Below are 72,089 nucleotides of genomic sequence, written 5' to 3'. Positions count from 1 at the left end.
ATAAATTCTTCAGGACACGGGTTTACACTTTGTGGTGTCTTCGTAACATGATAACCCTTTTTTTTGTCTTGTTAACTGCAGATTTTCCTTGTAACATTAATGGATAAAAAATACTCCATGCTCATTAATAAATTAAAAATTGTAATTGTTGACAAATTGCTGGGATCTAAGGGGGATAAAACACATCAGAACATGCTGTTATTGGAAAATAACCACCTTTGTGGTGGTAACAGTATTTCCGATTCTGATGTCAGGCTGCATCACACAAACCCGTCATTTTCCTGTAACAGCATGCCACAATGTGTTTTATTCCTTACGTAAGTGACACTTCCTCTGCATGTTCTCAGACCTGTCTCATTGTGAGTCAAGTTTTTTCACTTCTCACAATAATAATTGTGTTATTTTTGTGAGGAATGTTGAAAGCAGCTCGATATTGCACTGTAACACAACATTAAGTTGCTGGATCATATCATTCAGTTGTAAGGAAGTGGGTGAGATAGCACTGCTAAAGCATCATGCCATTCTTAAGCTCCTCTTTCTCATTATGTGTCGACATCAAGATGTTTTCTTAGGTCTTATCTCTTTAGCATACCATGTTTAGCACATCTGTAATGTCTCCTTCTTGAGTTTACGACTCAGAACTTACAGTACAAGCATAAGTTGAAGACAGAATAGTATGATTTCTTACCTAGATTGAAAAAAAAAAGTTCATTTTCATTTGCATTACATCAACACTGTTTTCTTTAAACCCTGTACAGAGTCATATTGTCTTATGCACTAGCTAACTATCTAGCTGGCCTGCTAGTGCTAGCTTGCTTACTTGCTAGCAGAGTCAAGTAACACAGCTCCATCAGTGTCATGTACAGATGAAGGAGACAAAGGATGACTAAGTGTTCCTGAAGATTACTTAACAACTTAATCCCTCACTTAACATCAACCTAACACTCATCTAAGACTGATACAGTAATGGAACATGGAAGTGGGGGTTACTCCAGGGGAGCTGCATTGCAACACGGCCCCTGGTTTATTTTTGGTTGCCTTGTACGGAAATATTTTAGAAATGAAACAATATTGGAGTGAACCCATTTTGAAAACATGCGTCCTCATAAAGCTGGATGTGTTTACATCAGCATGTTCACTGCGGTGGGTTTGTGGAGCGTTAAAGCTGGATTTATTACACAGTTACCAAGAGCCTCATGGTGTGCAGTTTATTTTTCTTCCTGAGCATTTTTTCCTCCTGCGGCTGTGTATAGTGGGAATGTTTTCGTCTGCTGCCCCCATCTGGACATCCAGAGTCCAGCAGTCTGCGCACCACACCAGGAAGTGGTCATCAAACAATTTCTTCTGACTGATCGCCTTTCATTTCTGTCCTGATGGGCGTGTTCTCTTCCAGGATGACCCCGCCTCCATCCGCAAGGCAGGAGGGCTCAATGAGTGGTCTGATGAGGATAAAAATAATGTAACTCATATGCGATGGCCTTCACACTCACCATATCTCAACCACATTGAGCACCTATGGGAGATTTTGGAAAGACATGTTAGACAGTGCTCTATACCTCCATCAACTGAGGGAAGATATCTTTCGGAAGAGCAGCGCTCATTGTTCCAGTACAGTTCCAGAGACTTGTAGAAACAATGCCAAGCTGTTCTGGCAGCTCGTGGTGGCTCAACACCTAGACACTGGCTAGACACTATATTTTCAGTTTTCCTTTCATTTGTCAGCTGTCTGTAATTCTATACTCCAGGCTGTGTAAGCACTACACATTTATTTCACTTTTGCCATTCTGATTTGAGAAGTAAAGATTTTATAAAGTCTGAATCGAAAACAACACATAACTCTTTCCAGACAGACTTCTCTTGGTAATATGGTACACAACACTTTTTCATCACAGAGATTCACAGAGATTTGAGATATAAAAACAACAGCATTTATCAGAACTAGCATTTAACCTGCTAGAAGAGCTTGGGCAAAGTAGTGACAAAAAGCTGCCCCGTCTCGTTAATGTTGCGAACAAATGTAACAAGTCAATCCTCCTCTCCTGGTGTACATCCTTCTCTTAACTATAGTACCAGAAACAAATATGACACACACTGATAGCTAGCCCTTTGACTTTTGCAGTTGTCTGGACCAAATGCATTCAGAACTGTGTGAATATCTTTTATGCAAAACTTAATCCATGGCCAAAACTTTGTATACGAAGCTAGCCAACTTCATAACCCTTTCCTACTAACATAACTTACGCATGTTGTTACTATAGCAACCCATATATGGATATTTAGTTCTAAAAACTAAAAATTTAGGTCTAAAAAAGTTTTATTTTTAGAATTATACCGCAGTGCTGTTGAATTCTTGAATCTGATTGGTGAGACGGTGATATATTTTCTATAATAGCAGCTCTGACAGTAGTTCCGGCTGTAACTTAAAGGCTTAGATTAATGCACTAAAGTAACTAATTCATATGGACTTGTATGACAGATGATCCACATAAAAAGGGGGAAAAAGAAGTTGTGCTTTTATCTAACAAAGAAAAAATGTGTGTTTGTTGATATGGTGAAGTTTTCTTTAAGGAGATGTTTATTTAAGATTTATGGAAGAAGGCTCAGATGTCACTTCCTTGTAACAGTTGGTAGGTTTTCCACCACGTGAAAGTCTTCAGGACAGAATTTGCACTTTCTGGTTGTTTTTTTTTTTGTGTTTTTTTGTCTTATTAACTTCAAGAGACAGAAAAAGAGACTGGTGAGGAACTAAGTTGTCTTGTGGACATTCCACAACATTAAATGTAACCATAAATGGACAGAATAAACTAGGAATTGTTAAGAAACTGCTGTGCTATAAAAGAAATAAAACACTTCTGAATGTGCCGTTCAATCAACTTCATGATGGTAACAGTAGCTCTGCTTCATTACAATACCCTGTTGTTGATTATTTTTCTATACTATTATATTCATAAATGTTTTATTTCTGATAAATGAAGGACAGGTAGTGCACTCAGACCTTTGGACCTGACTGTGTGTGTGTGTGTGTGTGTGTGTAAAAGGGATGCTGTAACATTAGCCCTCATTAGCAGTGTGTGTTTGAATAGCTCTGCTGTTCCGTAGCGTCTCTCTGCTCTCAGATGGAGGGATTTTATTTCTCCTCCGCTTTGTTGTGTTTTTTTTGTGCGCTGGACAATGGTTGTGCATTTCTCTCTCTGTCTGCTCCGAGCTGAAAGAGCTCTTTATCCTGCACACAAAGATGGCTGAGTCTTTATGTCTGGGGCAGATGCGAAACATGGAGGTGGGCAAAGAGGACAGAGGTAGAAGTGTGTTTGTTGAGGTGTGTGTTCATCTTTCTATAAGGAGAGTGTGTGTATTCATGGGTGGGTGTGGGCTTGTCCAGTAGAGGGCGGTGATTGAAGTTGGGTCATGAAGCCATCTGTGCTTTTGAGAAGTTACTATGAAGATATATATTTATAAGATAAGTAAGGAATAAAACACATAGGGGAGTGCTGTTATAGGAAAATAATCAGTGATGGGGTGTTGTGATGAAGCAGAGTCACTGTTTCCACCCTGAGGTATATTTTCCATAGAACAGCACATCCTGAAGTGTTTTATTCATCTTATACCACAGCAATTGGCAAGAGTTCCATTTTTAAATGTTATTACTGAATGACATGTCATGCTTTTTTTGACCAATCAGAGGCTTCGCTTTAAACTCATACTTATTGGAACTACACACTTTAAATACTAACACACATTCATTATAATCAAACACTTCTTATGTTCTTATCTTGTCTTGTCTTATCTTTTCATATCTGATTTATTTATTTGTTCTTTCATTCCTTTAGTTGTTTGTTCAGTCACATCTTCGTTTGTTTGTTTATTATGTATATCACTTTAATAACGAATAGTACAAAAACTTCTTAGGCTTAATCTTTTTTTTAAATGTCTTCATTACATCAAGTCCCTCACTCACAAGAACAGGATTTCACATTATTGTTGTAAACGTTTTTACTCGTGGACTATTGTACCTGGTGCTTGTTTGTTCAGGCCCCCTAGTGCTGTAGACGTCTACAGTTTATTTAGTAAAATGAAACATTTTTGACCATGGTCTATTTTTTTTGGTACATGTCTGTCCTTTCACTTAAGTGAGTAGCCATTGGTGTGCAGTGCTTACATTTTGGGACAATAAGACTTAAGTTGAATTAGTAAAAAAAACAGGAAATGACTCTATTTTGCCCTCTGAACAAAGGGCTTTTAAAGTTATATTTATTACATGTATTATAAAAGAATAGTAAATGCATATTTGGATATAATATTATATCCAAAAGAGTGTAAAACCGAGGCAGGATTCAGTGCAAGGACAAAGCCGAGCACCTGAGGGCCAAATCATTATTATTATTATTATTATTATTATTATTATTATTGATAACAAACAGAATAAGAAGAAAGAGTCTTGCTCAAGTGCTCAGCAATGTTCAACATATTGACACATGGAAGGGTAAAAAAAAAGACATTATTCACAGACAAAAAGTTGAGTTTCTGATATTTATTTTAGGAAAATCCCCAGTAATACATTAATAAAACTGCTCTCCTATTGAAGTGATGATTTGCAAGGTTTATTTCTGTGTGTTTTGTTTGGTACATACTATATGTTATGTTATGTTATATTATATTATATTATATTATATTATATTATATTATATTATATTATATTATATTATATTATATTATATTATATTATATTATATTATATTATATTATATTGTTACTCTATATCTCTCTCTACAAAAAAAGAAAGAAAAACAGTAGAATGAGGAACAGCAACACTGTGCAAGCACTAACCTTGCAATAAAAAAGTAAACATTAAACACACACACACACACAGTGTGTATTATTAATGCCATAATGCTGTGCAATTAGTCAGTGATTCCTGTTCATGTTCTGCACTTGTTCACTCTCACACACTGAGGGATGAATCTCTAAAACCCTGTGATATAAACAGCTGTAATGACTTCCTGATTGTTTCAGTGCTGCCAGGAAATCCAGCCTGGACGAGAGAGAGAGAGGGACAGAGAGAGGGACAGAGAGAGGGACAGAGAGAGGGAGAGAGACTTCTGCCCATAATGCTATTCATTTAATCTTTATTACACTTGAAATGCTAAATGCAAATAATAATAATAATAATAATAATAATAATAATAATAATATTCCAGCATCTATTACAACTACCTGGACATCATTGCTTTATTCTTTAATATATTATTATCATCACCGGTCTTTTGATATGCATGACCTCATTTAATAAAGAGAAATGAGATGTATGTTCAATAATAATCAGGGCTAGTGACTGTCTCTGGTTTACTGCCCTCTACTGAGCAGCACTCACAGTGTGAGATGTGAAAGACAAAAAGTAACAAAAATAGATTTGAATGAAGGGCAAAATCTGATTTGATGAGATGCAAGTGGATAAAAAGGACGAGTTATAATCATTTAATTTGATTAACTGAGAAATAATTTCGCTAAAACTGTCAAAAGACTTCGATAAAAAGAAAAAAGTGATGAAGTTACGTGAACTGAAAAGTCAGAGCATGCATTTTGGTCCATCTCATTCATTAGGGTGGGAATTTGTGTTACTTTTTGTTATTTTAGTTCTTGCTCATTGTTTAGTGTGGGTGTTTTCCTTAGTTTTGTTTAGAATTTACTGTAATTTGTTTCTTCTGCCTTGTTTATTGTTTAACATGTTTGCATGTTTTTTTTTTTACTTTTGTTTGATGTTTAATGTTTGTTAAATATGTTTATTGTTTAATATATGTATATATATATTTTTTTTACTTCTGTCTTGTTTATTATTTAGTGTGTGTATTTTGTTACTTTTCTTTATTGTTTAGTGTGTATTTTTTTTTCAGAATCAGAATTAGCTTTATTTGCCAATATATTACTGTATTTTGTTTCTTCTGCCTTGTTTATTGTTTAACATGTTTGCATGGTTTTTTTTTTTACTTTTGTTTATTGTTTAGTGTGTGTATTTTGTTATTCTTTTTTATTATTGAGTATGTGTATTTCATTACTTTTGTTTATTAAGTGTAGGTATTTGTGTTACTTTTGTTCATAGTTTAATGTGCATACATGTATTTTCATGCTTTTTATTGTTAAATGGATGTATCGTATTTATAGTTTAATGGATTTATTTTGTAACATTTGTTTATAGTTTAATTATTATATTTTGTTTAGTCTTTAATGGAGGTAGTTTCTCTTGTTTAATGGATGTATTTTCTGTCTCATTAATCATTTGATGTGTGTGATTTTTTCTTATTTTTGTTTAAAAATGAACAAAGCCGAAAGAAAAAAATTACAAATTTCCTTTTTTTTAAATTTACATGACTTTTCTTTGCCTTTCTTATAATCAAATGCTTGTTATTTCCACTGAGCACTCCATGAGTCTGGCTGTATGTTAAATGGTAATTTTGTGATATATATCAAAATGCTAAAGGACAGATTGTGATAATAAATGAATGACAAATAATTTTTAAAATTTGTATTAAACAGCTGATCAGCATGATTTTTACTTCACATGCATTTTAATTAGACCCACAGTTATAACATATTTATTACTATTTTCACCTCTCCTTGACCTTTCACCTTTCGGGGGGCTGGAAAGCAGATTTCCTCCTTTCCATGAATCATGACTTTGAGCTTTCTTGCTGCAAATCATCAATAAAATCCTGAAGCATTGATTGTTGGATGCTGATTCCTGATATCCTCACTTCACTTCTTCAGTGCTCATTCACAGAAGTTCCTTTCACCTAGTCTGTTGCAAGCGCTCTCTCTCTCTCTCTCTCTCTCTCTCAGGTTTAATCAGAGCACAAAGTAAATTATTCAGAGCTGCTGTGTGGACTATAAGGCCTCCGATTGTCACTTTTATTTTCCCATTGCTGCATTATTTATGGCTGGCTGTAAGTCTTATTCGCTGTTGTGCTGTCATAAAAAAATCGCATTTCTTCACTCTCTGTATCCCTCTCTCACTCTTTCTCTCCCCCAGATGAGGGACTCTTACCATTGAAGGGTATGTTTTTTTATTACTTCTTCCACATTTTATTGCTCTTTATTTTGCTACAGCCAGCGAGCCATTAGGAAGTGCCTCCAAGAAGAACCCTTTTCCAGTGTTGTAGCTATCTGGATTAGATCCTGATAAGATTTTAACCACATGCATTTACACTTAAAATGTAATATTCAAACAGGCAAATATTTAAATCTTTTGGTCAGCACATGAATCTGTCCCCCAGTGGACATCCTGACCTGTCTGGCACTTGAGGCAAAATTTTACTTCCCACCTTCCCAAGAGGGCTAAACCCACCCTCCACCCATTCCCTCAAAATCCAACAGCAACATTAACAGTTCTGCACTACTTTTTATTTTTAACTAATGTTAAAACTCTTTTCTGAGGCAAATTCAGCAACTAGGAATAAAAATCAATAATTAGGGGGTTTGGATTTCTTTATCTCCCACCCAAGCTGGTCTTTAACCTACAGGTTATTGCTCCTCTAATAATATTTCATTTTTATCTATTTATTTAACTTAGGTACAGTTTTGCGGAAGAGTGGCGTGGTGGGCAGCGTTATCGCCTCACGGCTCCCTGGTTCAATCCTGAGCTCGGGTTATTGTCTGTGTGGAGTTTCGCATGTTCTCCCCTTGCCCATGTAGGTTTCCTCTAGGTTTTCCAGTTTCTTCCTAACTCCCGAAAAGATGCCAGTAGGAGGGTTGGCGACTTAGGTATGAATGTGTGTGTCTTGCTATGGACTGGCATTCCATCCAGTTTGTATTCCCACCTCACTCCTACTGTTCCCACAATAGTCTCTGCATCCATGGCCACCCTGACCAGGATAAACCAGGATAAAAGAAGAATTGATGAATTAATTAAGTTTTTCGGTTTTTGTTTTATTCACAGACGTGCCAACATTTACGGTTTAGCTGTAGCATTTAAGATTTTTTTACCCCTTGATACTGCAATAGACAGGACACCTGAAAACTACACTTTTCTGTTTCTTCATTTAAAAATGAGGTCAGAAAAAAATCCAACTAAAATTCCCTCAGCAGATACACTGAATGGGAAAGGACGCCAGACGTAATAAACACACATTTGCTTCTGTTAGCGGTTACCTTTGCTTTATGTTGGTTTTCTCTAGGTGAACTTTGACCTGTATTTCCCAAGCCACAAGATCTTTTTGGTTGCGAAAAAAAGACGATTGCAATCACATCAGACTTTTGCCTTGCTGTTTTCTTACTGTTGCTTGGCCCACATCTGAAAAAAAACATCCATCATCCAAAAAGCATTTCTATCCATCCTCTGTACAGCTTATCCTACACAGGGTTGTGGGGATCCTGGAGCCTATCCGGGGGGACACCCTGGGCAGGGTACCAGCTCATTGCAGAGCACAGTTCACACACATGCACACACCATGGACAATTTTTCTCTCTCTACCTGCTAAGATTTTCTTGCATACACACAGTACACAAAGCGCTAATCCGAGGCTAACTTTAGCTACCTGCTGTTGAAAGATGCTAAATCTAAACTGAACACTCTCTCTGTATAAAAGCTATGTCTGCTAAACAACTTCACAGAACTTCATTTCTTTTTTCAAGCACACTTTGGAGGTGTGACTTCTACAAGAGGCATTTTATTTGAGTATTTTTTTTCCATATGAGTAATTCCTAGGAGTGTTTTTTTTTTATGTTCGGTATATCACCACTGCAGATTTGGGGATTGATTTCTTTTAAAATTGGCATTGAAAAGTACTAAAATATACAATTGAATATGAGAATACATGCAGAAATGCGATAAGTGCACAATTTAACCCATCTATAGTATGAACTGTAGTCTGTAGTCTTAATACAACATGTAGCTCCTGAAAAACACACTGTGTCTGTGTAGTAGAAATACATAGATTAAAAAAAAGCCCTGAAGAACTCCAAGCCCCTTTGTGCAACCACAAAACAAACAAAGTAATTGAATCTTTCTTCAGGCACTGATCCACTGCTGTGTTCGCTAATCGCCAGTAATGAATTCAATTTTCCGCAACAGAATGCAATCAGGATTGAGTTATTAAGCGGTTAAAACAAACAAAAAAAAAAGCACGACAAATCTTGTTCTTTTTATCAACAAGAGATGAAACCCAGGAAGCAGAACATCTGCAGCTTCGTTAGTCTTCAACTTAACCCTGTTAACTCCTTCTGCTCTGTTCCGGCCAAAATGACGTCAAGTTCTCACTTACAGTATTTGTGTCATTTTAATCTGACAAAAAAAAAAAAAAGTTTTCAAAGTCTCTCAGGCTGCAAATATCACTGTACCTCTATTCCTTATATCTGAATGTGAAAGACCAACATGATGCTTGATTTATGATCTGCATAAATTAAAGGAAAACTCCACCCTGAAAACCATTCCATGTGTTTATATATAGAAATATTTTCATGTTTTTAGGGATTTTGAGGCTAAATTGTGTGGTCATGTTGCACACTGAGGTCACAGGGGGACATTGTTATCGCTAACACACTTGCAATGGCGTTTAATAGGAGGAAACTTTCAACATCTCAAACATAAAGGACAACAGTCGGGTTTCGCTGTTAACTCATAAAAAAACTATGATTTTTAATCATATAGGTTGTGCGTAAACAAAAACTCATCACCGAAGCTGGAGTTTTTATTTTCGAGTGTGTTTAACACGGAACAATTTACGCTCCTGTCACTGGGAGGCGCCGCAGTTTTCTTTACCTTCCTTTCTGTAGCTGTGGAGATGTGGTGGATTTGCAATGTGTTATGCAAAGGACAGAGGTTAATTAGAGCCTGTCAGAGTCCAGACTTCAGCTCTAACTGTCTATACAGTCATTATAATGCACATTAATGCACAATGACCATTATAACATAAATTAACTGCTAAAATGACTTTTACAACCCAAGGCAAGTTTATTTATGTAGCACATTTTATTTAAAAAGATGATTTAGTGAGATTTACATGGATAACACAGAGGACATAAATGGTAAAGAAATAAAACACAAAAGAAAAAGAGTGTAAATGAATGAATGAAAAGATTTAAGTGCAATAACTAGAGTAGGAATTGAATTTTAAGTCTGAATCTAATTTGTAATGAGGATTTGTGAAAGGATTTAAAGTCATCTACATAAATAGTGGGTTTTTACTGTTAATTAGCAAGCAAGCTAACTCTATACATCTACACAATGTATCTGTCTCGCTCAAAGCCACGCCCATTCACCCTCTCTAAGACACACCCACTCAACGACAAGCCCATGGTTTGTGCACGTCTGTTAATTCTTTTTACTGATAATGCTATGCAGTTAGACACACCCATCTGTCCTCTCCAAGACACACCCATCTGTCCTCTCCAAGACACACCCATCTGCCACACTCAGAGACACATCCATCTGTCCTCTCCAAGACACACCCATCTGTCCTCTCCAAGACACACCCATCTGCCCCACTCAGACACACCCATCTGTCCTCTCCAAGACATACCCATCTGCCCCACTCAGAGACACACCCATCTTTCCTCGCCAAGACACACCCATCTGCCTCACTCAGAGACACATCCACCTGTCCTCTCCAAGACACACCCATCTGCCCCACTCAGAGGCACACCCATCTGTCCCACACAGAGACACACCCATCTGCCCCAATCAAAAACATGCCCATCTGTCCCACTCAGAGACACATCCGTCTGTCCTCTCCAAGATGCCCATCTGTCCTCTCCAAGACATACTCATCTGATACATTTCTTAACTAATACATATTCAGGTAAGTCCATTCCTATTTATACTTTACCCAAGTAGACTTACAGAGCTGGGTAGCTGAGGGTTATGTAATAATAATAATAATAATAATAATAACAGGAAGAAGAAGAAGAAAAATATGAAAAATAATAATGCACAGTCTGCTTTTTATTTATGTACCTCTAATTTTCTTTCAAGCATACCTGTACATGTAGTTCTGTAGATGTCACGCACCTGGACAAGCTCAAAGACGAATGCTAATTATCAGGCAGCCATGTATGCGTCTAATTGGTTGTTCTTCTGGCCTCCTTCGCCACCCCCCCCTCCCCCGCCCTCCCCATCCCAGAATGGAAACATGGTCATGTGTGTCTTGCTCTATTTTACATAACCTCGATTTTACATACAGGATACAGGATCGGTCCTCACGTCAACTTTTGTATCAGCGTGTATGTGACACTGTCGGGATACGCCATGCTGCTGCATCAGTCATGCTTGACTATACAATCACAGAAAATGTGAATAGAATAGAATATTTTCTTATTCATTATTACAAATTATTTATTTATTTATTTATTATTATTATTATTATTATTATTATTATTATTGTTGTTGTTGTTGTTGTTGTTTATTGATCACAGCAGCATTCATTAAATTTAAAAAATGGTCACACCTGATGGCAAAAAAAAGGGTTCCCCATAGGTTCTTTGCTTGTAAAGGATTTCAACTCAGAACAATGGAAATGGATTCGTTGAGGGTTCTTTGCTTGTAGAGAGGTTTTACTTGGAACAACAAAAAAGCCTTCCTCTGGGGTTCTATGTTCTACTTGGAATTACACAAAAGTGTTTCTCAATGGTTCTTTGCTTGTAAAAGGATTCTACTTGCAATCACAGAAAAGGGTTCCGTGAGAGTTATTTGCTTGGAGCTACTTGGAACAATGGAAAATGGTCCCTTGAGGGTTCTTTGCTTCTAAAGGAATTCTAGTCAGAACCATAGAAAAATGTTCCATGAGGCTTTTTGCTTGTGAAGGGATTCTACTTAGAACTATGGAAAAGGGTTCCTCAAGGGTTCTTTGCTTGCAAAGGGATTCTACTCTGAGCTAAAGAAAAATGTTCCTTGAGGGCCATTTGCTTGGAAAAGAGTTATACTTGGAACCACAGAAAAGAGATCCTTGATGGTTAATTGCTTGTAAAGAAATTCCACTTGGAAGGATGAAAAATGGAATTCCCTGAGAGGTCTTTTCTTGTAAAGTGGTTTTACTTGGAACCTTGTCTGAGGAGGAGACAAGGAGAACAACCTGAACATTTTTTTTAAAGGTGCTACTATGTTCTGTTTGTCATCAATCAGCATAATCAGGTCTCATGCAGCAAAACAGCTTTTCATTTTTTAATTTAAAACATTCTTTTAATGTAAAACATTTCTGTATGAAAATCATACAGTTTAAAGCTATCTTAAGTAGAAAACACCTGAACAACACCAAACACTTAGCACCCTCGTATCACCCTGTAACCTGATGCACTTTCCTCCAAGACTAAAGAAGATAATAGCAATCGACAGAGATTTTGAAGAGAGCCAGGAAGGGAGTGAGTCTGAGATTAGAGATAGAGCTGAAGCAAACTGAAGGGCGCCTACAGCAAAGACAGAACGACCCAGTTACTAAACATGGCCAGCCTGAGAATGAACACAGGAAGGACAAGAGCGGTGGAAGATAAATGACAGGGAGAGGCAGAGAGGAAAAGCCCTTCTGAGACTAGCGCACTGTGCTAATTTAGCCACCCTGAGTGACTTCTTACCCCACTGTCCGCTAGAAAGGAGGAGAAAAAGGTGGACTTCAAGTTCATCCCAAAATGAATGTTGTAGGTTTAAATGCTTCACTCTTGTTGCAGATGACGCTGTAGCTCCAGCCGCTGCAGAACAGCTGGATGTCTTCTACACTAATTAGGATGAGTGTGTGCATACTATTCAGTGATTATTCATAGAAACGCTAGTTAAAGAGCTGATTAAAATCAGCTGTGTGCGTCATGTGGCGAAATCACAGCTGGCTGGAGATGATGAGAAAGACCAGTTTGGAGAAAACTTTGGTGAACAAGCTGATGTCTGTTTCCATCAACTGCTGTTCTCTGTTCAGTGCTCTAAAGACTAGTGACATAATTACATCATCAAAGGAAGAGCACAAATAGGAAAAGACTTAAACACCCACACTCTTCAGTTTCATCGTAACCAACATCATACAGTCAAGGGCGGCATCCCTACATGTAGTCCATGGTATTTATCAAGCAATATTATCTATCTAGATTAGCCTTTAGCGTCCACAATGCTGACTGGTTAAGAACAATGGTGATCAGTGATAAGTTGTTGGGAACAATGGTGATAAGAAAGTGGTGGTTGAGAACAATGGTGAGCAGTGATTGGTGACTGAGAGTAAAGATGATCAGTGTTTGATTATTGAGAACAAGTGTGGCCAGTGATTTGTTATTGGGAATACTGGTGATCAGTAATTGCTTGTGGAAACAATAGCGGTAAGTTATTTGTTGTTTGGCATAATGGTGGCCAGTGGTTGATTTTTGGGAACAATGGTGGCCAGTGGTTGGTTTTTGGGCTGGCCAGTGGTTAGTTTTTGGGTACAATGGTGATCAGTGGTTGGGTTTTGGGAACAAAGGTGGCCAGTGGTTGGTTTTTGGGCTGGCCAGTGGTTAGTTTTTGGGTACAATGGTGATCAGTGGTTGGTTTTTGGGAACAAAGGTGGCCAGTGTTTAGTTTTTGGGAACAATGGTGGCCAGTGGTTGGTTTTTGGGAACAGTGGTGGCCAGTGATTGGTTTTTAGGGTGGCCAGTGGTTGGTTTTTGGGAACAGTGATGGCCAGTGATTAGTTTTTGGGAACAATGGTGGCCATTGATTAGTTTTTGGGAACAATGGTTGCCAGTGGTTAGTTTTTGGGAACAATGGTGGCCAGTGGTTGGCCTTTGAGAACAATGGTGGCCAATGATTGTGTTTTTGGGGTGGCCAGTGGTTGGTTTTTGGGAACAATGGTGATCAGTGATCTTTGGAAACATCGGCTTGTGCAAGTGAAACACTTTACACATTGATATTGAGTAAACCTCACCTGCTCTTTTAACCCGAGAAACCAGCAGTTGTGATGCTGTATCAAGTGCAGGACAGTCCCTAACATCAAAAGATCACTAGATTTGTTGCTAAAGTGACCTAAAAAGTAAATTCAATAAAGTGGCCTAAATGTTGCCAAAGTTTGCAACCCTGAAGCTTTTATGTGGCTGCTATATACCTAGACAATGGTATCACCATGTACTTGGGAAGTTACTATCAAAGTCTCCCTGGATTTATTATGTATATGCTTTGATACACAATTTACAAGAACGCACTCACTACGTGATTATTATGAAACATTTATTTTGTTGATTCTGTTTAGTTAGTATGATCCTGCAATCCAGAAACATGAACAAAACCTTGTCATGTAGCTGAATGCTGTAACGTTTTAGGCTAGATATGTTGGACTATCATGCAATCACTGTTTACCCTAATGGTGTTTGCATTTTAGTATCACCATAGTGTCATTCAGAAAGATATTTCGAAGCATAAGAATGTCATTTGAAGCAAGTATGTGAAGACTTGTGCATTCAGGTATATTAAAGATAAATTTCTATTATTTGTTAGCTAGATTAGCATCCTAACTCCAGTGCAAAAATAAATAAAGAGGCCAATTTCAGACAACAAACGTCATGGCTGATTAGTTAAATTTGGGTTGGACATTTTGTTCATTTATTGTTAAAAACCATTCTTTATTTAAGAATACATTTATATTTATCTTAAAAAAAGGAAGTAAACAAAAGGAAACTGTGTGACTAGTTTAGATAAAAGAGCTTAGCTGACTATTTATCATTAGCATGAAGAAATCATCAGTCCACCATGGTCGTGTCCCAAACCACACTCCCTATTCACTATATCTCTATCTATCTATCTATCTAGATAGATAGATAGATAGATAGATGGATAGATATAGATATATAGTGTTGATTAACTCAGCATTTAGACTTAGCATGTTTTCTTTCTTTCTCAGTTAACAGGACATACAAGAGCAAGATCACAGCAACTCTACAGTACATGCTGCCTAAATTAATCTCCCTATTTAGGGCATGTAGCTATAAAAATGCAAAAATGTCCTGCAAGAGAGGAGCAGCGGGAATAAATGCGCTTTCTATTGGCCATGCTAAATATAGACGAGTCTGAGGGCCCTTATTAACCCGCTAAATGAGGCTAACTCACACACACACTGCTCCTGAGATGTCGAACAGAAGTTAATACAGGAAAATAAGAAAACCATGAGATCTTTCAAAGTCAATTTCGACTGTTAAAGGAATGAAAAAAAAAAACATGAAAACATATTCCCTCAATGCAGGGGCACAGCGGCTTAGTGGTTAGCAGGTTTGCCTCGCACCTAAGGGGTTGGAGGTTCGGCCTGTGTGCGTGGAGTTTGGATGTTCTCCCCGTGCTCTGAGGGTTTCCTCTGGGTACTCCGGTTTCCTCCCCCAGTCCAAAGATATGCGTTGTAGGCTTATTAGCATTTCCAAATTGTCTGTAGAGTGTGAATGTGTGTGCGTTTGTGCTTGGCACCCTGTCCAGGGTGTCCCTGGCCTTGTGACCTGAGCTCCCTGGGATAGGCTCCAGGCTCCCTGCGACCCTGTATAGGATGAGTGGTACAGAAAATGGATGGATGGATTCCCTCAATGCTGATTGTTAGCCATAAAGGCACAGTGGCTCTAGTGCAGAACTAATTGGAATAAATTGGAATAAGGGGGAAATTGTATATATTTTGTAAGCAGCACCGTTCTTTTAGTTCTCAGGATGTTAAGCACCACAGAGCTAGCTGTTAGTGCACATCTGTTTTATTGCAACTATTAATCAAACACTGCATGCATTTACCAAGCTGGGCTTTAAATCACAGCTGGCTCGGCGTGAGCGTGTTTGAAGTGCCGACAGCCACGTGTTTAGCCGCAGGTTTAGCACATTAGTATGTGTCAGTGTGGTGTTCTGTTATTAATTACTTTGACTCAACCAGAAAAAAGCCCAGCTGAATTCTTGTCTCAAAACATAAGTCAGGTTGCTTTCGTACTTGGCACTTCTTTTCCTCAACAAAAGCTTTTAAAATGCACCACTGCAGGGTTTTTTTTAGTCACAGCAGTGGTTCAAAATTGAAACTTTTCAGAAAAGTGCAGAGTGACTCAAGCATTTTTTTTTTAATGTTGTTGCAATTTGGGAGGCAAATGAAAAAGTCTTGTTATTAAGTGAATATAAGGAGATTTATGACCCGTTGAACTGAAAATATCCCATTACCAGTATTCCAACATTTGAAATTTTTGGGATGATGATTATTTTTTATTTAATTATTATTTATCGATAATAATATTCTAAGCTAGAGAGCAAGCAAGGCTAGTTTGTTAGCTGATATTAGCTAGGACTGGTTGTCGTTGTTATGGTTACATGTCACGTGCATGTCATGTGAATTCTGACAGCTCGACCCTGTCACTGTTTGTACTGTAACATTATTTCAACACATTTTTGCATTTAACACATCTGTGCTTGGTGTAATCCTTCATGAACACGCACGATTTACACTTAGTTTTATTGAAAATATTAGGGAAGTTTTATAGACTTGTCATAAACCTGTTTTTTTTTTTTTACTTAAAAAAATATATTTACTATCAAATCATGAAAGTTTCCTGGAGCAATGTTCGAAAATAAAAAAAAATTAAATCCAGCTGCCAGCTGATGATGTCATAATGGCCGTTACAGAAGCTGACCAATCAGCAGCTCTGCTTAAATTCACACTCAGTGGAATTACACACTCATTAGAATCCTAACACACTTATTATACACTGCGCTCTATTAAAGTGTGTAAATCGGGATTGTAGTTGCTGATCTCAGACTAGGAAGAAAAATGAAAATGCCTCCTTAACTTGGAATTCCTACTCGGAAAGTTGTCCTTGGCAGTGAGTTCAGCATATGACACCATCAATACTTTACTACCTTAAATGAGTTTATAGGAGTATTTGATTTAGATCAGTGAAAATAGACACATTAGTTGGTTAAATCTGTAACATCAATTATACAGTTTGTAACTAAATACATAATATTGTTTTTTTCGCCACTTTGTAGCGCGAACGCAGTGATGATTACACACAGTCTGTGTCCAAAACCAAACCCTGGAACATATTTTCTACAAACTGTGAAGTGTGTTATTGGTGCTGTCTATCCCTGAGGCAACACTGTTTGTGATATTAACCTACCGCAGTCTATTGCAGGAGTGTATTACCAGATATAGTAGCTCATGCTTTCAGAAATTATTATAAGAAATCTCCCCAAGTAGTACATTATAAAGTGCGGTTTCAGAAATATGCACTTCTTTCTTTTTTTTTTAGCCTCCATCAGAAAGTGTGCATTTAGTTTTTATTGCTGTTTATAAATGCAGGCATCGGATAACTATTAAACCTAAACAATGATTTTGTCTCAACACCAAGAATATAACACGAATATCCTTCCATAATCAGAAGAAACATTCGTCTAAGCCTTGTACTGAACGAGTGACTTTCACACACTGCGGCTGTTAGTGCACACTCAGGAACAGAACAGTGTTGTGACGATCTCCTTCATCAGGTGAGGTTTGTCCTTGCAAGTGTACTGGGACTCCATGACCTTAGGCTCAAACCCACACACACACTCACACACACACACAGCTAATAATTGTTTTAACAATCAATCTAACACGGCACACCTGGGCAACAAGAAACACCTGTCAGTCACATGTTCCAATATTTTTGATCGCGTGAAAAATGTGTGGAATCAAACAAAATGTTCTAAGTTGTTCAACACACACACACACACACACACACACACACACATATATATATATATATATATATATATATATATATATATATATATATATATATATATATATATCAGGAAATTAAAGCTGAAATTCTGCTGAATGAAAGCAGAAATTTCATTTCCGAAATATATCAGGAAATGAAATTCTGAAATTCTATCATATCATATTCATCTTTTGATCTCAAACCCAAATGTCTTCAGTGTATACCAAAAACAAAAGAATTGGGCTTATATATACACAACTCCATACACAACACATGCTGCTTCTGAATACATTAACTTAAAACATGCATTTAAATCAGCTGCAAATTTAAGATTTAAACTTCCGTCTAGAGGTGGGTTCAGAACCAATTTTTATATCCCACTCCGGTCTGCTCCTGCAGTTATCTTTTTTGTTTGTACCTGCTTGAGATATTTTCTAATATTTTCTGTTTCCCAAAATAGCAACCATTTAGTAATTTAAACCACAGCGCCACTGACCAGGATAAAGGACTTACTAAGGATGAATGAAGGTATGAAAGAATGCAGTAAATGAGTTAGGCAGCACTTTGCTAACACACAGTACACTCCCATATTAATGAACCTGACCTTTTTCATATCTGACCACCAGCTCCCGCTCACATGAATGTAAAAACCACCTGCTCCTGTGACTTTTTTTGTTGGGTCGACTTAATAGCCACCCAAATGTGTTTTGAAACATGACCTTTGATGACCCCATGAACCCAACCATGAGTGTAGGAACTCTTTTACAAGTTCTCCTAATGGATCATATTAACCTAGATTCACACAGTGTTTGTAGCTAAACATCCAACACCAAGCCTTCAGCCTTCGACTAAGCTAACAATAGCAAGCAATTAGTGCTTGTTATTTTTAATTTTTTAGATAATAATCCTATTAGTGTAATGGGAATTCAGTCATAATCAGTAGGCTACATCGAATTGTATTGAATTGAGAAAAGACGTAAAAAAAGCGGAAAAGACTGAGAGGGAGCTGTAATGATCATGATAATTGGATTTGTGTGTACAATTGTGCAGGAAAGGCTCTGATGCTTTTCGTGAGCAGCTGTTTCCTTTATTGATCTGATTAGCATCAACAGTGTTATTGTCCTCTGTAGCAGGCTGTGGCTCCTTTTAAAGGAAGCTTTTTCATTTTTTTTTATTTTTAGTTTAATAGGAAAGAATTAGGTAACAAAGGAAAATCCTGAAAACTCAAAAACCTAACTGAAATGTAAACCCTAGACTCCTTAAATTCCTTAAACTCTATTTCTTAAACACTCAAAGTCTAATCTGAGTCTAATCCCTATCTCCAAACTAGAACCCTAACACTAAACCCAAAACATTACCGTAACATTAAACATTACATTTTCATGTGAAATTTTATAAAGGTATTTTATGACAGTAGATCTTGCCTTAAATGATTAATTTTAACATTTGTGCCGTAACCGCTCCTACTACTACTACTACTACTACTAATAATAATAATAATAAAAAAAAAAAAAAAAAAAAAAAAAAGAAAGAAAGAAAGAAAGAAAGAAAAGAAAAGAAAAGAAAAGAAAAGAAAAGAAAAGAAAAGAAAAGAAAAGAAAAGAAGGGGCAGTTGTGGCCTAATGGATAGAGAGTCGGACTTGCAACCCAAAGGTGAACCCGAAGGTTGTGGGTTCGAGTCTCAGGTCCAGCAGGGATTGTAGGTGGGGGGAGTGAATGACCAGCGCTCTCTTCCACCCTCAATATCACGACTGAGCAAGGCAAGGCACCGAACCCCCAAACTGCTCCCCGGGCGCCGCAGCAAAAAAAAGGCTGCCCACTGCTCAAGGTGTGTGTTCACGGTGTGTGTTTGTGTGTGCACTGGGATGGGTTAAATGCATCACTATCACTATGATGTCTGGCATCCACCCAAAATGCATGAATGCATTGCATTTATCAATTTAAATGTACAGATCAGGCAGTGCAGTGAACTTATTAAATCCTGCCAATAGAGATGCACACCATGAACTCAAATATAAAGTGATTCTAAATTTAATGTTATCATTTAAAGCCTAGATCATTATGAAACCCTGTTTTATAGCAGAACATTTCACAACATTCACAACTGTTTTCAGTTTTATTCCATGGTCCAAGGCGAAGCAGCGTTTTATACGAGGAACAAACAGTCGCTGAAAGGAGCTTTTTCAGGGACAAATGTCCCTGGTAGGCCGGCTGATAAACGCTCCACACTTTTCAGAGAAATAGAAATGTCAATTTTCTGTCATATAATAAAAGCATCTAGAATGAAATGTTCAGACACATTTTGTACTTTGCATTCTGAGTAAAATGCCCTTGTAATTTTATCACATGTATGGATTAATATATAGATGTACACGAGGTACAGGAGTGTGAAGATCGTGTGGCCTCTGTGTGTTAGTCCCATTGAAGTAGGTGTGGCCTTTGTGTCTATCAGTCCCAGTGAAGGAGGTGTGGCTTTTGTGTCTGTCAGTCCCAGCAAAGGAAGCATGTCCTCTATGTGTCTTAGTCCGAATGAAGGAGACATGGCCTTTTTGTTGTCAATACCAGTGTCAGTCCAAATGAAGGAAGTGTGTCCTCTATGTGTGTCAGTCCCAGTGAAGGAGGAGTGGCCTCTGTGTCTATCATTCCCAGTGAAGGAGGAGTGGCCTCTGTGTCTGTCAGTCCCAGTGAAGGAGGAGTGGCCTCTGTGTCTATCAGTCCCAGTGAAGGAGGAGTGGCCTCTGTGTCTGTCAGTCCCAGTGAAGGAGGAGTGGCCTCTGTGTCTATCAGTCCCAGTGAAGGAGGAGTGGCCTCTGTGTCTATCAGTCCCAGTGAAGGAGGAGTGGCCTCTGTGTCTGTCAGTCCCAGTGAAGGAGGAGTGGCCTCTGTGTCTGTCAGTCCCAGTGAAGGAGGAGTGGCCTCTGTGTCTATCAGTCCCAGTGAAGGAGGAGTGGCCTCTGTGTCTGTCAGTCCCAGTGAAGGAGGAGTGGCCTCTGTGTCTGTCAGTCCCAGTGAAGGAGGAGTGGCCTCTGTGTCTATCATTCCCAGTAAAGAAGGCGTGGCCTCTGTGTCTATCAGTCCCAGTAAAGAAGGCGTGGCCTCTGTGTTAGTCCCAGTGAAGGAGGCATGTGAAGGAGGCATGGCCTCTATGCCACTTTTCTCAGAAGATCATGTAACTGTGTTAGGGAATAGATTTTAAAAGTAAAGTTTAGGGTTTTTTATGGTTTTGGATGTTAGTTTAGGAAGTTTAGAGTTTAAGGTTTGGGACTAAGGAGTAGAGCTTGGGGTAACATCTAAGGTTTAAGGTTAGGGATTTTGAGTTTAAGGATTCAGGGAATGGAATTTAGGTTTAAGGTTTAGGCTTGGGCAATTTAGTGTGTGTGTTTATGTGTGTGTTTGTGTGTGTGTGTGTGTGTGTGGGGGGGGGGGGGGGGGGGGGTAGAGTTTAGGTGTAAGGTTTAAGATTTGGGGTTTTGAGTTGAGAATAATTAATCAATTTTAATTTGATTGGTTACAAGTCAGTGTGACCTATTTTAAAGAATATTATTCTTGACTGCTTGCTTTTTTTAAAGGCTTATCCATGCAACATTTCTCATAAATAACACTGGTCACTGTTGTTTCTCTCAAATTGGTTATGAAGCTGAGCGGCATAATCTGCACCCAGCCTTTACACAACATTAGTGAAAGATTATCCCACTGGTTTGGTTATGTAAATGAGCTGGTGTCTGCTGCTCCTCAGACTGAGTGTGTGTACCGAGTGTGTGTCTCCTGCAGCTGACTGTCCACCTCCTTCACTTCTACATCTGGGTCCTGCGTAATGTTTTTAACTCATTAGGAGCCTTGGCTAATTAAGACATCTTATATAAATTAAGTGTGTAATAATAATAATAATAATAAATTATTGTTATTATTATTATTATTATTATTATTATTATTATTATTATTATTCAATAATAATTAATAATAATAATAATTAATAATAATAATTATTATTATTAATCAGAAAAAGTAGTATGTGGCCTCTTCAGCACGTCCTTTTCAGCACGATGGACAGCTACATTTTACACATACACACACATACACACACATACACACCACGCCTTCACTCACACACCACACGCCTTATACACCTCACGCAACACCTCTCCAGACACATCTCATACACATCACTTAAGACACTTCCTTTCTTTAGTTCATTATTCCTTTTCCTCTTCCTCCCTCCCTCCCTCCCTCCCTCCCTCACATACACACGCACACACACAAACACGCACACCCAAATCGCCAGACTCACATTGCCTGTATTCATGCAACACAATCCTATAGCTATGTTGATTTATTCATCTCAAAAATGAGACATTTTAACCTTATGGACCGAGTGTTCTATTAATCATCCAGAAAAGTATAAATAAGAACAAGAATATGAACAAAATAGAAATGTGATAAAATACCTACCTTTTGAAGAGGAAACCGGTAGGAAAGTTAAATACTGTGCTCCTGAAGGCAACTTGATCACATTCAAAATTACTGCTGATCTAGAAGGAATGTACTGGTCTGACAGATAGATAGATGGATAGATAGATAGATAGATAGATAGATAGATAGATAGATAGATAGATAGATAGATACTGATAAATCAGATCTGACCTACTCCCATTAATAATGTGGCATGACACAGACACTTGTGCATGAACCAAGGATGCAAATATTTTGCATAACTTGGTAACAGAAGCTTCCAAGTGTCAGCTCGGTTACTAGGAGGACATTGATGTTATTATGGTATTATATTGAAAATAGAGAAAGTGGAATTGGTATGTTCCAATCACTGAACAGACTCGGACGCCATAATGTTGGTGGCATTCAGACAAGGGAACTCAATCAAGGAGATGTGAACAAGGTGGTGTGAACGAGCAGTGACATCACTGGAGTTGAAATTGTTGTTCACAATATTTCCAGGTCAAATGAAACAAATTGAATCAATGAACTGGCAAATCAATTAATTGAATCTACACTCTGGGCTAGAAGGAGTTCAGCCTCAGCTTCACTTCTTACCATTTTGCATAGTGTTTCTTACAACCATTCGTGATTGTGTTTGCATTTGGTTCCACAAACCTTAAAAATGTCATAAGACATTTTTATAAGACATGATTTTATAAGAATGTCATAAGACATTTTTAACAGCAAATAATCTATTGTAAATGGCAAAACAATATTTAATATATTTATATAATTATCTTGGTGTGCTTGTCTTTAAAAGACAGGGGGGCTTAGCCCTGTTAGCCCATAAGTAAAGGATCGATTGCCAAAAGGATTCAAGCTAGTGGAAGGGGACAAGGGGACAAGGGGAAGTGGACAAGCAGCCTTAATGTGCAGGGAGTGTCAGTATGAAAGCATGAATGTGACCACAGGGGTAGGACTCGAAACTGTAGTGTATTATTAGTGTATTATTATGTGCAATGTGCAATATTTCTGGCTGTCCGTCTGAGTGGTGAATCAAATGCAACAAGAGGAATCAAATCAGTGAAAACTCAACAGGTTTGTCCGACAGAATCGACTCAATGAAGTGAGTCAGATCAGTAAAGCGATTCATAACAGACCATCAAGGCACGGAGACGAAGCCTTTTGACGTCTGTCTGCTTTCTGATTGGACGGAACATGGGCTCGTGAGGAGTGAAAGGGTGGATGGAGGCGAGTCTAATATGATATAAAGGCAGAGAGAAAAAAAGCGTGAAGGAAAGGGAGAAAGAAGGAAGGAGACAGAGGGGAGTGAACGAGTGAGAGAGAGAGAGAGAGAGAGAGAAAGGGAGCACGAGTCTCGTCTCGTCTCTTCTCCTCTCCTCTCCTCTCCTCATCCCGCGCGCGCGCGTGCATGTGTATGGATGACCACCTGAGTCTCCTCCGCTCTCCTCCGCCTTCCTCCTCCAAACACCGGGGCGACGGCACCCAGGTGAACCGCGGCTACACCGACACGGAGCGCGAGGACACCATGACGGTGGTGGCGTGCGGCGAGAGCAACGTGGAGGAGCCCGCGCTCGAGCGCTACGAGCCCCAGCACGAGTGCTGCGAGCGGGTGGTGATCAACATCTCCGGGCTGCGCTTCGAGACGCAGCTCAAGACCCTCTCGCAGTTTCCGCAAACTTTACTCGGCGACCCGAAAAAGCGCATGCGCTACTTCGATCCGCTCAGGAACGAGTACTTTTTCGACCGCAACCGACCGAGTTTTGACGCCATCCTGTACTACTATCAGTCCGGCGGGCGCATCCGGAGACCCGTGAACGTCCCCATCGACATTTTCTCCGAGGAGATCCGCTTCTACGAGCTCGGGGAAGAGGCCATGGAGAAATTCCGGGAGGATGAAGGATTTATTAAAGAAGAAGAGCGTCCTTTACCGACGCGCGAGTTTCAGAGGCAGGTGTGGCTCTTGTTTGAATATCCTGAAAGTTCAGGTCCGGCGCGCGCCATCGCCATCGTGTCGGTGCTTGTCATTCTGATCTCCATCGTCATCTTCTGCTTGGAGACGCTCCCTGAGTTCAGAGAGGATGATGACCGAGAACCAGCTGTCACCACCGCCACCATGCTGAACTCCACCAGCACGGCTCTTCCGAGCCCGTTCTCGGACCCTTTCTTCGTCGTGGAGACGCTTTGCATCATCTGGTTCTCGTTCGAGCTCCTGGTGAGATTCTTTGCGTGCCCGAGCAAGGCTACGTTCTCCAAGAACATCATGAACATCATTGACATCGTGGCCATCATTCCGTACTTCATAACGTTAGGGACGGAACTCGCGGAGCGCCAGGGGAACGGTCAGCAGGCCATGAGTTTAGCCATTCTCCGAGTGATCAGACTGGTGCGCGTCTTCAGGATCTTCAAACTCTCACGCCACTCCAAGGGCCTCCAGATTCTGGGTCAGACGCTCAAGGCCAGCATGCGGGAACTGGGCTTGCTCATCTTCTTTCTCTTCATCGGAGTCATCCTGTTCTCCAGTGCCGTCTATTTCGCCGAAGCGGACGACCCAGACTCAGGCTTCAACAGCATCCCGGATGCCTTCTGGTGGGCCGTGGTGACCATGACCACGGTGGGATACGGAGACATGCACCCTGTGACAATCGGGGGCAAAATCGTCGGGTCGTTGTGTGCCATCGCAGGCGTCTTGACCATCGCTCTTCCTGTCCCGGTCATCGTCTCAAACTTCAACTACTTCTACCACCGGGAGACGGAAGGAGAGGAGCAGGCACAGTACCTACACGTCGCAAGCTGCCAGCCACTCTCGTCCTCGTCCGAGGAGCTGAAGAAGACGCGCTGCTCGTCCTCATCCTCGCTCAGCCGATCCGAGTACATGGTGATCGAAGAAGGAGCCTTCACCCAGCCCAACTTCCCGTCTCAGAACAACCAGAACTGCGTCCATATCAAAAAGATCTTTACAGACGTTTAAGACTTATTTTAATAACAATGTAACAGACTGTAATAACAGTAATCATCCTCCTTGAGTCGTGTGTGAAGGTTAGGCATGACTGTGACCTCCATTTTACGCTTGACAGGTGAGGAGAGACGTCGAAGCCCCCATGTGTCCATCTGCTCATCCATCTTACTGTGTGCTCTCAGTGTTAACTCGTTAGGAGACGCTAAAAGGACAAATGCTAATTACCTTCATTTAATGATTAGTATTAAGCAGAAGTGATGTAAGCTAGTGTACTTGCAGTTTTAATCAGTTTCTCTGCATAAACACTCCACAGACAGAGAGAGATAGACAGAGGGAGACAGACAGAGAGAGGGAGAGATAGACCACTCAGTCTGGAGTTTATAATCGTAATCCTAAAGTCTCATTATAATAATGGACTCGAATAATTTGGGTTATTTTCCTGTCTTGTGTGTCGTCAGTATTTCATATCAGTGTAATAATGAACACTGTTATGCATGTGTGTGCGTGATTGACACCACACACACTCACACACACACACACACACACACACACACACAAACGCCTAAACATTTTGAGTGCCGAAGGACAAGGGAAAGGTATAAAGGATAGAGAGGGAGGGATAGAGACAGCATCCAGCTTGCTCCTGGAATGATGAGGTCTCCATAGTGACGCCGGTTTCCCCGGTAACCCGCTGCTGTTGCCATGGCATCCTGATCGGTTTCAAGGGCGAGTCTCCAGATGGCTGTGCCATGAATGAATAAACGAGCCAGGATGCACAATGGAGTAAACAAACATGCAACAGGCGTCCACACACTCCGAGATGAAGTGCAGTAAACGAGGACGTCTTACGGAGGAGGAATGTTTCTCGTGTTCTAAAGAGGAGACACTTCATCACATGAAGGCAGAGTGGAGTTATGAATGAATGCTGACACACTCTTCCCGCCCCATGGAGTGTGAACGCACAGGTGGGTGGATGAGGGTTACTCAACTTGTGCTCATTTTGTCAAATGACACATGTCCCTGTTTCAGTGCTGGCAGAGCTTCAGTTAAATTTCATCATCCAATCACTGACTTGACTCACTTCTCTGTATAAAAATACTGTTTTTATATACACAGCAAAAACTTTTCCCTAACATTAGTCACCTGCTTCACTAAGTTTTATTAAAGTTACCATTCTAGTAGGAGCTGTGTTGCATAGTGAGCTCACCAGTAAGCTATCAGTTAAACAACTTTACTGTGTAGCCTAAAGCTAAAACCAGTATTTTTTGCTAAGCGCTATGCCTAGCAAAAGAAATACAATTATTCATTTATTGATTGACTGATTGATTGATCGATTTATTTATTGATTTACTTATTTATTTATTGATTGATTGATTGATTTAATTATTTATTTACTGTGTGTTTGTTAACGTTTATGCTTGCTTTTTAAAATGCATTATTTATTATAAGTTTAATTAAATTAGTATTATTTTGGAGGGATCTGTCATGACCTCTCCTCTTCAAAAGACTACTGAGACTTAACATTATTAGATGCTTCACAAAGTTACAACAACCTGTAAAGAAGGAGAATACAAACTCATTTAAACGTAAAAAAAAATAAATAAATAAGCAGTGCAACAGATGTAATCCAGTATAAGAGAAACGCGAATACAGTAATATAAATACAAAGACAGATAATAAGAACGTTTAGTCGAGCTTGTGATTGGCTGATCATTTTTAACTAGAAGCCCTTTTTTAGCCCAGGAATGCCCATCATTCTGCTGTCTGAAGGTTGATTTTTTAAAGCTACACTATATGGCCAAAAGTATGTGGACACCTGACCATCACTGCCACATGTGGGTCTTCTTCAAACCGTTGCCATAAAGCACATGGAAGGACATAAATGTATCGAATGTCTTTGTATGCTGTAGCTTTACAACTTCCCTTCTCTGGAACTAAGAAGCTCAAACCTGTTCCAGCATAAACCCCTACTCCAGCACAAATCTCTAGTGGAAAGCCTTTTCAGAAGAGTGGAGGTTAATATAACAGGAAAGGGGGATTAAATCTGGAATGGGATGTTCAGCAAACACATATGAATGTGATGGTCAGGTGTCCACAAACCTTTGACCATACAGCGTATATGTAACCGCACTTGTGTATGCCGACTCCAGCGTGATTATATATCTCATCTTATATATCATGAAAACATCTTCAAGTACCTTGATGTGTTTTTATATACTGCATGAAAGCTATTATGTAAGGTGTGTGTGTCTAAAGGTCAGCTTTCTTAGAAGGGTTGAGAAGGTGGCTACATCACAAACATCTCACTACTATACTAAATAATGTGTACTGGATGTTGCGTACTTCTTATTTGACTCACAGATCCTGTGTTATTGCAGGGCTTTTATTTTACCTGCTGTTCATTAGGTGTGTTAATGAAGGTTCATTAGTGCCGCATAGTGACGCATAGCCAGGGGGGGCTGCTGATTTCTTTATATTGATACAGTTGCAAAAATCACAAATCAAAGCCAATTCATTTATTATTGAGTTCTTATGGTTATTAATATGTTTGGTTGGTCATTTGAATGAAATGGGTTTAAACTCAAAAACAATTCGGCTTATAAATAATCTCAAATGGGATCTAATGTGTTCTGTTGATGGGAATTTTAGGAATGAAATACTCTAGGGCAAATAATAAACAGCCAGAATGTAACCGTACGTGCTTAAAGATAAATATTAAAAAATAAAGAATTATAATTTAAAAAATGATAAATACAAGTAATTATAATTAAAATAATTTCATACATTTTAAATAAAGTGTGTAATATTTGAATAGTTGGCTCGTGCTCATGAAATACATCTGTTTGAGGCATTCATTTCACACTTCAAAGGGTCCATAGCTGCGAAAAGTTTGTGAACCCTTGCATTAGTGTGTGTGTGTGTGTGTGTGCAGGTTTGTTAGTGTGTGTTAAGGCAGGTGCGTTAATTAAGGCTGCAGTTATCTGTTATATTGTTTTTTTGAATATTTTGACAAATATTGTTCCAAATATCCAAATATTCTACACAGCACAGAGGTATTAAAAATGATAAGTTGTAGATGATGATCAAATTACGTTATCAAATTAAAAACTAAGTTTTTTAAAACTTAGTTTTTCATTTACATTTTTTCACCGCCTTATCAGAAACTATTTCTTACTTCCATCCTTATGACGTGTTTGTTTCCTCTTCAGCCGCTCTCTTGTGCATGTTGTGCTGTTGTGTTTCATGTTAAACATGATTGTATACTCTACACTGAACATTACAGTTTCTCCAAACTTCATGTTTTCGTCTGGTTTTACCGGCTGTCTTCATTTTGCTCCGTGTTTGCATTTGGATGTAGCGACTTATCCATAGTGAAGTATGAAACTTGAGAAGGATTTTTCCTGTAACACACCATGTTAATCAGTGTAATTTTTGAATATGTTGAACAGTGTTACTCTGTTAGTGCAGGTGTGTTAGTGCGTATTAGTGCAGGTCTATTAATGTGTTAATGGAGGTGTGTTAGTGTGTATTAGTGCAGGTGAATTAGTGTGTGTTAGTGTGTGTTAATGCAGGTGTGTTAGTGCAGGTGTATTAGTGTGTGTTAATGCAAGTGTGCTAGTGTGTATCAGTGCAGGTGTGTATTAGTGCAGGATTATTAGTTGGTATTAGTGTGTGTTAGTGCAAGTGAGCTAGTGTGTATTAGTGCAGGTGTGTTAATGTGTTAGTGTAAGTGTGTTAGTGGGTGTTAATGCAGATGTTTCAGTGTGTGTTAGTGTAAGCGTGTTAGTGCAGGGGTGTTAATGTGTTAGTGTAAGTGTGTTAGTGGGTGTTAATGCAGATGTTTCAGTGTGTGTTAGTGTAAGCGTGTTAGTGCAGGGGTGTTAATGTGTTAGTGTAAGCGTGTTAGTGCAGGGGTGTTAATGTGTTAGTGTAAGCGTGTTAGTGCAGGAGTGTTAATGTGTTAGTGTAAGTGTGTTAGTGCAGGAGTGTTAATGTGTTAGTGTAAGCGTGTTAGTGCAGGAGTGTTAATGTGTTAGTGTAAGTGTGTTAGTGCAGGGGTGTTAATGTGTTAGTGTAAGCGTGTTAGTGCAGGGGTGTTAATGTGTTAGTGTAAGTGTGTTAGTGCAGGAGTGTTAATGTGTTAGTGTAAGCGTGTTAGTGCAGGGGTGTTAATGTGTTAGTGTAAGTGTGTTAGTGCAGGAGTGTTAATGTGTTAGTGTAAGCGTGTTAGTGCAGGGGTGTTAATGTGTTAGTGTAAGCGTGTTAGTGCAGGAGTGTTAATGTGTTAGTGTAAGCGTGTTAGTGCAGGGGTGTTAATGTGTTAGTGTAAGCGTGTTAGTGCAGGAGTGTTAATGTGTTAGTGTAAGCGTGTTAGTGCAGGAGTGTTAATGTGTTAGTGTAAGCGTGTTAGTGCAGGGGTGTTAATGTGTTAGTGTAAGCGTGTTAGTGCAGGGGTGTTAATGTGTTAGTGTAAGCGTGTTAGTGCAGGAGTGTTAATGTGTTAGTGTAAGCGTGTTAGTGCAGGGGTGTTAATGTGTTAGTGTAAGCGTGTTAGTGCAGGAGTGTTAATGTGTTAGTGTAAGCGTGTTAGTGCAGGGGTGTTAATGTGTTAGTGTAAGCGTGTTAGTGCAGGGGTGTTAATGTGTTAGTGTAAGCGTGTTAGTGCAGGAGTGTTAATGTGTTAGTGTAAGCGTGTTAGTGCAGGAGTGTTAATGTGTTAGTGTAAGCGTGTTAGTGCAGGGGTGTTAATGTGTTAGTGTAAGCGTGTTAGTGCAGGAGTGTTAATGTGTTAGTGTAAGTGTGTTAGTGCAGGAGTGTTAATGTGTTAGTGTAAGCGTGTTAGTGCAGGGGTGTTAATGTGTTAGTGTAAGCGTGTTAGTGCAGGAGTGTTAATGTGTTAGTGTAAGCGTGTTAGTGCAGGGGTGTTAATGTGTTAGTGTAAGTGTTAGTGCAGGGGTGTTAATGTGTTAGTGTAAGTGTGTTAGTGCAGGAGTGTTAATGTGTTAGTGTAAGCGTGTTAGTGCAGGGGTGTTAATGTGTTAGTGTAAGCGTGTTAGTGCAGGGGTGTTAATGTGTTAGTGTAAGTGTGTTAGTGCAGGAGTGTTAATGTGTTAGTGTAAGCGTGTTAGTGCAGGGGTGTTAATGTGTTAGTGTAAGCGTGTTAGTGCAGGAGTGTTAATGTGTTAGTGTAAGTGTGTTAGTGCAGGAGTGTTAATGTGTTAGTGTAAGCGTGTTAGTGCAGGGGTGTTAATGTGTTAGTGTAAGCGTGTTAGTGCAGGGGTGTTAATGTGTTAGTGTAAGCGTGTTAGTGCAGGGGTGTTAATGTGTTAGTGTAAGCGTGTTAGTGCAGGGGTGTTAATGTGTTAGTGTAAGCCTGTCAGTGCAGGGGTGTTAATGTGTTAGTGTAAGCGTGTTAGTGCAGGGGTGTTAATGTGTTAGTGTAAGTGTGTTAGTGCAGGGGTGTTAATGTGTTAGTGTAAGCCTGTCAGTGCAGGAGTGTTAATGTGTTAGTGTAAGCGTGTTAGTGCAGGGGTGTTAATGTGTTAGTGTAAGTGTGTTAGTGCAGGAGTGTTAATGTGTTAGTGTAAGCGTGTTAGTGCAGGAGTGTTAATGTGTTAGTGTAAGCGTGTTAGTGCAGGAGTGTTAATGTGTTAGTGTAAGCGTGTTAGTGCAGGAGTGTTAATGTGTTAGTGTAAGCGTGTTAGTGCAGGAGTGTTAATGTGTTAGTGTAAGCGTGTTAGTGCAGGGGTGTTAATGTGTTAGTGTAAGCGTGTTAGTGCAGGAGTGTTAATGTGTTAGTGTAAGTGTGTTAGTGCAGGAGTGTTAATGTGTTAGTGTAAGTGTGTTAGTGCAGGGGTGTTAATGTGTTAGTGTAAGTGTGTTAGTGCAGGAGTGTTAATGTGTTAGTGTAAGTGTGTTAGTGCAGGGGTGTTAATGTGTTAGTGCTCAGGCTCTTGGTGAGGTGGTGTCAGGCTGCTTCACAGTGAACTGAGAAAGTGAATCGACTCTGAATCAGTTCAACTGCACGAAGTGAATCAAACTTACTGTTTTAATACACTGATAGGTGTGAAGGTGCCTTCAATGTGTATTAGTCCAGGGTGTTTGTGTGTGTAAGTGCTCCTGCTCTGTCACACACGTTCAAACTGCTTCCCGGGCGCCGCAGCAAAAAACGCTGCCCACTGCTCCGGGTGTGTGTTCACGGTGTGTGTGTGTTCACTACTGTGTGTGCACTTGGATGGGTTAAATGCAGAGCACAAATTCCGAGTATGGGTCACCATACTTGGCCACAGGTCACTTCACTTCACTTCAAACCTGATGATGAACTGTTGAGTTTAATCAGTTGTGTTGGCGCTTTCATATGTTTCTTACATCACACTTATTGTATTTATATGTTTTTTATGCACTGCACAACATACGATGAAGATTCGGTGTGATCCAGAGATTATCATCCAAAATGTCTTGGGCACTAAATCAGCGGTCTGTGAAACCAGGATCATGACAGTAAGACAATAATAGAGTGTAAAACCTGCCATTAGTGTGTATTACACTAACACACCTCATTAACCTTCTCATGAACTGATCAGGTGTATCGTGTATGTTACGGTGTGTTAGAGTGTGTTAATGTGAGCTGAAGCAGGTGTTTGGAATCAGCTGTAAGTGTTGTGTGTGGCTAAATTAACACATGCTGTGTTTAAATGTTGAACTGAACACAGCATGGCTCACGGTCCAGCGGGATAAAAACAAAGCCACATTTATATTGATTATTATTTAAAGAAAACCACATAACGACTGGACATTGTTAAACTACGGGCTGCGTCCCAAATTGCATGAACATTAAACTAAATGCTACGTCCCAAACCACAGTGCAAGCTAATATGGATCATATATCAGGGTATTGGGTCATCCAGGTCATTATAAACCTCTCGAAGTATTGAGTCTAACCAGGTTTTTCACGTTTGACATGATTTTTTTTGTTGTAAATGAAGGAATGAAGTTGTGACTACCAAGCTGTGATTTGTTATCATGATTTTTACATGGATGAATGAAAACTACATGGCTGTAATGTAAAGCTGTCAGATTCATCCAACTGGCTGGTTTGCATTTGCTGTACAAATGCCAGATATTAAAATTCATCCTGAAAGTGAGCGTGAGTGAGTGAGTGAGTGAGAAAAGTAATAACTGGGCGTTAAAGGTAATACCGCTTGTCAGTGAGTCTTTACTTAGAGAACCAAGAAGTGGTGATTTTTTTGCTTAAACTCTATTTAAAGTATGTGATTGGACCTTAAAACTGTAGGGTTTTTTCGGTTGAAAATGAAAACAATCATGGTTGTTTCAGGGGAGAAAATTATACGCTATAATATGATGTTCCCAGGCTGCTGTAAGTCGCACTGATAACCCCGTAACAGAACCTACCATGTTATTTAATCAGAGCCGTTGGGTTCGAATTGCGGGAACGTTCAAATGCATACATCATGCACAAGCTCAGATTTGCCTTATGTCATCATGCCTGAAAACAGCACAGCCTAAGACTCGCCCCCAAATTTCCGATATGACTGAACTCACAGCTCCAAGCTCAGATTTGTCCTACGTCACCATTCCCGAAAATAGTACAGCCAAAGACTCATCCCCAAGTTTCTGGTATGACTGAACTCACAGCTACATACTCAGATTTGTCCTGCGTCATCACACTCAAAAGTAGTACAGCCAAATTATTTAAAGGCATTTCATGCCTTGCAGCTGGAACTACTGTCAGACATGCTCTTACAGAAAACTAATCAACAGCTCTGTGGCATTTAATTTCCCAGATACCTTCTGCCACTGCATTGCCTTTGGTGGTTATTTATAGGTTTTAAATTCTTCACATCTTTCTAAAAGTAGCTGTAATCGAGCTTTCATCATCGATAGCCAATCACTGACTGGCTGAACCTCAGATGAGCGTAGAAACAAATTCAAGATTCAAACAAGATTTCGCACGATTCTTGAAGACTGGAATGGACATTTTTAAAAACTAGAATATAACTATAATCATAAAACTCAGTGTGATTTAAATATCAGGTGATTATTATTAAACGTCAGTATGTAATGTGTGGATGACTGGGTGAGCTCACCTTTAGTCGACCGTGGTCTGGCTGGAACAGCTCTATTTATTCCTCCTCAGCTCACCTTGGTCTGACTTTGCTGTGAGACTGACTATCACGACTCGATCTGTGGCGCCCCCGAGTGGCCGCACCTGCAAAAACAGCCTCTCAAATTCCCTTTATTGTTAATTTATTATATTACAAAAGAGAAAAAGCCTAAACATCACAAATCATGTCACAGTGCAAAAATATGACAGAACACGATAGGGTAATCAGTGTGTGAACAGATGACTTTGATAGATTTTGGTCTCTCATGAGGAGTTATCACACAGCTAAACACAGTCTGACTGTGTTAAATAATCCGTCTCTTGAATAATAAAAAATCATCAATAATTATTACTGTATGAATATTTTAACTCTTTGAAGCGTATTAATGGAAATCCTTGGCATGTTAATTTAAATGTGTATAGAGGTAGTAGATTGTATCCAGTGACAAAGTGTAAGGCCATTTATTATTATGATTAATATGTTTATTTTTAATTTAATTCTTAAAAAACGCATCATTTACAATGCTGCTGGTTAATAGAAAAAGAAAAGATCATTTTCTTCATTTATCACACACAGCTGGCTTCATTGTTTAATATTTAATATGGTACCATCTAACTTTGTGCTCTTTAAGCTCTTTGGAAGTTTTTTAAAGAGAACACACAACAATATGATCATGTTATAAACAGTCCCAGAGGAAAAAATGTGAAAAATCCGTGGCATGTTAGTGTGGAATCTAGGCCATGTTGTGTTGAGCATTACAAGCCATTTCTGCAAGACTTACACATGCTTGGACTCTTAATGGCGTATCAGGTAACATACTCATACTATTTACTCTGATACACACATCATACACATTCCACCACGCCTTAAACTACTCCTCCCAGGAGGCACGGGGGCACTTTCAGAAGCCTGTTAATCTCTGTGCTGCATCACTTACTCACTATCTGACCCACTGATCTTTCGTTAATGCATTAAAACCTCCAGTCTGTTTATTCAGCCCAGTGAAATCCGTTTGACTTACAGGACCTCTTTCTAATAGTGTTTCTAACGCACCCTGATGAGTGTCCCATATCTGTTACCCCTTGGTTGATTGTACTTGGATGTACTTGGCAAATCATGACCTCAGTTGACTGTTTTAATGGTTATAAGGCACATGTTTGTAAAAATGTACACCAAAAGCCTCTGTGCAATGATTGCAAATATGGTGCAAATATGGTCACTGTTGTTAACATTGTTGGCAGTGTTTTTGCTGCAGTTGGCGGTACTTTTAGAACTGGTGCAGGAACTATTGTTGGCACTGTTGTCAAATGTTGGCACTGCTGTTAGTAAATGTTGGCACTGTTGTTTAAATGTTGGCACTGTTAAATGGTGGAACTAAATTATGGCACTGTTGCTAGTAAATGTGGGCAGTGTTGTTGGTAAATGTTGGGACTACTCTTAGTAAATGTAAATTGGGAATGTTGGCACTGTTAGTAAAAGGTGGCACTGTTGTTGGTGAATGTTGGCAGTGTTAGTATATATTGTAGCTATTAATAAATGTTGACATTGTTGTTGGTAGATGTTGGCACTGCTGTTAGTAAATGTTGGTACAGTTGTTGACAGATGTTGGTACTGTTGTTGGTAAATGTTGGCACTGTTGTTGATATATGTTGATACAATTGTTGGTAAGTCTTGGCACTGTTGCTGATAGATGTTGGTACTGTTGCTGATAGATGTTGGCACAGTTGTTGGTAGATGACACTGTTGTTGATAAATGTTGGTACAGTTGTTCCTAAATGTTAGCACTGCTGTTGGCAAATGTTGTTAGTAAAATGATATGACCACCATCTATCTGCAACATATACATTACAGTACAGTGAAAGTCTTTTCTTTGCATATCCCAGCTTGATAGGAAGTTGGGGTCAGAGCAGAGGGTCAGCCATGATACAGCATGCCAGGAGCACAGGGGGTTAAGGGATTTGCTCCAGGGCCCTACAGTGGCAGCTTGGTGATGACGAGGCTTGAACCCCCAACCTTCTGACCATTAACCCAGCACCTTTAACCATTGAGACACCACTGCCAGTGTTGACATTTGTTGGCATTTTTGGAACTTTTGGTAACTGTTGGTACAGTTATTGTTATTTTTGGATTTGTTATTGCCACTGTTGTTAGCAATTATGTTGGAATTATGTTGGCACTTATGACTAATTTTTTATGTTTTGCAATTATGAGCACTGTCATTGACAAAATCCTTACACGATTGGCACTGTTATATTCATGTTTATGACACAGGATACTCTGGCACTCTTCTATTTCGCAGTCTTTTTGGCAACTGCTTATGCTTTGCAGCAGCTTGCTTCAGTTTCAAATATGTGTAGTCATCTCTAAGATGTGCATATGTTTCTGTGGGTTAAGGGAAAATGATGACATATGATCAGCTCATGCAGCTAATCAATCATTTTAGACATTTCATGACTAATTAACGCTAATTAAGCATGACATACCATCTGCTTTTGAAGTGCTACGACAATGTTATACATTATGAAGGCCTTCGTCTTTATTAGGTGCACTTGGTGCGTGTGTGTATGTGTGTGTGCGTTCATGCATGTGTGCTTGTATCGCTTGGTAAGGCTTGCATTATCCTGGGCTTTAGAATAAATGCTACATAAGTTAATTACTTTATTATTATTATTATTATTATTATTTTTATTACTATTATACTATTATTATATTATTTTTATTACTATTACTATTATATATTATTATTATTAGTGAAACCTGTTTGTATTTTATTTACAGTGCTAAGGAACAGCCAGGAAAGGGAAGAAGACTTCAGCTCATCTTCATTTGCCAAATGGAGGGATTCATGGACGGTTCCCTTGGTCTTTTAGCCCCACTGGAGGAGGTGCCTTCAAATCTGCCCTAGGCTCTGGACTTTTTCTTCAGACTGTTGCCCTTGACCTTTGCTTCAGACTTTTGGCCTAGCCTTTTACCATAATCTTTTGCCCTTGGTTGGTTAGTAATAGACTTTTGCCCCTTGACCTTTGCTCTAGACTTTTGCCCTAGACCTTTACATAGTCCTTTGCCCTGGACTTTTGTCCTTTGGTATTTGCCCTAGATTTTACACTATGCTTTTGGCCAAGCCTAATACATATAGTTTAACCCTGGACTTTTGCCTTACACTTTTGTTCCAGCCCTTTACCCCTGGTGTTTGCTCTAGCCTTTTGCCCTGGACTTGTGCCCTAGGCTTTTACCCCAGGGCATTTATCCTAGATTTTTTTGCACTAGCCCTAGCCATTGTTTTGTGCCATAGCTGTTGTCGCAGCTTGTGCCGTACAGCTTAGCCCAGGACTTTTTCCTTTCAACATTTAGCCTGGCCCTTTGCCCTTGGACGTTTGCCCTAGATGCTGATCCCAGACTTTTGCCCTAGATGCTGATCCCAGACTTTGGTCCTTGGACGCTGGCTGTAGCCTTTTTCCCTAGACTCAGATCTTTACCCTTACTTCACCACTTGCCTTTCTTCATCCTGTCATTCCCCTCTCTCTATCGTTCTCCCAATTTCAGACTGTTACTTTAGGTGTGTGTGTGAGTGTGTGTGTGTGTGTGTGTTGCTCCTGCTGCTCTGCTGCTATAAGTGTAAAGCCTCACTAAAGTGCCCCTTCTTGCCCTTTTCCCACTTTGTGTGCAGCGGGAGGAGGACGAATGCTAGTTATGCTAATTCCATCCCTTGTCATGTGCTGTCAGGATGTGATGTCGTCATTGACGTGGCTGTATAAAATGGATAGATGTAAACACAGCTGGTTTCTGTGTGTGTTTGAGTCTGTATGGTTGGACCAAGAACTGTTGCATATATTCCATCATTTATCAAACACTAATACAGACGAATACATTTGTCGAACAAGACTGAAAGTAGTACTCCAGTGCAGTGTTGTAGGAGTGGCTGAAAGCAGTAGGGATGATAAGGCGAAAAGTCATACCTAATAGACCTAATGGCGCTCTGACATTAGCAGTGACATCATTGGATAGCGCTGTTAAAATATAGCACTGTCGGGTGGCGTGTCTACATTTAGCAAAGAATCCAACCTCATTCAAAAAGATCTAGTGTTGTCAAACTAAATATGTGAATTGATTACCACAGTTACCACAGACGTAGGTGTATTTTCTGACAAGTCCTGATTTTTCCCTTTCTTTTTCACTTCTTTAGCTTGACATAATGCTACGCAGATCATACTAGATTTAATTACACAGTAGAATAGTTTACTCAACTAACATAAGCTGAGCCAGCTAGCTACCAACACAACACTGAGAAAAAGGTCGGCCAGCTAACTAGTTAGCTTAGGTAACATGAAGCTATCTGGCATTATATCCAGTAGCTAGCCAAAGAAGCTAGCATCAAATCTGTGATTAGCTGATCAAATTTAACTTAAGCTTCACCATTGATGAATCACAGACGCTAGTCAGTTGGTAAATTCAGAACATACTTGTTCTCTGGCATGTGTAAATTTGTTTTATGCTGTTTCTATTAGCAAACTATCCCATTTGGGTTATAGCGGTCAGCTAATCAGTTATTAGCTGACAGGAAACAAGGTCTGTTTGTCTGAATGTGAATCTCATGATTGTAAAATAGTTTGTAAATAATTTTATAGTAACCAAATGTTTAATATCAGATTCGCTATGATTCTCAAAACACCAAGATTCAGATAGATGTCAGCTTTATGGAGCTAAGGAGTTTTGCGGATCTATGTCAGTGTTAAATTCTTGAATAACAAGAAACAAGCTGAGGAAGATGATGTATTAGTGTTTGATACCTGGTGAAATAAAAATATCAAGGCCATACTGTATGATCCAAATATCATGTACATAAAGATACACGATGCAAATAACAACCGGACGTTTTTCAAATGTATGATAAATCTGACACTGATGTACACAGTGAAACATTCTGGATCTTTCTGTGTCCTTGTGAAAAGTTGCAGAGTTGAGCTCAGCTGCAGTGACCCAATTTTCTTCACCTTCAGGTGGACTGCAGTGTTTTCTTTTTTTTTTGTTTTTTTGTAATACAAAGCTGCGTGTGTTGCAGCCACACACACACACACCAAAAAAAAAATTGTATGCTGCAGTATCCTTGGAGCTGTGACAGGGTGCAGAAAGGAACACGGTACAGTGAGAGTGATGTGGGTCATCTCTCTCTCACACACACACACACACACACACACACACACACACACACACGAATCAGCAGTATCAATCCATCCCACACTGTTGCAACAAATCTGAGTGGTTACAAAAAAAAAAGAAAAGCAAAAATTGCCACAACAGAAGCCAAAGGAAAAAAAAAACCCAAAACATTAGCCTTTTTGCTTCAACTTTTTTTTTCCATATCATTTTCCCATTAGTCATTTTGCTATAGATTTTTCCTAACCCATTTGCTTTAGTTTTTTTTATTTATTTATTTTTTTTTTTTTATTTTTTCATAAAGCCTTTTCTTTTCTTTGGTATCTGCTTTAGCTTTTATTCCCACTACTTGTTTTTTTTTTTTTTTTTTTTTCCGCTTTTGCCCTAGCCTTCTCGGTTTAGCTTTTCTCCTCACCTTATTTTTTGCTTTTGCATCAGCCGTTTCCTAACCCATTTTCTTTAGCTTTTTCATTTAACCTTTTTTTTTCTTTGGTTTTTCCCACTGATCATTTTGCTTTAGCTTTTTGCTTCTGGTTTTGCCCTGGTATTTTTATTTTAGTGTTTTTCTTTAGCTTTTTTCTTTTTGCTTTATGTTTTCTTTCTTTCTTTCTTTCTTTCTTTCTACTTTGGCTTTTTCCATAGCTTTGTTGCTTTTTTTCTCACCTTTTTTGTCTTAATTTTTCCTCCAACCTTTTTTTTGTTTGCATTTTTTTCTCTAGCCTTTTTGCTTTAGTGATTTCTCTTTATTTTCTTTTCTTTGCTTCTTGCTTCAGCTTTTCTTCTTAGCTTTTTTGCTTCAGCTTTTTCCCCTAGCTTTTTAGTTTCTGATTTTTTCGTTAGTTTTATTAATTTATCTTTTCTCATTAGCCTTTTCCCTAGCCTTTTTGCCTTCGTTCCTCTTCCTCTAGTCTTTTTATTTCAGCTCCTTCCTGACTTAGTTTTTGCTTTAGCTTTTTCTCCCTCTAGTCTTTTGCCATAGTCTTTTTACTATCTTTTCACCCTAGGTTTTTGTCCAGACCCTTCTCCAGCCTTTTCTTTATTCGCTTTGCCCTATTTGACATCAGCGATGATCTCGCACTTCATACAAATGCAATATTTGCTGCAAACTACAGCAGTAATGCTGCTGACATGTTCATTGCTTACGAAGGTGCAGAAAGGAACTGCTAATGTTGCATATTAGCATGTGGAGGATTGTGGTGACTCGTATCTATTTCGTCTTGCGTGTGGGAAAAGTCAGGTGTTCTCATGACAATAATGCACGCTCATGATTTTCTATGTACACAAAAGGTCCAGAGTGCACTACCAAGAGCTGATTGTGTTAGTTAATAAACATATATATTGAAAAATGTGTGATAAGTAGGAGTGTATCAGATGTAGCATTGCTAATTGGTCCTCGCATTCATGCTACTTCAGCATAATTTATTCCAAACAGCCTGCTCCCATCCCCCTTTATCCTCCCTATAACTATCACATATAAACAGGTGGAAGGGAACCACATCCAGCATCCAACTGAGACAAAACCTGTCATCCTGATCTCCGAGAGGAAATGATGTCACAGGGTTTTCCTCATACTGACATGTCTGACTCATTTGCCTCAGATCCTCCAACGCATGAAATATCATGCTGTCTTTCCAGAAGGATTTTCCGGCTTGTCACATTGTGGTTCATCGCGTTTCCGACACCCTCGTCCACTTCCTGCCAGTGTTTGATGGAGGGGTCGGACGAATAAAGCCCAACCCACACCCTGTTTTAGTATTTCATATTTTGCTGTTGATGTTTACATTTAGAAACAGTTTCTTCTGTCATTTTGAAAAGAAAACTGTGCCAACACCATGCTCCTGAAATCCCCAGTTTCTAATTTATCATGGATGCATATATATATATATATATATATATATATATATATATATATATATATATATATATATGTGTGTGTGTGATATGTGTGTGTGTGTTTTGCGTTTTTAAGTCAAACTTTATTGAATAAGTCACAATTTGTACGTGTGTGTAAAATACTATAAGAAAAAAGAAAAAGATAGTATAAGAACTAGCTAGTGTGTTATTTGGCATGATTCCATATTATGTTTTTCTAAAAAAAAAAAATAAAAATTAAAGAAATTAAATTTAAATTAAATTAAATTAAAATTTAATTAAAATTTAATTAAAATTACATTTTTAATTTGGTTTTAAAGATCCACCACTTTCTAAAGGAAGCTGCACCAGACTGCAGCAATGCCTTCTGGGTAAGTCAACAATGATGTCAGTCCTTCATTCAACAGTCATCTTAGCTACTTGAGTGTTAGTTGAGTGTTACTTGTTACTTGAGCTGCTTGAGAGTTACTTTAGCTACATGAATTTTACTTGGGCTAATTGAGTGTCAGTTGTGCTATTGAGTGTTACTGAATCTACTTGAAAGATACTTAAGTGTTACTTGAGCTACTTGAGTGTTACTTGAACTATGTGAGTATTACCTGAGCAACTTGAGTGTAACTTAAGTGTTAACTGAGCTACACTATATAGCCAAAGGTTTATGGACAACTGACCATCACACCCATATGTGGGCCTTCTCCAACTATGCCACAAAGTTGGAAGTACACAAATGGAACTAAGAGACCCAACCCTGTTCCCTGTTCCTGCCCCTGTGCACAAAATGAGCTGCAAACCATGAAGACATGGTGTGCCAAGGTTGGAGTGGAAGAACTTGAGTGTCCTGCACAGAGCCCTGACCTCAACCCCACCGAACACCTTTGGGATGAACTGGATGGAGTATAATGGAGCTTATTATAACAGCAAATCTGGGACTAAATCTGGAATAGGATGTTCAACAAGCACATGTGAGTGTGATGGTCAGGTGTCCACAAACTTGTGGCCATATAGTGTGTATAAGTGTTACTTGAGCTACTCGATTGTGACTTGAGCGAGTGATGGAAGGTCTAACCATGAAGTGTTTTTTTTTTTTTTAAAAAAAAAAAACATATTGTGCTTTTTAAAATCCAAACAAATCCAAGCAACAGACAATAAGCAGAACAGTCAGTTAATATCATGATTTATATTATTGTTATTATTATCATAATCATTATTGACACCATCATCATCATCATCATCAATACTAATCCTTATAGTATTATTATTTGGAAGGATACAATGCATCTCAGATGAAGGTTTTTTTTCATACATAGTCCAGTGTTTCATCCAGTGGTTTTTATAAAGTGCGCACGTTTTAGGACAGGAGATTAGTCCTCCACTTCTTCTCATTTTTTTTTTTAATCCTACAAAAAAAGCTTTGTACATGAAAGTAAAGCAACTGTTCAACCAAAAATGAAATGTACCCAAGCCATGCAGCTTACATGATGCTAAACTGGCAGCTTACTAGTTAGCCTTGTAGCTCCAGTACAAAACTAAAAAAGCAAACATCACACACTTCTTCTTTGTTCGATTACATTTCAGTTCATTTACATTGTGTACATTTTTATTTTACCTAAACTATGATGTGAATTAACTGGCTGAGAAACGAAGGCTTGATCTGATCACTCATCCATGTACTGTACATTGCAAGAAGAGGCAAAGCTTTTATAAATTTCAGCTTTAATCCTCAGTTGTTTGTGCTTGGAGGAAATATTTTGGATTTAAGTAATAGTTATAACTACAGAGAAATGCTGTAAAATAGCAAAGGCATTTTATTACGCTTAAGCTAGCATTGAGGATGACGATAAAAGCATTTAGCCTTTTAACATGTTGGCTGTGTATCGAACTCTATCGCTGTAAATCTCTTGGGTATTATAACTATATCATATGAACGGTATAGCTGTATATCAGATAGAATATGCAGTACATATATTCAGTATAGCGAGGCGGTTATGGAAAGTACATTAGAACACACTCGTAAGAGTCTCCTTTAAGCAGCTGTAACTAATATTAACTGTAGGACTTTATTTTTACAGTAATCATATGTGCTTTATAATTATTCGACTCTGAGAGAACAGCGTTAGAGACCAGATCTCTAGAAATAGCATCCTGTTACCCTGGTGGAGTTACAGTCGGAAGCGAAACAGAAAAATCAACTGCATGCAGTCACATGAAGCTGCACATGAAAGCTGCTAGCCCTGAAGCTACATTCAGGAAGATGCACAGCGGAAGAACAGGAGAGGAATAGTTGAAGTGGAAAGACTGAGATGAGAAGAATAGGGGAGATATATATATCCCCTATTCCTGTCTGTGTGTATAAAAAAACACTAGTTATATATTGTATGGAAACCACAGGTTCCACCAGCTGATAACCTCAGCAGTGCTTAACAAAAATAACAGATAATTCATAATTATAATTGAATGAACATGCTTTACAAGAAGGTTGTCATTGTGTTATTGTGTTACAGCACAGGTCTTTCATTCCTGTCCTGGCAGTCAGTCGTTATTTAAAACAGCAGTAACTCTATTTTGAAACTGTATGCCAGGTATGTCTCAAATTGCATACTTCTGTAGAAAAAGCTACCTTTACAAATTTCACCAAAAGTCAGTCACTGCACCGGAGGTTTTCTGATTTACTCTAATTATTTAACTGAATAACCATATTTGATAATATGTTTAGTTTTCAGTGCTACACTGATGATCATAACTCAAGCTTTTTAATATGTATGTTTTGGTGTCCTGATGTGAGAATGTTGAAAATCGCTATGCTACGATACAGGTGCTTGACATGCGATTGTCACCTTGATCTACCCTGACTGAAAAGCTGATATGCAATATTATTACGTTAACAATGTTTATAGCTTAAATTGCAAAGAAGCCAACATTGCTAACAAGAAAATTCTAGCAGGCAGAGAGAATTGTAGCAGAAAAAACCCTAGCATATGTCAGAGGACGAGGCGGCTCCATGCTAACAGCACAAATGATAAACATTCTACCTTGTGCTTTTCCTGACCAGTGACCACAGCATCAGCCTCCTGTTTTCTTTTGGTTCACAGAAAAAGGTTAGCCTATTCACACATCAGAGATTATCTAGATACCTAGACATTGGCTCAAAGTAAAAGTAACTGCTATCAGGATCAAATGAACAACTTTCATGTACTGTGTCCTTTCCCCTTCAGTGAATTAGCTTTTCTGCCAAGTGAATTTTATTCGCTTTTGGTCAGAGTGTTACTTTAGCTAAAAAAGCAGAAAAGAGTTTTTAGGTACCATGAAAACTTCTAAATGCTACAACTAAACCGTAAATGTTGGCACCTCGGAAACTGGCAGTGAGACTTTTTAAGCCTAAAATACAAGCTACTGCTGTGTGCAAACAAAATTCGTCCAGAGATCTGTTTGTTTTTCATACTTACAAGTTAACTTCTAATGTGACGTAATGCTAACACACACGACGAGTCACACCATTATCGGTAGACGCTCATCTTAAGAAATTTTTAGATTGTTACAAGGTATAGTTGGGTTAAACTTAACGATAAAATAAACTGTTATGTTTCCAGGGACAACAAATAACAACAAAATGAAAGGCCTAGCTGTTTAACGCTAACATTTCCGCTGTGGATATCAGTGAATGTGGTGTAACTGTCATTCACTCCAGTTTGCAGTTTATGCAGGTGAGTGGGATGTTTCTGTTTTTAGATGACGCAAGCTCAGTCTTTTTCTTTTTGAGCGCCAAGCACTGGAACGCTTTGTGATCAGAAGTTGATAATAACAAGTAGGAACTTTGTAGATCTGAGCCGCAGCTTTAGAGTCGTCAGATCGATAGCTACAGTATGCTTGGGCAGATCTGGCATAGCTAACAGAGGTTAGTCATAAAAAATTTGTCATTGTGTTCAAATGAACTGTTAATAGACAGTAAGTTAAAATAATAAGCAATATAATAAGCATTCGAAAATAATAAGCAGTAGCACAGCAAACACTAAGAAATGTATCAATTTCTTAGTATTTAAATTGATCAGTCTCTCGTGTACAAATGCATGTCTATGTTCTGTGTACTGACTTTCTAGATTCAATTTAAGCATTATGTCATAGTATGTGATTTGAGACACAGGTTTGGATTTTTGTTAGCAAAGTGATGGAATTGTTTTAGGAGAAATATTGAGAAATTTGAGAATTGCACAGCTGGCTTAAGAATTGGGGCAGTTTTCTAGCGAATATTGCATCTAACTATTTTGTGCTACTTTGTACTCAGATTCAGAGGTTTTTTTTTTGTTTTGTTTTGTTTTACATTGGCAATGCAGGATAAAATTTACCGCATGGCTGGCTTTTGTGAAAAACATTATAGAGCTTCATATGTGCTGCGTCTAACAGAGAAACAGACAACCTTCCTGCAGTGAGACCCTGAAAGTGTACACTAGCACTCCCATACAAACATGATGTCATACAAACCTAAAAAAACATAATTAGAAATTTCACGGCACAGATTATTTCTATATTGCACATACTGTTAATCTCACAGAGAAAATATTCATAGATACCGATAGAGATAGGAATACTTATTACTATATTTGTGAGTTAAGTAGTTTTTCGTATCTCATGCATGCTACAGGGAATGTTTTTAACCATGCATGCACTATTATATCCTATCTTATATAAAGGTGTCTTAAGTAAGCATGTCTGTATTTTTTTTATACAGGTTTCACCAGCATCTGACATTTTTGTGAAAAGAATGAAAAACAAAAAAAATACAGGTCATATGTAGTGGCAGTGAGTTATCTCTTTGGTGACCTGTATTAAAGAAGGATTAAAGCCCCTCCCCTTGCAGAACTATGCTATGTTCATCTTCACCTCATAAGTCCTCATTTGTCAGTCAAAAACCTGCGACATCTGCGACATCAGTGCTAGCCTTTTTTTTTTTTTTACTTCCAGTTTTACAGCATAAAATATAATATCACATAATTTACATTAATGTAGCAGCTGGCCTAGCTGCTTATCTAATGTTAGCTAGCTTAGCTAACTAACATTACCACATTAGAGCAAGAGCTAATCAATATTATGTAGCTAGCCAAGTGTGTCAAACTTGCTAACATTAATGTTAGTTAGTAAGCTAGCTAAAGCCGGGTTAATTATTTTTATTGTGTGTTCAAAATGTTAAATAAAAAGAAAGACTAACAGTAATGTCACATGATTAAGATTTGTGATTGATTGAATGGGCTAACCCACTCACTTAGCAAACGAAGATCGTTTTGCCCCAAATTTTCCACGTTCTTGTACTCAGTACTTAATACTGAGGTATCATTTAAATAACAGTCAACGTTTGCTGTCATACTGTGACTCTGATAGTAGACGTGTTTCCACCGCAAGAACCATTACACTTCCTACTCCAGAGTTGGTACATTCCTGCAAACTAAGAACCACTGGATTGGGAATATCACAAACGGGCCATACACAAACCTGACAGAATATTATTTTTAACAACCTGCGTTTATCTTACATGATTATGATACACGATTTATATGAAAGGCAGTGCAGTAGATAACTAGCAGATGATTTTGCACGTGCTTCTAGTGGCACGTGGCTGAGGGGAATATTTTGAGGTATAAAATTGCACAGCTGGGGTTGTATTCACAAAGAACCTTATCTTGCCATTAAGAGTTCTCTTAAGTGGCAGTAAAAGTTCTTAACTAAATGTTGCCTCTTAAAACTTTTCAACAAAAGTGCTGAGAGATGTTTTTTTTTTTAACAAAGGAATTCTTAAACTAAGAGTAGGAATGATGTTGGCATGTTTCTGGGATTGGCAGGTGTGAGATCCAAGTGCAAAAAAAAGCCATGAAAACAAAACTGTTGCTCATTTCATACATGAAAACGGACGTCTAAATGCTAACGTCAAAAATGTCAGCATAGCCTATGTAGAAATGCCACAACTGTCAGCATGTCAGAAATAAACGCTGTAAATGCATTTAGGCCACGCCCACTCTGGATTTATACCTGAATCCAGATATAGATACTAATATTTGTAGCACTAAACATATAGATATAGTGGCTAGTGTGTATTACATAGAATTAGAGTATTGGTTTCCAGAGTCCATGTAGCGGACTATACCATAGTGTGTTGACGGCTTTGTAGTTTGTAAACACAAAAAATTGTCTAATATTAGGATTAAGACGTTTATTTTTTAAGCGTTTCCCCTAAATCTGCCAGTTAGAAGCTACTTTTAACTTTTAAGATTCTTTGTGAATACAGCCCCTGACAACCTCATATTCACCCAACAATGCAAAACAGTAAAGAATAACACAACCTCACCCTCCTCCATGTTCTTCGGTGGAAAACCGTCTACAAAACAGCAACGTAAAAATGGACCTTGCCATAGCCCAACCCAAGAAAACTGAATTCCCCCTACCCCAGAGAACGTCATTCCATGTTACACGTCCTAGCTACAAACCCTATGTGAGAGAAAGAAAAAAATGAAAAAAGAAATTCCTTCACATCACATTGTTGAAATACAGTGCAGGAAGAGGTCTCGTGAATAAATAATAAAAGAAAATGGCATGAATAAATATTGCAATGAGACACATTTACTCCATTGCCACACACATACAGTCGAGTAGAAAAATCTGACTGCACTACATGATTTTATTTCCTCAAGTGTTATCGAACACTGATCCACATTTCCTCAGCTAATTTTTATAAATCGTGTTACTTGTTGTCGTCTCTTAACGAGTAACACCATATATTTTCGCAGTCATTACCGTTACATATGCTTTCAGCATGACAATTGAGAAATCACCATGTTAGTGTTTGATAACTGATGAAATAATACCAGTTCTTGGTAGTGGACCTTGATTTTTTTAATCGACTGTACACCTTCATTATCTCATTGCTTCGCAGAGAGGAATGTTACATCACATGTGGAATGCTGCAGTGGCTGGCAGTATGCTTTTAGTGTGTGATCCACTTTCTTTTTTTTTCTTTATTATAGCTCTTTGTTTATCAGTGAAGAGGAAAGTTCTCTATGAGTTGGCAGTTTAGCAATGGTCCCTTATGCTACCTTTGCTAGCATTTCTAGTGGTTTGGCTACGAATTTGGCTACAAGCAGAGATGAGGGAATGGTCTCCCGATTATAAATAAGTGATAGGTATTCCTGCTGCAGTTGGTGAATAGTTAAGGTTATGGTGATGGGCGTGATTAGCGCGCATAGATATATCTCAAATCCAGTACAACTGGAATTATTTCACATTCTCCAAGAGATCTGTTGATCATCTGCGACTTCAGTTGCAACTTCTCAGATCTTCAGCACCCTAAAGCCATGGAAAAATGGATAAACATGGCATATCTCTTCCAAAAAAGCTTTTCAATCTGTCCTCTGCTAGCTATAAATATCCAGCTATACATCAGTGAGCATCTTGGTGATGTTGACATAGTTGGTGTTAGCAAGTGTGCAGTTGCCGGTTTTGAGGTTCTCCTCACGGAAATCCTCGTTGCTGTTGTTCACGGCCTCCTGGATCTCCATGTAGTCAGACTTGCTCATGCTGGAGACGCTTCGGCTCTTTTTCAGATCCTCCGCCGAATCAATCTTAGGGACGCTGGTCACATTGAGGTATTGTGCCTGCTCCTCTCCCTCTGTCTCTCTGTGGTAGAAGTAGTTAAAGTTGGACACGATGACAGGGACAGGAAGAGCGATGGTCAAGACACCGGCGATAGCACACAACGAACCAACGATTTTACCCCCAATGGTGGTCGGAACCATGTCTCCATATCCTACAGTGGTCATAGATACTACTGCCCACCAAAAAGCATCCGGAATGCTGACAAACTGTGACTCTGCTTCGTCTGCTTCTGCAAAGTACACGGCACTGGAGAAGAGGATGACTCCGATGAACAGGAAGAAGATAAGAAGCCCCAGTTCTCGCATGCTCGCCTTGAGAGTCTGACCCAGAATCTGAAGACCTTTTGAGTGGCGTGAGAGCTTGAAGATCCTGAAGACTCGCACCAATCGGATCACTCTGAGAATTGCTAAACTCATCGCCTGTTGACCCTGTTGACCATCTTCTGGGCTTTCGGCCAATTCAGTCCCCAGTGTGATGAAATATGGAATGATGGCGACAATGTCAATGATGTTCATGATGTTCACAAAGAAGCCTGCCTTACTTGGACAGGCAAAGAAACGGACGAGGAACTCAAAGGAGAACCAGATGATGCAGAGTGTCTCCAGGATGAAAAAGGGGTCAGTGAAGTAGGTGGATGTATAGCTCACTGTGGAGTTGGAGTCACTGTTGTAGGTTTTGTGCATCTTCATGTCCTCATTGCGAAAAATAGGTAGCGTCTCTAGGCAGAAACTGACGATTGAAATCAAGATGACCATGACGGAAATGATGGCAATAATCCGGGCTGGACCGGAACTTTCTGGATACTCAAACAACAACCACACCTGCCTTTGAAACTCGTTCTCCGGCAGTAGTTTCTCTTCCTCTTTAATAAATCCTTCATCTTCCCTGAAAATCTCAATGGCTTCTTCGCCAAGTTCATAGAAGCGGATCTCCTCTGAGAAAATATCCAAAGTGACATTAACTGGCCGCCGTAGCCTTCCGCCGGACTGATAATAGTACAGAATGGCATCGAAGCTGGGTCGATTCCGGTCAAAAAAGTACTCGTTCCTTAGCGGATCAAAGTAGCGCATCCTCTTTTTAGGGTCCCCGAGTAAAGTATCAGGGAACTGAGAGAGCGTCTTAAGCTGTGTCTCAAATCGTAGACCTGAGATGTTAATGACCACTCGCTCGCAGCACTCGTGGTCTGGTTCTGGGTCGTACGTGTCCTGAGGTTGACCCGGATGAGCCGCAGCTTCATCTATGTGGTCACTTGTAGCCACGGTCATGATGGGAAGAGTGGGTGAGGGAGGGGTAGGGGAAGAGTGCACACTACGTCTTTGATCTTCTCACACGTCCGATGAGGATCCAGGATTACCTACAACAAGCAGATGAAAACAATGCTTAGAAGACTTGTTTTTCCAATGGACAATTTCAACTTCCCGGGTTCTCTGGGGTCTCTTTTCTAATAGAAGTAGTCTTGTTTGATTGTGTCAGTTTCTCTAATGTGCTTTCTCTGGATTTTAGATTTGGGTGCTTATTTTTTCATCTAGTGCCTTAACCAGTTGGGTCTGCCACATTGTTGTTTCCCTCTTGTTCTATATAGTTAGTGTGTACTGTTAGGGCTTTTATTTTGTCAAGCTTCCACTGCCTACACTTGGACTGTTACCAGCTTGTCACTACAAAAGTGGTTTCTTAGCTGGTAAGGTTGATTTAGTTCTAATCAAGAACTGGTAGTGCCAGGCACTGGTAGGGAGGCAACATATATTTGTCACCATTACAAATTGAGAAACCTGAACGGTGCTGATGGTTTTAAAGTTACTGCTGAAAATTTGTAACTCTTGCAATGACAGATTGATGTTTTGTGGAAGAAAGAGGCTTTGTAATGATATACAGCAGGGGTCAAGGACTGGTGGATCACAGACCGGAGGCAGAACCAGTATTTGTATTTCAGTGAATTGAGCCAACTGCTACACATATACTGTAGCAGAACTAAAAAAAAAAAAAAAAAAGCCTTAGCTCGGTGACTCCAGTATATGGAACATGAACAATGTAGCTTCTGTAGCAGATCCTCTGTTGCACCTTGTTGTGCCAAATCATGTTGGCAGCTCACAGAAACAGATCGTTGGACGATTGGACAAAAAAGTATGTGTTTATTCGTGATTCTTTATTCTTCTTGAAGCGCCACTATGAAAAAAACATAACCACTTCAGATTAATGTCTCTTAATTATAGCCATGAACTAATCACTTATGGTTAAGCATTAACAAGTAAGTGCTGTCACCATTCAGTCAGGTTACTCTCTTACCCAGATGTTTGTAAGCATAGAATTTTATGTAGTAAAACCTTCACAAATTTTAGTTGAATACCCTTAATATACATTACACTGGAGCTACACTGCTAAGCTAACAAAACTAACAAAACAGATACTGATTTCCATACAATGTGTGCAGATCTGGGATTAGAAACGATTTATTTTTCATTCTTATTTGTTCTGAACAGAAACAATATTTTTACGTTCCTATACCAGCATTCCACATCCCCCACTTTAGCTGAAAACCAGTTAGGATGAAATAAAAGAACGGTTAATAGCGTTCTTTACATAAGACATGATTGCATATTCTGCTTAAAGGAAATCTAGGGTATAAATAAAAGCAAACACAGCATTTAACCTGAAATTCATATTTATTTTGAAAAATTTCAGTGCATCCTTTTACATTGCAGTGTGAGTTGTTGCTTGCAGAATCGTAGGAAAAATATTTTTAAATGCATCGGAAAACCTGGCTAGAGCAGCTATCAGATCTTCCTGTAGGTAGGCGTGCAGGAAGTGAGGAATTCTGGACAGGAATTTAGCGTGTTAGGAAAATGTTTAGGTTTAGGCTGTACATTCTTAAATACACACTGGAACAGAAAAATAACACCAACCAGTTTAGCAGTTATTTTTAAAATGTTCACTTTGGAACAATTTAGCGTGATTTTGTTCTTGTTTTCATTTACGTTCAATGAAACTCTTTATTCGTTTTTGGTTTTCGTTTTCATTCCGTGTAACGTTTCTAACCCCTGGTGTAGAATTTTTTTTTTCAAATTGGAGAATATGTACTCAAAGCTACAGTTAAAACAATTAAAAGTCTCCCACAGCTGTTATTTTATGTCATGCGTTAGCAAACTATGTTTATGTTCAGGTTTGGCTCTTAAATTGGTGCAGGCTTGGACTGTAGGATTGGGCTGTAATTATCCCTATATGATCTTACACTGCCTTAAGCACTCAATTCTCTCACGGAAGTTCATTTCTCAAATGAAGGAATAAATGAATATTTTTTTTCCCCTGTTAGTTTTACATTCATCATTAACTTTTTTAAAATTACATGCCAAGCACGCAACATTGTTGTGTTGTGACCAATAATTACAGGAAGAAAATGCCACACTATCAATATCACTGTGTGTTGAGGAGGATTACTGGTGAACTTAGCACATGCTTGTGGGAAAATGTAACTGGCGGTTAGGGAAATCCATTAGTTTGCTAAAAAAACGCAAGGAAAGCGCATATGTCTCATAATGATCTCATGATCAAAAGTTAAGTTTTCTGACAAAGATCACTGGTTCATAAGAGTCAGTTTTACTACATTAGCAAATTGTAACCACAGAACAAATATGGCAGCTGCCTTTATCTGGGAGGTGCATTAATGCAGCCTAAAAAGGCTGCCTACGCAGGGGGCTGAAACTGATTAGAAAATTACTTTTTCATAAATGTGTTACTGTAGTTACTGCAGTTTGCTTTTATATAGTAATCTACTATAATGTACTGTGTAGTTAGTGTGTATTTTGTGTTTATTTACCATGTCTCGTGTGTATTTTGAATTGAGCATGTATTACGAGTATTGGATAGTTCTGTGTTGCACTGACTTGACTGACCCCAAGAGCACTTTAGGTATATACTTGAATCCATAAATGTGTCCACTTACTAGACCTATAAAGCTCACGCACGGCTCTGACGGAGCGCTCTGAGATATCGGACCAACAGCTCTGCTGGGACGCTTGCATGTTTGCTTTTATCTCCGCACAAGATCAATATTCTTCTTAGTAAAGCTGCATCACTCCTTTCTGGGTTCAATTATGCACAGTAAACCTAATCGCTCTTGAGTGCCCTACAGGCGAATTGGATTTGAACCGCTCCCGGCTTGCATTAGCAACAGAGGTTTGAGTATCACTGAATATATATGGGTGCTTTCTATTCCGAGTCAAGGTGAGGGAAGAAGATGCGGTGAAGTGTGTGCGTGTGTGTGTGTGTGTGCAGCTTGGATCAAAGAATAAAGTCCAATAAGGACTGGATCTTAAAGCTTGGATCAAAGAATAATACTTATAGAACACATGCTGTCAGAAACAAGTGCTGTACATATGTATCCTCAAGCGTACAACAGCAGGCTTTAAGGACAAAATACACACCTTAATTATGTGTAAATCCTCAAACTAAACATACCTTTCACAGTAGCACACCAGTAACAAGCATTTGTACCTTAAAACCCTAGTTAAGACTATAACCATGAGAACTGTTTAAGAAATTTTCAAGACAAATCCAACAGGTTAAAGCTGACTTTCTTACTTACCCATAAACTACTAATATAATACTAATCAATTCCTTGTAAACATTCTCAGTCTGAGGTATAATTCACCTAACACCACCTATTTTTTTATTCAATTCATCTTTAATCAAAAGTCTACTAATAATTTGTTGATAATAAAATGCAATCCATTTTATAATGCAGTTATGTTATTAAATTAAGTTGATAATATAGAATTATAAATAAAATAATACAAATAAAGCTTAATGAACAAGATTAGAACTACGAACATGCACATTTTAAAACAGACACACAGCGAAAATGCAGAAAAATGAGTAACAAACTCAGAAAAAAAGGCCCTAAAAGGTGAAGCAAACAATTAAGGGTCATTGGGGTTTAACCCTGAAGAGAACTTACTATCTACTACTATCTGTATACCAGCACATCAATTCTAATAAACTACTAACACTGATACTACACTCTCAGTTTTGTACCTAATAAGTATCTTTCACCTGGAACTGTGTATCTAGTGCATCTTTAAAAAGGTACGTAATGAGTTAAAGGTACTCTATGCACCTTTCCAGGTGAAACACACATACTAAAGGTAGAAACGGTATACATTTGAGGGTACCTGCCCTAGCAACATGGAATGGTAGCCTTTTTTTTAATGAGTGTACCTCTAAACCTTTTGAATTTGATGATAAAATCAACCTAACACATAACCAAAAGAGAAAACATGAAGTGTGTTCATTCATTGTATCAAACTACATCTCAAGCATGTCTACTGGCCCAGAACTCTACTATGGTACTATGTGGAATTATAATATGAGAACTTACCTCTGACCCTCAAAACACACAGTGAGATCATTTGTAGGTCCTTCTGAGTTGCGGGTCCTCTGCGTTTGTCTGTGCGGTGCGGTGCGGTGCGGCTCGGCGTTGCTCTGTGCTGCAGTGATCCTGATCCTCCACCCAGATGAGGATGCCGAGCAAACGGGACGCTGTCATCGACCTTTTTATGTATCCATCCTTTACAGATGATCAAACACTGGCCCTAATAAAGCCAGGTGGAGTCTCTGACTGCATAATTGCATTGAAAGATGCTGAAATGAGCAGTCTGGACTGTCCCCTACCCCCCCCCCCCAACCCCAACACCTCTACCCTCCCAGTGTGTGTGTGAATGTATATGTGTGTATGTGTATGTGTATGAGTGTGCGTTTGGGAGAGCTTGAACTGTCCTGACTGCATTAGACATCTGCAAAGAACAGAGTGATGGTGGTATCAGCAGGTATCACACTGGACCCCCATTTTACAGATATACAACCTGCATGCAAACACTTGGCTATTTTATCCCAGTTACTATATTTCCTAAAGAAAAGAAAAAAGAAAAGAAAAGAAAAAAATGGAAAATATTGTCTGAATACATACGTTTCCATTCCCTATTTGGCTCAGGTTGCATTTTGTGTGTTAAAGAAATTGCACTCCAGCAGTATTTCCCACTGAACTGGTAAAAATTCTCATTTTCTCCTGAGAATGGTATGCATTCAGATACCGGGCTCGTGCACTGGTGAAAGCCGAAAGTGAGAGGCGAAGCTGCAGTGCATCATGCTGCATCATCTCCAACAGAAGCACACCACACCATGCACTAGGCTGGAGCAGGCACCGTTTTATTATTATTATTATTATTATTATTATTATTATTATTATTCTCAGAATTAGTCAAGCAGGCAATGCAGAAAAACACATGCACTGAAAAAATAAAATCTCCGCATGAATGTGTCCGGTGTGAATAAGGTCTCTTGCTCTTACTTGCATCCCCTCCGCTCATTATAACGGCGCGCATCGCGTTTTAAGACTCAATAAACTCCGACTTTCCGTCGTTTGGTTCCTAATCGTGCCATTTTACAGCTCTGTGTCCATGCTGCAGATGGGCGATGCCGCGCGCGCGCGCTCGCACACACACATACATACACACACACACACACACTCACGCGCGCGCACAGACTCTCTCTCTCTCTCTCTCTCTCTCTCTCTCACACACACACACACACACACACAGGAAGGAAGGATTTCACCAAGGCGCAGTGCGCGCTCCTTCTGCGCGCATCCGCATCCACAGCGCAGGCACAGCGCATGCACGGGAGCGCGCCTCTGCTGCCTGGCTGAACATATCAAAACGCACAAAATCAGCTCTAAATCTGATTCATTATCTAACTATTAAGTAATACGCATTTTTATTCAGAACTGCTTACTGTTTGATCACAGTTTAATTAAATAAAATCAATATTAATATGATTTTTGATATTTTTATACATTTATTCTAAATATGAATGGAATTAAACAGGCCAAATGAGATATAACAAGCCAGCAGGGTGAGAATATGAATCCATAAAATGATAAAAGTTATTAATATCCTATCTGACCAATCAGAATTATTACTGAATACGAAAATTCATTATAGCGTATTAAAAATAATAAAAGAGTGTCTAAAAAAGGCTCTAATATTCAATAAAATAAATAAAAAATAAATTAATAAAATAAATTAATAAATTAATTGGTTTACTTCTCCATTTTTGATTTACGGTCCCCTTTTATTTTCAACTTTTCCTGTATGTTCACCCCCAGCACATTATTATTTATTTTATTGTCTGTTTGAAACTTTAGGAATTAATCATTTTTTTTTAAAAAAATTTTAACTTACTGTATAATCAATACTCAGTTTGCATATATTTTCTTTTTTTCACTCATTGTCATGTTAATTCCATGACACTCAATTCCATTCCATATCAGTCAGCTACAACATTTTCCAGATGAAAAAGCGTGCTTATAGTAGCAATTAATTTAGTTATAGATCCTTTAGGTGATGATTAACCATGTGAATTTTCATTCCTTTGGAATGTGAGAGAAACTAAATACATAAATAAATAGGCAAACAGCTGGTGTTACACGTGGGGTCGTGCCGAAATAGGAAAATAATCCATGACGGGGTGGTGTGATGCGGCCTGATGTCAAGGAGAGTCACTGTTATCACCCTGAAGTTCAGTATTTTCTTATAACAGCGTTCCTTTTATTATTTCAGTTCCTTTTATACCACAGTGATTCACCAATGATTACAATTTTTAATTAGTTAACAAAGAACATGTCATACTTTTTTATTGATTTATAATTACAATTAATATCTCATCCACAAGACACATTAGTTCCTGTTATCACGTACATTATAGCAGCTATAAACTGTCGCTCCCTCACAAGCATCTCTTTCTTCTCTCCTGAATTTAATAAGACAAAAAAATGCGGCTTTTCATGTCCCTGAGAAACCCCAACCCTGTCCTGAAGAGGTGGAGAACTTAGTGACTACAAGGCACTGACACTGGAGACTCCTTCCAAAAATGGTACATAAACATCTCCTAACAAAAATGAATGATTATACGCTTTTATTTGTTAGAGAGCAAGACTTTTTTTATGTGGAGTATTGCCATACAAGTCCCTGTGAATGAGTGTGATGAGTGTAATGTATCTGAATGAACACATTAATAGCCACATCTCCTGGCCAATCAGATTCAAGAGCTCAACAGTGCTGAGGTAAAAATGGTTTTATGCACTGTTCCAGAAATAAATACACATTTGCTAAGGAATGCTTAATTTTACTTCAGAACATACGTACGTAAGAACTATAAATATAAGTAACTATTTACACACACACACACATGCACACACACATACACGCATATACACACAGTTCCTTAATGGTGGAAGCACTTAGGAGTTCCTCAGCTACACACCCTAATGTTATAGACACAAACACACTGCAGGTCTGGCCATGGTGCACTGCTAATTATTCATGAGGCAAGCAGTCCATTATAATGGGTGCAAGCACCAACACACACACACACACACACACACACAGACACACATACACACACACACACCGGTTGACTAGTAGTGCATGAGTGAACCTGGCTGATTTATTGCTGCTGAGATCAGGGATGTGTATATATATGTGTGTGTGTGTGTGTGTGTGTGTGTGTGTGTGTGTGTGCGTGTGTTTGTGTGTGTGTGTGTTTCTTTTTGTCATTTTGTATCAGCCAAAGCAGCCTTATTTCCCAACCTCATTGTGATAATATTTTTTATTAGTCTTCCACAGTCCTCCTTCCTGTTTCTCTCTCTCTCTCTCTCTCTCTCTCTCTTTCTCTCTAGTAAATAAGCAGCTCATTGATTTTGAATGGGATTTCAACTCCTTCTTTCTCCCTTCCAGTGAACAAATCCATAAATATCCACATTACTCCTGCACTCCTGTTTCTGTGAAGGACAGATGTAGGACATACATCAGCTCAGGTTCAGCCCTGTATATGCTGAAGGTGCTTTTACTCTCTGACTGTGTTACACAGGATATGGAGGGTGTGTATGGACATGGAGCCTCACCGAGGGATGAAAACACAGCCTGTGGATTGAGACGTAGCCAGAGGCAGATCCAGCATGCTGTTAGCTTCAGTAAACACATCCTCATATTGGTTCACTAGGTCAGGGATTAAGAGTACCATCAGTCTCAGACCCTGTCCGGAAGGATAGTATAGTAAAACACAAGACAAGATTTTATTTCTTAATTTATTATTAAATAACCAACTGCTAATAAGTAATGGTGAAGAAATAGGTTGTCGTTTGAAGACATCTAGGGGAAGTTCATTCCTCATGTCTGAAGTTTCTTCAGGATGGGTATAACCCTAACTGCCTTGAATGCAGTCAGTACATGGCCAGATGTTCTGGAGTCATTAATGAGAGATGAAGAGATGAAAGGAAGGAGGACTTGTGAGATGGTCTGGAGCATTGTGGAAGGAATGAGATACAGTTTGAAGGTGGTTGGATTGCAGGACACAATAATCTGCTGAATCTCTTGTTGATAGATGAGAAAAGTGTGTCAGAGAAAGAGGAGAGGAATCCTGCACGCGTAGTGTAGGAGTCAGGGTGAGGTTTCGATAGGAAAGAGCGGAGAGTCTGAGAGGAATGAGAGGAGGTCAGTAGCAAGTTGTGATTTCCTCCACGTTCTCTCAGGTGGTCTTAATTCTCTCCAGGGGTTGTCCAACACCTCAAACAGCCTACATTTAGGAGACAGAGGGCAGAGGAGGTCCATGGATATGGGAAGTGAAGAGAGGAAAGTGTTGGTGGCTAATTCCAGAGGTAGAGAAGAAAAGAAGTCAAGCTCTGGAATGGTTGATAGGGTACCCTTAAGAAGTGTGAGAGAAAGCATAGGTAGCAACTGGTGTAGCCGAGTTCTGTGGAGTGATGAGTTCTGTGGAGAGTGATAGGAAGTTAAAGCTGAGATGAAGTCAGACTTTCTGTATGGCAGACTGGCAGCTCCAGAGCCCAACTACCACCACTGTCTGGGACTGAGACAACAGTGGAGGGTAGGTGGGGTTACAGGTAGTACAGCTACTGTTTTTTTTTCATTCATTCATTCATTCATTCATTCATTCATTCAGAGTGTTTAACATGCTCAGTAATTCACTCAGGTAGTTTAACATGCTCAGTTCTATTTCCCTCAGATAGTTTAACATGCTCAGTTCTATTGGTGGAGAATGAAATGGGAATTTTTGGCTTTTTAGCACTTCATGATCTCGCCCCCCCATACATTTCTGATCTCATTCATACTTACTCCCCAGTTCGCACATTACGCTCTTCAGATACTGGTCTACTGTTAATTCCACGCCACAGGTTAGCATCGTTTGGTGGACGAGCGTTTTGAATCTCTGCCCCCACACTCTGGAATTCTCTTCCCAAAAACATACGTGATCTTTCTTCATTACAGGATTTCAAAACCCACCTTAAAACACGTCTTTTTCTTTCTTGTTTTTCTGATCTCTGACTGTTTGATCTGACCATTGCCGTGGATTTTTTTGTTTATTTCCTTTGTTCTTTGTCTGCTGTCATGTTTATCTATTTTCATATTGTAAAGTGACCTTGAGTTTGCAGAAAGGCTCTATATAAAATAAACTTATTATTATTATTATTATTATTTATAGTTTTTGAACAATTTCAGATTAAAGTGTGAAACTTTCTTATTGAAATGATGGAATGTTGGGAAATTTCAATTCCAGCTGCAACTTTGTTTAAACTCACACTCTAAACATGCGCATATTTATTTGCTTCTTTCATCATTTTTCATCCATCCATTACTTCTTTCTTTCTTTCTTTCTTTCTTTCTTAGCATAATTCAAGTTCTCATTGTTTGTTTGTTTGTCATGAAACCATTAATTCAACCTTTCTTTGTTTTCTTCTTCTTGTGCTTCTACTTATGTATGTATGTATGCTTGTATGTATGTATGTGTATATATATATATATGTATGTATGTATATATTTATGGACTTTGTTTCTATAAGGATTGAATTGTGAAGAATGCCATGGATCAACAGGACAGTACTGAACAATACACTCTTACAAAATGTAGAACCCTTAAAAGGTTCAATGTATAATCCTACAACAGAGTGATTACCATAAGTTTCAAAAAAGGATTGTAGGTACAACCATTCATTATCCAGTGATCCCTTAAAGAACCCGTGAAGAAACATTTTTCTAAAAAACAAAACAAAACAAAACAAAACAAAAAAAACATTTTTGGAACAGCATTTCTTTTTTCTTTCACCCATTTATTTGCTTGTTTGTCTGTCTTTCTTTCTTTCTACTATCCCTCCATCACTTTCATCTCCTTGTAAGCCACCAAATTTCCTTCATGCATATCTATGCATATCTATTTTTCATAGAAAGCCTGTTATAATGTATATAACATTAAACAAAATTTAGAAGCATTGAAAGATTCGATCTAGAACCCTACAACAGTGTTTCCCTATCAAAAACGGTTCCAAGAAAGAGTAGAACCCATTTACTGGGAGCTCAGACCACTTGTTCAGAAAATGAACCCTTAAATGCCCGCTGAAGAACTCTTTTTTTCCTAAGAGTGTATAGTGAATGAATTAGGCTTTCCCTCAGCACAGTGTGTGCACTAGTGTGAAGTGTCCTCGACTGCTAATGGTCTTTCAAAACAATACCGATGTGTTTAAGAGCCGAGAGACGAGGAGCTGAACGAATCAAACACTGAGTGCTCAGAGTAATGCGTATTAAATTAGTAATGACTGATTCCAGGCCAGGCCATCAGAATGAAATCAGTGTGGAGCTCAGTGGAGAAATGTAGATCAGATTACAGAGAAATGAGAATGGAAAAGGCTGAGATGGAGAACATCACCGCCATCACGGAAAACAAATCCAGCTGATCCGCCAAGACATGATTTGTGAAGTTTACTTCTTTAGTTTTGCACTGGAGAGAAAAAATACTACATGTCTAAGTCATCACACACCTGTAATACGTGTACATTTGTACATAACATTTGATACAAAATGGCTGAATAAATCCCTATTAAAGCCCTACTATATTATCATATGAATTGATTCTAATGTACAATTCCAACTTTGGAAATCTGAAAGTCATATATCCTATTAGAATCAGTCTGCTATCAAAGTGAGAAAATATAAATGAAACACAGGGAGAGTTTTGCTCTGGCATGCCACTTGGTGTAAACGCAAAATGGAGCTCAGATGATGGAGCGGTGAGTTGTGAAATATTCATGTGGAGAGATATTTTAAGCCTCCTATATCCCAACTACTGGAAAGCTGGAATGCAGTAAAGCTCTGGGAATGTACTGAGTGCGAGCTGACACACAAACATCGAATAGGACCCCAAACCACACACACACACACACACACACACACACACACACACACTGTTCTGTATAATCTCAATTTCAAAGCATCTTTTACAAAAATAGTTTGTATTTGCCTTAACTGTGTTTATGGCCACGTAATCAATGTAAAGTGATTTATTTTATTTATTTATTTATTTTGAAAGTCGTTGTGTAGATATATTGTTTGGCTGTGTGTGTGCGTGCGCGCGCATGTGTGCGAGTGTGTGCGTGTCTGTACTCGGCTGGTGCCCTTTAAATGACATCATCACGTATCAAATTAATAACAAGATCACACAATATATGGTGCCTATACCACAATGCTCAATTCTGATTGGGCAGAAGGTGTTGATTCATTTTCTATAACAGCAGCTGTAGTTCTGGCTGCAAAGTTGATATAAATGTGCTCATCCTTATGTTATCATTTCTATGGTAACAACTAATTCACAGTTTTTGTATGGTGGACATGTCACATAAACAGATTTTAAAAATGTTTTTACTTGCCGATATGGTGATATTTTCTGTATACAGATGTTTATCATTTAGGGAAGGAGTCTCCAGTGTCAGTGCCTTATAACAGTCAGAGGTAAAGCTGAGACTTTAGGTTTTCTGACACAGAAAAGTCTTCAGAACTAGGGTTTACACTTTGCAGTTAATAGTAGTAGTAGCAGCTGTTGTTGTTGTTGTTGTTGTTGTTGTTCTAGTTGTCATGTTTTGCTTATACTGTATTAACTGTATTAATGTTGTGATGCAATAATTAAAGTTGGTGGCCTGTAGGTGGCGCCACTAAAACAAATAATACAAATAAACAAATAATTAAAAAGAAGAAAAACAGAAAATCATAAAACCCTAATAAAAATATTACAATGGAATTATTATTTTAATGTGTGCTTATCCATGACTAATATAAGTTTACATAACGTAAAAATATGCTACAGTAATATGTGTGAAGTAAATATATAACAGTATACTGTTAATTCATTTCATTCAGTTATTCATTCAAAATAGTAAACTGATTGTTTGTTGTTTGGGATATTTGTTTAAATCTACAGTTATGGTTAATAAAAAGATGAAATGAATAAAATAATGTATGACGAGTTAGTCCAGACTCTCTAGAAGCACTTTGCTTACACAGCTACCTAAAATGTCTTGTTTTCTGGAAACTTTGTTTACTACTCTGAGTGTTACTACAATTTACATTGTTGTGAGTACACTAAATCATTTTCCTGATAAAGTCATCATTTTTTATGAAAGATAATACAATTAGCTAATAGAAAAGACAAAGTCCTTCAAAATGTTAATGCAGATCAGAGACATCATACAAAACCAACATCTACACAGACATACTCAGATATCTGTGTTTAGCCACAATGCAGTCTTTGCTTAATGTGCTCTAATGGACCAATAATGCAATTTGTATCAGATAAAAATTACGAGCATAACTATGATGTTATAACTATATTGTTTCATTTTTTAAAAAAGGAAAAAAATGTTTAGAGTTAAAATGATTGAGATGACATTATTAAACATGTCACTGTACATTGAGGGACGTTGATTGTTTTATAGAAGGATGTTGGTAGTTTGTTTGTCAGTCAGTAATACAGTGTGTGTGTGTGTGTGTGTGTGTGTGTGTGTGTGTGTCTACCCTTCATCTTAAATTACAGCAGCAGTGACTGTGTGGAAAATGGATGTTGATAAAATTCTGAGGCCATGAAGTGTAATGCAAAAGAGATAGAACAGAAACATATTGTAATATATGTCCAGTGAAGGATTAATGTTTTGGAACTGAATCTGTAGCTGCCCTTTCAGTGTGTGTGTGTGTGTGTGTGTGTGTGTGTGTGTGTGTGTGTGTGCATGTGTGGTGCATGTGTATATGCCCAGCATGCTGCTTACATGCCAAGCTGGTATCCCCTATGTTGAGGGAGCCCTGCTCCATCCAAAGACAAGTCTCTCTCTCTCTCTCTCTCTCTCTCTCTCTTTCTCTCTCTCACACACACACACACACACACACACACACACACAGTGGGACACATCCTGTGACATCTGCGGCCTTAAACTCACACTCTTTTTCTCTCTCTCTCTCTCTCTCTCTCTCTCTCTCTCTCTCTCTCTCTCTCACACACACACACACACACACACACACAGACACATATGGCTTGGGCAGACAGCTTCTAGGCATTCCCACCTGCCTGTCTACATGAATACACACACGCACAAACACACACACATTTTTTTCATTTAATTTATTTAAGATCTCAGTAACAACTGTGCTAACCTTAAGAGAAAGACATAACTCAAATAAAAAGACAAACAAACAAACAAACAAACAAATAAAATAATAAATGGTGACTGGTCTGTCTTGGCTGACAGGGGTGGAGCCCGAAGTGGTCTTCTGCTGTTGTACCCCATCCGCCTCAAGGTTTCGTGTATTGTGTGTTCAGAGATGCTTTTCTGTTCACTATGGTTGTAAAGAGTGGTTATTTGAGTTACTGTAGGCTTCCTGTCAGCTCAGACCAGGCTGGTCATTCTCCTCTGCCCTCTCTCATCAACATCTGCATCAACAGAACTGCTAGAGATGTTTTTTGTTTGTTTGTTTTTCACACCATTCTGTGTCAACTCTAAAGACTATTGTGTGTGAATATCAATAGTAGGACATCAATTTCCAAATTCTGATGTTTATTGTGAACATTACCTAAAGCTCGTGATGTGTGTAGGCATGATTTTATATGTTGAGTTGCTGCCACATGATTGGATCCTGACTGAAAAATTGCATGAATGAGTAGGTCTACAGGTGTTCCTATTAAAGTGATTGTGAGTGTATATAGTATATATGTTATGTTTACTGCACAACACTAGGCCTAGTACACAGAGTTTCTAGAGAAACAGGATGTTTCTGACAAAACACCTTCATCAGTTGTGCAAACCAATTCATTCTCTGGTAGTGGTTTCTCCTCCTACAGTTTCAGATGATTATAGTTTAATTACTATTATTGCCACAGGACAAACAAAACAATATAAAATAGCAATTAAGTAAGGAAAGGAAATCTGTGTGGAACGTATTAACTGCTCATGCTCAGATTTTAATGTGACTCTAACGAGTGCTTTATTAAAAGTAGGTGCACTTGGGGGTAAATCCTTTAAACCTTTGGATAAAATACTCATAGACAGCGCTAGTATTAACTGTGAAACATAAAAACTGGTGTTACTAAAGTGCCTAATTAGGAATTTTACCCATCTCTGATTAGATTAGACCTAGATTGTTCCAGGAAAATAAAGTAATTACTAATATTTTGCAATTCCTTAAACATTTGTCGATTCACTTATACTTATTCTTTGGTTAGATTTTAAAATATTTAAGGATTTCAAATGCTAAATAAAAAAATGCTAAAATAAAGGGTGTTCATAAACTGTTGACTAAAACAAGTTCTGTCTGTCTTTTAGTAAGACATCAAGGCTTAAACATTGATGTCAATATATTAAAATCACTGAATTGTCACGTATAGCCTTAAATAATAATAATAATAATAATAATAATAATAATAATAATAATAATAATAAAAGAATTAGAAACACTGAATAAAATAATAAAGATAGCTAGGAATGTCTGATTAGTGCCACCTTTAGCATTTATCCATCAAGGTACCTCACTTTAAGGTCAGCAGCAGCAGTCACCTCTCCCCATGTGTTGCTTGGAACGCCTGCTGTTCTCTGATTAGTGTAGTGTTTAGAATCACACTTTGTTTGCAGGGGGTCAGAAAACATCCACTGTGTGCTTAACAGTGTGTCTGACAGGGACAGCAGTGAAGGTCGTTCACCTGAATTTCACCTGCCGTGCTGTGCTGTCCACCTCATTAACAGTTCCAACGCTTTTAATTGTGTATGTGTGTGTATAGTGGGAGAAAGTGATATGTGATAAGTTATGTCACTGATCCATTCTTAATAGCCTTGCCTGCCGTTCACCCCTGAAAAACACACACTAGAACTGGAAGGAGCTGGAAATGGTCTGAATCTCAACTCAACCCACACACCCACACACACACACACACACACATACTGGACTTATGATAGGCAGATCTTCCTAAGGCTGTATAGAGGAATATGGTATATTTCCAGGAGTGTGAATGCACTACAGAGGCCACTGCAGATACTATGCTGTGACTATGCCCCTTCCACTGGGACTGACAGGCACAACGGCCATGCCTCCTTCAGTAGGACTGACAGATGCAGAGCCCACACCTCCTTCATTGGGACTGACAGGTTCAGAGGGCATGCCTCTTTCATTGAGACTGACAGATGCAGAGGCCACACCTCCTTCATTGGGAGTGACAGGTCCAGAGGCCATGTCTCCTTCACTCGGACTGACTGGTAAAAAGACCACACCCCTTTTACAGGGATTGACAGGTTTAAGAGGCCATGACTCCTTTACTTGTACTGACAGGTGCAGAGGCCACATCTCCTTCACTGAGACTGACAGGTACAAAGACCACACCCCTTTATAGGGACTGACAGATTTAAGACGCCACGCCTCCTTCACTGAAAGTAACACCTGAGATTATGCCACTTTCACTGAAAGAATAAAATAAAACTGTGCTGTTCATATATAAATTTAAAAGATTAAAGTCTTTGTGATACACGAAAAAGCAATATAGTAATTAATAAATTAAAATATAATGTATGAAAATGACTCCAAACAGGATAGAAGACCTAAGAATGATGAACAGATGAATTAGATGAGAACATTTTAAGCTGGATTTTAAAGCACCTATAAAGCTATAGAGTGTTCCTGAACACATTTCATCATCTTCTGCTGTGTATTCTGCTCTTTAGATAACATGTGTCCTGTCTCGGCATTTCTCAGGCATGTAAGTAAATGTTTCCACTCTGAGGTTTCTTTAGTAGAGTGTAACTGATCTGATCAGTGCTGGTGTTGGGTGATGGACCATGATGCTTAGCTTTGCCTTACCGCTGATTTCAGATCTAATATTTCAGCTCTGCTTCAGGGCAACAAACCCTAGACTTTCATCCATCATTTAACCCTTAACTTCTGTTAGAGTCAAAAATGAGTTTAAAATGGTGCTAATTTGCAATTGGAACTTGTCACGCTTCAAGCTCCTCATGATTTAAAGTAGCTAAGCTAGGTACACTACAAGCTACTTAGAAATCCTAGCTAACTACACTGAAGCTAGTTTGACAAACAGAGGAAAATCAGCTGTGACATTTTCATTATTGTGTGGCTACTTCACTGTACAAAATAAAACTCCCATGGTTTGTACAGAGTATGCCAAAAAAACTACAGATACAACAGACTTAAAGAGGACTTGCTGCACTACTCTTGTTCACTTTGTTTTTTGACAATCTAGCTAGCTAGTTTTGTCATGCTACACTGCTTCTTGGTGAAAAAAGTAGGTAGTTACTGGATAAGCTGCACACTACTGCAATGCGACCAAAAATGTAGTTAAGCTAGTAGTATTGCTACTTGTAGCTAGCCACTCCATAATACTGTTTACATTTATTGTCCCCACAGCACCAACCCCAAATCCATATTTCTGACATGATTTGACAAAGATAATGTTGCTAGCAAGTTCATTTTTGGAAATACCTGCTAAATAAATATTGTCATTTGAAGTGGGTACATGAAGAATTCGGAAAGTAATTATAGTAAATATTTTGGGTGGAGTAGACCTCCATAGTTAGCTATATTATCCTTGTACACTATAAGAAGGTTATAAATATGTTCACTCTTTCCATTTTTGTGGTTACATTAAGAAGTAAATTTTCAACTAGGAATTAGGGCTAAGTGTTAACATTCATTTCTGACGTTCGCAGTTTGAGGTTCTAAATAAAGCTGAGATAGAGTTAGTGGTTAGGCTTTAGAATTAAGATTAGATACTAGGGGTTAAAATTAGGGATAAGGGGTTAAAGTAGAAGCTAGGGGTTAAATGTCAAGGTTAAGGTTAGTCTTTTTAAGTTAAGAGGCTGGGATTGGCATTGGATAAACTTAGTGATGAGTGGTTAAAGTTAGGGATACAGGGTACAGGTTAGGTCAGTGGTTTGTGTGTGTGTGTGTGTGTGTGTGTGTGCGCGTGCGTATGCGCATGCTCTACCCTATACGTCATCTCTAGTTTCTCCCCAGCATAAGGTTACTCAATACTGGCTTTAATAGATTAAAGCCACTCTGAGCCCAAATGGAGACGAGGTCAGGAACAGCAACTCATCACACACTAAACACTGGCACACACCTGTAGACCCTCATTCAGGTGAGCTAGAAATGTGTAAATGCGTGTGTGTTTTGAATGTCTAGCTTTGTATTGGCAAACTGTGAGCAATTCTAGCTTGATGTTATTTAATCTGAATCTGTATGTGTGTGTGTGTGTGTGTGAGAGAGAGAGAGAGAGAGAGAGAGAGAGAGAGCAAGAGAGAGCAAATGTCCCCAGAAGGATAGAAATATCTGTTTTCACCTTGTGGGGACATTTGGCTGGTCCCCATGAAGAAAACTGTTTGTTTGTTTGTTTGTTTGTTGTTGTTTTTGACTTATTTTTTAAAAAATGAGCCAAAAGGTTTACATTTGGTTACTGAGGTTAAGGGTAGGGTTAGATTTATACGTAGATGTAGTATTATATAAATGCATTAATAATTATGTGAATGGGCAAGTATACTAAGCTAGTGTGTGTGTGTGTGTGTGTGTGTGTGTGTGTGTGTTTTAGCATTTTTTTTCATTTGTAGATATGAATTTAACTTGAACTATTTGTTAAAATGTATAAGACTAAGGACTGGAACATAGTATCATATCTTTCTGTATAAGAATGTCTGTCTGAATGACATCTTACAACAACCTCATCTCTAAATTAATTACTGTATAGTTTACAGTGCATTTACAGCTGTGCATATACAGAAACTAAATTCACAGTGCTGGCTCAAATCAGGCAAAACAAAAGTAGATTAGAAAACCACACTCATTGAAACTGTAAACCAGAAACTAGGACAAGGCGCATAAAAACAAGGTTCACAGTAACATGGCTTAGTAATGCAGTTAGACTGTCACAAAGAGAAAGTGACATGATCCGAAAACACCCACAACTAGAGATTGACAGTGATTGGGTCATGAGTGACACTGGGGTGAGTGAGTTGGATGATCTTAATCAGATAGGGTCAAGGGCTGATATGGACACAGCACAGAGCAAATGGCAGGAGCAGGGACTGGGAGAAGCAAGAACAGGAACAGAGACTGTGATAGAGATGTATTGGTTGAGGCTTGCGGGATTACTGCAGCACTGGCTAGTCAACACATTAAGCAGGTATTCAAGGGTCACTGGAAGTTGAGTCTTGGAGAATAGAAAACTTTGGGAGGAAAGACTGAGGCCACAGGAACATTGACTGGGACTTCAGAGACACTGGGAAGGTGATGCTAGAATGGGGCTCAAGGACCACTGGGAGAGATGCTGGAAGCACTGGGCAATTGGGAGGCAAGTTATGGGCCAGAGGAACATTGACTGGGTCTTTAGGAACATTGGGTAGGCATTGCTGGGACTTCAGGGTTCAAAGTTGAGACAACATGGCAATTGGGAGGAGATAGTGGAAGCCCTTGGCAATTGGGAAGTGAAACTGGGATCACAGAACTAATGGAAGGCAAAGTTGAGATCACAAGACAATGGGGAGGGGAGTCTGGGGTGCAGCTGTAAATAAACAGAGGCTGGGAAGTGTGATTGGGGCCACAGGGTCACTGGGAGGTGAGGTTGGGGTTACAGGTTCTCTTGCTTAATCTTTGCCCTCTGTTTTTCTCCTCTTTAATTTGACTGTTCATTCTTATCTCAGATTCTTCCTCCTCTTATTTCTGGTGTGTGATAACTGGTATTTGGATATACAGATTAGTAGTTTTAATGGGATAATGTTAGTATCAATTAATGTTGACTTGTATGAATTTGTGTTAATTTGATGTTGATTTGTAAGAGTTAATGTTTAGTTCTCTTTCAGTCCTTGTAACTGCCAGATTCAATTCAATTCAATTTTATTTGCATAGCGCTTTAACAATGGACAATGTCACAAATCAGCTTTACAGAAATATATATGGTTCAATGAGAAGCTCTTCTTTTGCACATGCACAGGCATGTCAAGATCTTCCAGCAGTCACATAGTGACATTTGACACAGTATTTGCAATACATTCTGTTATACAGCCATCTTTTTCTTTCTTCTTCTTGCTTTATAACTTGTCAGGTATAGTGCTAGGGATGTCTGACTCTCAGGTCCTCCCAAGTCTTCAACCTTAGTGAGTGCACTTTTTTTGTAAAACGCTCCTTTCCCAAGCAGATATCCTGTCCCAAAAGCATAGAGAGATTTGGCACTAGCAGCCATGTCACCTGTGCCTGTGGTTTTGGTGCCTCTGAACAATCTGCCTACTGAGAACTGTGATCCGGCAGTCCAGGGAACATTCTTAAAAGCAAAAGCTCCTAGCTGATGGCTCTTCGAAGCCCTTAGGTAAAAGCTGGTCCACAAATGATCTGAGTCCCCTCAGGTGGATCTGGTGCATTGGCTGATTAATTTTTTGAAAGAACTGCTAGACAGTGGCAAGTCCCCACCTATGCTAAAGATGTATGTACCACAGTACTGACGATGGCATCTATTTGGGAGCACATATTAATGAAAGTAGAGAGGTGCCTCCATCCACCACGATTCCCTAAAAACCTATGCAAAATTCACAACTCTAAGGGGCATCTCTGAAAACCTTTTTCTAGTGTTCAGTTCAGCAAAAAGAGAACTGCTAAACTTACCTTGCATGCATTGGTTGCCAAAGAATTTGAGTTATATCATCCAGTGTGAATGTTCCATGAAGGCGAGTCTATAGGGCGTGCCTTGCTGTGCTCAATATGAGCCCTATAGTAGTGTTTAAACCTAAGGCCTCAGACCAACTCTCTGCCTGGGAGAAAAGACAAGGGGTGGTCTGTTGTCTAAACAGTGGCTGGATCACTGGTGGACATCTTCACCATGTCCTATAGATAGGCTGGAATCCTAGCTCCTTCCATGACATTCCACTCTATAAGGAGCAGCTCTTCCTCCAAGACATTATTTAGAGTCACTTCAGGAAGTCTGTGCTGCTCATAGTGGTGTGACTGTGGCATTCGTCTCTTAAGGTGTGTTCATCCTAAGATGTGTCAGTTCCGTATGATATTTTTGGCATACATTGTCTAGGTGATTCTGGCAGTTAGGAAGGGTGAAATAGAATGCTAGTTACATAAGTAACCTGCGGTTTTATAAACCCTGGATAACCACGAGCATTCCTTGTCATTAAGAAATGGTGCCATCCTAACTAGATGACAGAAAGATTCCAGAGAAATATTGCTCTATGACAGCGATATTCTGAGTCTATAGGATTTGGGTCATGATTCTTTGACTTTGTTGCATCTGGTTGGATATCTTGCAGTGTCACATGGCAACACCAGAGGAAGGACAATTTGCTTAGCAAAATTGTCAGTCTGCCTAGATAATATATGATAAAATGATAATACCCTATGTCATGTTTTTGACAAACTTCACAGTCTTCTGTGCTTCTACTTTACAGAGAACCATTTCTAATTAACAATATGATGTGCCAAGACACACCTATTCAGTTTTTACACCCACATAAACACTAAACCTTCTCTTTTCTTTAATTTGCAGGACTTAATACCTCAAAGTACACTCAGTGTGATGAGTGTTGCTGTGAGGACCAATGTTGAAGTACCAGTTAGGAATCTGAGCTGTAATTTAGCTCCCTTGGAGGTCTGATCACTGTCGTCAAGTTCACAGATGACTGTCCAAGCTGAGAGGATGGAGGTGGCATTAGTTGACTTTGAGAAGTTAGAGAACATGAAAAGTAATGTAGATGACCCAAATTGCTCCAGTGACAAAGCAGCTTTGACTGTTGATATGCCAGAAAAGGGGCTGAGCTCCAATGTCAACCATGTCATATATACCCCAAATATCCCTTCCTACCAAGAGAAAAGTCAGATTATGAGGGAGCCGCAGTCCCCCGCCATACCACCCCCAACAACAAGAGGCCGTCCTAGCTGTGCTAGCCTGATATCCAATTGGAAACTTTTATTAAACATGGAAGGCTCTCAGGGCGATAGCATATTCAACAAAATGGCCAAAGAATGCTATGAGGATCTATTTGTGGACCAGAAAGACACAGAGGATGGTGAGCAGAAAGTCATCATCAACATCGCTGGTCTTCGTTTTGAAACACGACTCAAGACCTTGGACCAGTTTCCTGATACTTTGCTGGGAGATCCCTTAAAAAGAATGGACTACTTTGATCCAATGAGAAATGAATATTTCTTTGATCGTAACCGTCCGAGCTTTGATGGAATTCTGTATTATTACCAGTCAGGAGGAAAGATCCGCAGACCTGCAAACGTTCCCTTAGATGTTTTTGCAGATGAGATAAATTTCTATGAGCTGGGAAGTGAAGTTGTGGAGCAGTTCCGTGAAGAAGAAGGCTTTATCAAAGAACCGGAGGTTCCTCTACCATCCAATGAGATCTATAGACAGTTTTGGTTGCTCTTTGAGTACCCTGAGAGCTCCAATGCAGCTCGTGGAGTTGCTCTGGTCTCACTTATTGTGATTATTGTCTCCATCATCATCTTTTGCATGGAGACCCTTCCCGAGTTTCGTGATGACTTTGAGGTCTTTCAAGCCATGGAACTTCCAATCAATCATACAAAGGATGCTGGATTTCCCTCAGTCTCCTCACCAAGTGCCACTTCCAAAACGATTAGCACCACTTTCACTGACCCTTTCTTCATCATTGAGACAGCCTGCATCATCTGGTTTGTCTTTGAGATTGTTATCCGCTTCCTGGTTTGCCCAAGCAAACGCAAGTTCTTTAACAACATCATGAACATTATTGACCTCATCTCGATCATCCCGTATTTTGTCACTCTCGTAACTGAACTGGCAACTGTGACCAATACTAATACTGGAGGACAGAACATGTCCCTGGCCATTCTTCGAATAATCAGGTTAGTGAGAGTCTTCAGGATCTTCAAGCTATCACGTCACTCCAAAGGTCTTCAGATTTTGGGTCAGACACTTAAGGCCAGCATGAGGGAGCTGGGCTTGCTCATCTTCTTTCTCTTCATCGGCGTTATACTCTTCTCCAGTGCCATCTACTTTGTTGAGGTGGATGACCCCAACACACAGTTCAGTAGCATCCCTGATGGATTCTGGTGGGCCGTTGTCACCATGACCACAGTGGGATATGGAGATATGTGTCCCATTACGCTGGGAGGGAAAATAGTCGGCACTTTGTGTGCCATTGCTGGGGTTTTGACCATTGCATTGCCCGTACCTGTCATTGTGTCCAACTTCAACTATTTCTACCACCGCGAGACGGAGCAGGAGGACAAGAGGCCGATATCTGAAGATTCTCAGAAATTAGGAAGTGTCACAAAACATGGCAGCAACTCATCTCTGAATAGGATAAATGAAAACTCTGAAGGTAGAAAAGAAAACTACTAAAATACTGTGCTGACTTTCGTGCTAGAACATTTCAGTTAGTATTATTTTTGACTGGTCTCTGAAAAACATTGAATGTATTTTGAATAATCTGTGGCAGGACTTAATGAATGCTCTTTCAGTAGTGGCAGATTTTAGGCTCCCACACGAAAACATCTCAAATTCCATAAAGGTGCTACCTCATGAAGCCACTATCTGCAATTCCAAACAACATACCATACATAAATAGTCAGAATGCAACAAAATGTAGGTATATACAATGGTATACTAGAGACAACTACAATTTAAGCACTGTGAAACAAACCTGATAGATTTATTTATGTCTAATATTTACTTGCCATTGTACTACATGACTGATTTAACACTTTGCAGGCCTTTTTGGCTATGTTCACATTATTTTTTTTTTTTATTTTTATTTTTTTTGCATAGTACAGACACTAGAAGATGATGACGACAGTGATATGCACCTGTGCCTTGGAAAAAAGTCACATTATGAT

The 72,089-nt window shown here is 38.9% G+C and overlaps 3 protein-coding genes across 5 annotated transcripts; 2 read left to right on the top strand and 1 right to left on the bottom strand.

Moving 5' to 3' along the window:
• Positions 1 to 23,164: 23,164 nt before the first annotated feature.
• On the top strand, positions 23,165 to 36,955 carry LOC113545690 (potassium voltage-gated channel subfamily A member 3). The gene is made up of 2 exons (XM_026945145.3): positions 23,165 to 26,019; positions 35,959 to 36,955. The coding sequence occupies exon 1, from the start codon at positions 23,507 to 23,509 to the stop codon at positions 25,064 to 25,066; it is 1,560 nt and encodes a 519-aa protein (XP_026800946.1). The 5' UTR covers positions 23,165 to 23,506; the 3' UTR covers positions 25,067 to 26,019; positions 35,959 to 36,955.
• A 4,409-nt stretch (positions 36,956 to 41,364) lies between these two features.
• On the bottom strand, positions 41,365 to 54,378 carry kcna2b (potassium voltage-gated channel, shaker-related subfamily, member 2b). 3 transcript variants are annotated; one of them, XM_026945054.3, is made up of 4 exons: positions 54,182 to 54,378; positions 53,801 to 54,022; positions 53,213 to 53,627; positions 41,365 to 49,195 (listed from the first exon to the last, which is right to left on the bottom strand). In XM_026945054.3, the coding sequence occupies exon 4, from the start codon at positions 49,104 to 49,106 to the stop codon at positions 47,619 to 47,621; it is 1,488 nt and encodes a 495-aa protein (XP_026800855.1). In that variant the 5' UTR covers positions 49,107 to 49,195; positions 53,213 to 53,627; positions 53,801 to 54,022; positions 54,182 to 54,378; the 3' UTR covers positions 41,365 to 47,618. The 3 variants fall into 3 exon arrangements, with proteins under 3 accessions (XP_026800855.1, XP_053096909.1, XP_053096908.1); XM_053240934.1 differs by having other exon boundaries at positions 53,801 to 54,378; XM_053240933.1 differs by lacking the exon at positions 53,801 to 54,022.
• A 15,385-nt stretch (positions 54,379 to 69,763) lies between these two features.
• On the top strand, positions 69,764 to 71,595 carry kcna10a (potassium voltage-gated channel, shaker-related subfamily, member 10a). Its single transcript, XM_026944960.3, has one exon. The coding sequence runs from the start codon at positions 69,883 to 69,885 to the stop codon at positions 71,593 to 71,595; it is 1,713 nt and encodes a 570-aa protein (XP_026800761.2). The 5' UTR covers positions 69,764 to 69,882.
• The last annotated feature ends 494 nt before the right edge of the window (positions 71,596 to 72,089 follow it).

Source organism: Pangasianodon hypophthalmus, chromosome 16, assembly GCF_027358585.1.
Source record: "Pangasianodon hypophthalmus isolate fPanHyp1 chromosome 16, fPanHyp1.pri, whole genome shotgun sequence".
Classification (NCBI taxonomy): domain Eukaryota; kingdom Metazoa; phylum Chordata; class Actinopteri; order Siluriformes; family Pangasiidae; genus Pangasianodon; species Pangasianodon hypophthalmus.
Note: the sequence above shows the minus strand (reverse complement) of the source record. Positions and strands in the feature narration are given on the sequence as shown.

Coding starts and splice junctions, on each gene's coding strand:
- LOC113545690 (XM_026945145.3), top strand. CDS start 23,507: ATGTGTATGGATGACCACCTGAGTCTCCTCCGCTCTCCTCCGCCTTCC.
- kcna2b (XM_053240934.1), bottom strand. CDS start 49,106: ATGACCGTGGCTACAAGTGACCACATAGATGAAGCTGCGGCTCATCCG.
- kcna10a (XM_026944960.3), top strand. CDS start 69,883: ATGACTGTCCAAGCTGAGAGGATGGAGGTGGCATTAGTTGACTTTGAG.